Genomic DNA, 58,161 nt, shown 5'->3' with positions numbered 1-58,161 from the left:
AAGTCCATGCTAGATGATCCACAATTACACCTTGTATTATAAATACACACTTGCACTTTAATGATTAAAATAAACATTGTGTTGTTATCTGGTTTAGAAGACAGGATACTTGCACTACTTATACTTGTTCTTCACAACCAGGTTACAGGTATTTTCCCCCCAGAAATATACATCATTTTTGGGAAACAGACAAGTGATTTACGGAAGGAAAAAAATAAATGGGATCTTTTTCACATTCAGGCAAACAATATGTTCAGACTAGAGATTTTATTTTAGAAGGATAAAGGATGGAGGCGCAATGATGTTTGGCATTTTTAATTTAGGTTTGTTTTATTTAAGTTTAATGTTAATCCATGCTGTGTTTCAGTAAGAACAATACAGATTCTGTATCTGTGGCTCCAGTCAGATATCCAGTAGTACAAATTAGCTTCAAGTTACACATACTGAACAAAAGAGGTTGAGCGAGCGAAGGAGGGGAGGGGCGGGGCCCAGGGGGAGAGGGAAGGAGAAGAAACAAAGAATTGAACACGCATGCAGGCTTTTCCATTACCACCTTCAATGCTAACCTGCTTCAGAGGGAGAGTAAAGTAGGCAAGAATGAGCAGCCACGGATTGTTGAACTGTTACCAGCACCATGCTTTTCAGCAACATTTCAGCAGAGTTTGAAACACTTTTTACAGCAAAACCATTACAACAAGCTCCTCAAACAACCTTAACCACCTCAAGCTAACATCCAATTAATTTTAAACATTGGTATAAAGTTCAATTTAAACAATTAGAAAAAGGGAAAATGATACCACATACACCTCTATAGTGTGATTAACTTTTCTCTTAGATGCTTGCATCACCTAAAAGTCTAATGGCTTTCAAATGTAATTTCCATTTCTAATGGTGATCTTGCCACATCTGGCAGGAGACAATACAGTAATGCTGAAAAAGCCTCTATGCAGTCCTGTTAGTGTCTTAAAGAACCTAAAAGCTGGGACCAGTAAAATCCACAGAAATTCACTCTTGCCTTTAAGAACTTTTGAAAACTGTTTTTTTTTTTTTTTTCAAAAAAAAAAAAAAAAAAAAAAAAACCAACAGGGCAGGAACCTAAATTCTGAGACCAAATGTAAAAGTCAGATTTGGTGGTTCTCAGTGACAATGGGGGAATTTCCAAGAGGGGTGGGATGGGAACGTGTGGGGTGGTCAGAGATGGTTTCTCTTGTTGGCTTTTATGTCTCACTGATTTTCATCTTCCACATCCTGCAGCGCTTCTTTATTCTGCTCTTCACCTGCAAAGAAGAATGACAGTTAATTATTTCATAATGACTAAACTAGGCTGTTGTGGTCACAAAGGTATCATTCCAAGCATAAAGACTCCTTATATTTGCTACAATTGGTTTAAACACAGACAGGCAAAGGATTTCTACCTTGACACCTGAGATGCCTAAGCCAAGAGGTGCTGCTGGATCAAGGTCCTGAATGATCAACAGGATGAAAAAAAACTGATGCATAGTAAAAGTCAGTGTTTTTATGCTAAAAAAGCTCTTAGACAGACAGCCAGGTAACCATATTGTTAAAATGATTTTCAAGCTTTCATGTATACCTTGAGTCAAAATACTCTTTCTCAATAACCTCACCTCTTCAAGAACCAAGAGTATGTTATAATTTTTTGCAAAATCTAATTTTTCTGCAGGCCCCATTAGTAGAAATGTTTCAGTAAGAGAACTGAGCAGTAAAATTCTTCAAAGGAGTTCTATAGTTTTAGAGGGAGGATTCTGCTTTTGTAAACGAATATTTTACACATTTTGTATCCTGGACAGTCACACCAAACCATAATCACAATTTCTCACTCCAGAGTGGAACAGCATGCTCAAAGTAAACCAGACCACTGAGGTTATTAAAGAAGGGCATTTGGACCAGTTCTCTCATGCCACTTTTCTTTTCCCTTTGAACACGATGATTAGCCTGAGGAGTTTCAACTGCACTATGACATGCAACAGAAAGCCAGCCTATTTACCAGAGAATCATCTACCTATTAATAAGCATTAAATAAGTCAGCCATAATAAGGAAGCATGCAGGCTTCTGCCAAAAAATAAACGTGTAAAAGTTACATTCTTCTTAACAAACCACTTGTAATTCCTATGTAGTTACTAGTTTGATCAAAATAAATGAAAATCAATGAACTAACCCAACAATCATTATATGATAGTTCAGACAACCCATCCATTCATAGTGCTTGTTAAATTACTTAATTAGAATGGACAAATGACACTAAGACCAGCTGCCTACAGACATAAAGCAAAACTCTGAGGAATGCTTTTAAACAGTCTTAAAGACCTTGATACAATAAATGCTGTCATGGCAATAAGGGTTAAGTAAAGATAGTTTCAGTCATTTTAACATTTTTGTGATAAAAATATTTGACATTGTGTAAAAGTACTTAATGTACATAAAGATTTTTGAATCACATTTAGAAAAAGACGTGCAAAGAAAGACAAAAGTAACTATTTACTGAGGGAAAAAATGATGGTCCACCCAACTGTTCCCCCAAAGAATAATGTATTCAAACTTAGGAAATGATAGGAACGTTCACTCTCATTTTTAACAGCCATACACTGCCAAAATATGGTTAACATACAACAACAGAGCACACTCTAATTTACTCATAAGCAACCATTAGATTTGCCAAAAGTTCCAAGTAACTTTGGCATAAAAATACTGTCACATAAGTCACACCCAAACAGAGGTAGACAGGGGTAGCAGATCATAAATGTCTTAGAAGGTTTCACATCCTGGAATGTAGAACAGGCAGTTTTTTAAGCGACAAGATGATGATATGCAGGCATGATTAGTGAAGAACCAAAACTAAAAGCAGAATTCACTGTGCCATGATAATGACTTACAAAGTAGAGTTTTTAGGAAAGGAAGAGTTGGATTTTCCTTTAGGAATCTATATTGCAAGGAGAAAGGGAAGGAGAACAATCATATGAAAGCAACATTACAAGAAAAATAAACCAAGAGCAGGACAAAGGAAACATCAATGATTTAGGGGAGTCAGATTTTGATCCTTTTACTTTGTATGAACTTCACTCTAAGAAATAATCTGTTCCTTTTTAAGAGGATGTAATAATATCCTCTTAAAAGGTATACAGAAGGGGGGCAAAAAGGGTTCTTCAGATACATATTTCTTTGCCCAGTTTCTAGATTTGGAGGGGAGGAGGGGAACTGGCAGAGCGAACACATTTCCTCTCTATGGACTTGTGTATTTAACAGTCCTCTGACCACAGGTTAAGAAAAGGACTGAAATCGCTTGATGAGAAAAAGTGGTGCTCCCTTTAAAGAATTATGTTTCAAAAGGCCCAGACAGACATTAACATACTCTGCTGTTAATAACATATAAATGTGTAAGTAAAGGCTTGTGAATATATACTTCTTCCTTTAGAAACCCTCAATTCAAAAGGTTTTTGACACCATTTTTCATATTTAAAGTAAAAAAGGAGAAAACCATCTAAATAATCCTTAAAATAAATGCAAGTAACATCCTGACCAATTTCATGACCAAAATTCTTCTACATTCAGCATTGATTCTAAATCACAAAAGCAATTTAATGAAACATGTAATACTCTACCTTTTAGCAAAACTGGCAAATAATTTCCTAGTACCGACAACGATTTGTAAATTCAGATAGCTTAATATTGCTAAAATTTCAAGATAGACCACTTGAATTTTTCACATTAAACTGCTTCTTAATTCCAAATATTTTGTGACAAACCTCTTAAATGAAAATCAATCTGTTTCAACCAAATTTAATTAATTGGTCAATTTACAAAATGAAAAGGAACTGAGGCAACTGAATTTCACTAGATTTTTAAGTCTTTTAGGATCAAAGAGAAATCTACCCTAAAATGTAATAAAACATTTTGTACAAAGAACCTTCCCAATTATGAAAACATAACAAATCTAAAGATACCCTATTTTTAAATGATCCATTTCATAAAACAATGCTCGATAACCAAGAAAAAGCATATCTTTGGTTCTGTATAAAAATGGAGTGACATACAGTCTACCCTCAATCAATTCCTGGTTATGAGTGATAATGAAAAATATACTTTATTTTTGTAGTCTAGCAACTTAGTTATAAGAGCTGGCATCAAATGTCTAAAAAAAATTGCTTTTCAAAGTCACCTTCTTTTTGTTACTTTTCACCCTCAAAAAAACATCCCCAGAGGTCAAAGGGGTATAGAGCTTACTTAGAGGTCAATAACCGCTTACCAAACTCTCCACATGCTTTCCTTTTATCCCCTCAAACAGGCAGAGATATTAGTCTTCTCTGAGCTGGGGGTGACTGTGAAGAGTCCACAGCTATTTGGCCATTCTTCTTAGTAGTTATTGTTAGAATACAATAGAATTTAAAGCTGGAAGGAACCTTAGTCATTAGTTCAGAGATAGTTAAATTGGTTTTGAGTCCCACAGACTGGTACTGGTTGCCCCTCAAGTGCTGTGTTGAATGAAAAGTCATCTGTGACTCCATCTGGCTTTGTCAGTAAAGTGCGCAAGTAGGTCACATGTGCCACATATCTCATGCCAACCCTAGTCAAGTTTCTAAATAGTTCATCAAGCTGGTGCACTTTAGAAGCTGAGTCACCTAATTCTCACTTCAGTACCATGACTCAAGGTAATTCTAAAATCTGACTCTATCCTTCCACTGCCAACCTACATGCCCTGACACCCATTTTCAAATACATCTTTTAAAAGTATGCTTCCAAATACAGTACAACATGTTGGTTTGACCAACGGAAAGTACAGCTAGCCTCAAGCAATACAACATATGCTTCAGTTTGGGTAATACACTCTTAAAGGATCTGTAGCTGAAAATGACAAGAAACTTTATTTCCACTCCCCATATCACCACCACCAATTACAAAAACTCTCATAATTATCATGCCACACTAGTCTGTGTCCATCTCCCTGTCCCATCCCCCCTCCTTCAATGATGTATCATGGATTAAAACAATTCTTTAGAAATGGGCAGAATAAAATATCCTTTAAAATCAAGAAACGTGACAAATTTGGCCTTTTACAACTGGAAGAAACATTAAGCACCCACCCCACCCCACCGCCCATCACAAGATTAAATTTTATAAAATATTCTAGTAACTATTTACAACTGCAACGCTAGAAAACAAGACACTACACCAGACCTCTTAAATAAGGACCTATGGGCAGGACATGCCATTTGTTGTGTAGAATACAGAGGTAACACTAGTTCTTTTTTTAGATAAAAGATTTCCACACAGAAAAGATGCTTCATAAACATCTGCTTATAACCATCTAGTTGTTTTTGTTTTCTTTTAACATCTTTATTGAAGCATAATTGCTTTACAATGGTGTGTTAGTTTCTGCTTTATAACAAAGTGAATCAGTTATACATATACATATATTCCCATATCTCTTCCCTCTTGTGTCTCCCTCCCTCCCACCCTCCCTATCCCACCCCTCTAGGTGGTCACAAAGCACCAAGCTGATCTCCCTGTGCTATGCAGCTGCTTCCCACTAGCTATTTTACGTTTGGTAGTGTATATATGTCCATGCCACTCTCTCACTTTGTCACAGCTTACCCTTCCCCCTAACCATCTAGTTTTAACCTGAGGATTACCACTCAGCCAAAGCAGTGATCATGACAATCAAATACAAATAACCTTAGACCCCCTAAAATTGAATCTGAGGAATGATAATATGAACTGCTTCCTCTCCCTCCATCTTTCAAAACACAGTGTGAGAGAAGAGGTAAACTAAGTTTACCAAACAGTATTAGAGGCAAAACTTTCAATCTTTGAATATTAACAAAAGATCCCCTTTCCCAAACATGTCTTTTATCATCTTACAGACCAAAATGGAAGACTGTACTTTGATATCATTTCCGGTAAAGGCAGTAATCAAAATTTGATAGTTTGGAGGAAAGGCTGTTGAATCTGAATTGTAGCTTAATGTAAAGAAATTCCAACTTCTAAGAGTAAACAGATCCAACAACTGAAAGAGACAACACTTTAACTTCAGTCTCCTTACCATCACCCTGCATGTCTGAAGTCCATAGTGTCAGATTATCACGTAACAACTGCATGATAAGCGTAGAGTCCTTATAGCTTTCTTCACTCAGCGTATCCAGTTCTGCAATTGCATCATCAAAAGCTGCTTTTGCCAACCTACAAGTGTTTACATAAATGTATTACAAAAATAAACTAAAAAAGTCCAAAACCAGAATTGGAAATGACATAAGTTAAATTTCAGTCTTTTCTTCAGTTATCACACAGTAATATTGACACTGAATGCTTGGGTTTAGGCACTGAAATAAAGGAAAAGCAGATGTAACTGATGAAAATTAACTTCCTATTAATTCCCTTTTTAATTTTGTAATCCAGCAACTTTGGAACTAGTGGAACTTTTGGAGTTCCACTTATGACTATGCTTTTGACAAGCAGACCTAATCCCATTCTAATTCACCACCAAAATACATGCATATTAAAGGTATTTCCAAATTCTAGTCAACAGTTCACCAAAGTTTTAATGCAAAAAGAAAATTCTGAGACAGTATCACAATTTAATCCAACAGAATTTAATGTTAATGGAGCAAGGAAGAAAACTAGGCAATCTAAAACTCACAAAAATGTGATCATATAAGCGAATTACTACAGTTAAAATGAAACAAAATTCACATTCACTTATTGAGTACTGTGTACTATGTACACCAAGTGACGATGGACACGGGTGGGGAAAAGAAAAGAGGAAAGAGAGACATAACCTGGGTCCACAATGAACTTTTTAAAACATCTAAGAATAGAGGGACTGACACATAAATACTATAATAGGAGGATGAAGTGCTATCCTGGAGAAAGTACTTTAGGGACCCAAGAGGAGGAGCAAATGGGGAAGTCATATTTGAACTAATTAATGGGTAGGAAAAGAGCACAAATAGCACACTTCCGTTTAAAGCAAAAGCATGAAAAGGACTAAGTTGAAGCTACGTGTGGGACAGCTAGCCTGGAGAATGGCAACGAGAGATTCAACCAGTACTATCAGCTAAACAGCTATAGCTTCTTTATTAGACAAGACATATTACCTGTTTGGACAAACTCGACTAGCAACATTTAGAATATTTTCAGATAAATTAATATTTATTTGCATTCAAATGAATCCACCTTACATCAGGAAAATCTCTCCTTTCATGGGATATCTGATTCCTACATACTCAAGAACACTGAAGTTACAAAGAACAAATATATTATTCCTATTATATGAGATATCTAAAATAGGCAAACTCATAAAGACAGGAAGTAGAGATTACCAGGGACTGGGGCAGAAGGAAATATGGAGTTATTGTTTAGTGATCTGTTTGTTTCACGTGATGAAAAAGTTTTAGAAATAGTGTTGACAGACAATATTGTGTGTGTACTTAATACCACTGAATTGCACATTTAAAAACAAAATGCTAGGGCTTCCCTGATGGCACAGTGGTTAAGAATCCGCCTGCCAATGCAGGGGACAGGGGTTCGAGCCCTGGTCCGGGAAGATCCCACATGCTGCAGAGCAACTAAGCCCATGTGCTACAACTACTGAGCCTGTGCTCTAGAGCCCGCAAGCCACAACTACTGAAACCCACGCACCTAGAGCCCGTGCTCCACAACAAAAGAAGCCACCGCAACGAGAGGCCCACACACCGCAATGAAGACCCAATGCAGCCAATAAATTAATTAAAAAAAAAAAAACGCTAAACTTCATGTTATGTATATTTAAAAAGTAAAAAGCTATGTACATAAAGATATTCCTTAAATTTATATGTGTATCAAAAATTGGGAACAGGGCTTCCCTGGTGGCGCAGTGGTTGAGAGTCCGCCTGCCGATGCAGGGGACATGGGTTCGTGGCCCGGTCCGGGAAGATCCCACATGCTGTGGAGCGGCTGGGCCCTTGAGCCATGGCCGCTAAGCCTGCGCGTCCGGAGCCTGTGCTCCGCAATGGGAGAGGCCACAACAGTGAGAGGCCTGCGTACCACACCCCCCCCAAAAAAAAGAAAAAAAGGGAACAATCTGAAGTATAAATGGGGGAGTACTTTTACATACGTCAATAGGATGCCAAATTTTATGATAGAAAATACAAAATGACATGTACACTAAGAGCATAACTATATTAAACACATGCTATAAAGACTGAAAGCTAATATACAGAAATGAAGATAATTCTATTATGAAAATTCCTCATTCCTTCCTCTTACTCTGTAACAAGATTCTTTTCAATCTACCAATCAATTTTTTCCCCATCAACATAATTATCCTAACTGCTATCCTAGTGAAATGAGATAGGTCTGTCTTTATATCATTCAAAACAGCTGCATTAAAAGCCAGAATAATTCTTTATTACAGGGCCAAGCCAATGAAGGCAGTCCCAAGGAACAAGACAAAAAACAAGTTACTATTCTCCTTTGTAACCCTTTTTTACTTTCATAGTGAGAGCGTTTGTTCTCCCTTCATTACCTACCTGCAGGCACGGTCAGGGGAATTAAGAATTTCATAGTAGAATACGGAAAAATTGAGAGCAAGACCTAAGCGAATGGGATGTGTTGGTGGAAGTTCTGTCATTGCAATATCACTAGCAGCTTTATAAGCCACTAGGCTGTTCTCCGCAGCTTCCTTCCTGTCATTTCCTGTGGCAAATTCAGCCAGATACCTGTGGTAGTCCCCTTTCCTAAAACAAAACAAAAACAAAACACAGAATTAGGAATAATGCTTTTTAAATAAGTTGTTAAAAGTTTTCTGTATTACATAAGATCACATATGTGACAAAAATATGAAACCGGTATACTTCAATAATTTCAAAAAGCCTCTTTCAGGAATGACTGACTCATCTATTTAGTTTTCCTCCTCAGAGATTTCACACTGCCAAATATAAGCCAAATCCTAGAGAAATTAACTGAAAAGGCTCAAAAAACAAATTTATCACTTGATGAGAATTAAATATAAAAAGTGGTTCCAAAGAATGGCACAACAGTTTGTTAATCATGAAATAAAACTTCCATATAAATTGTTAAGACTGAACTGTGGGGCTTCCCTGGTGGCACAGTGGTTGGGGGTCCGCCTGCCGATGCGGGGGACGCGGGTTCGTGCTGCGGAGTGGCTGGGCCTGTGAGCCATGGCCGCTGGGCCTGCGCGTCCAGAGCCTGTGCTCCGCGGCGGGAGGGGCCGCAGCGGTGAGAGGCCCGCGTACCGCAAAAAAAAATAAGAAGACTGAACTGTGTAATGCACTGCTTGTAGCTAGGGGGGCAGCCCCACACAAGCAAATGACTATGAATAGGTAAAGCGAAACTTAGCACATTTTTACAGTAATAGTCTGACCACCTTAAATGCAGTACTATTGATTCTTAGCAGTGAATCTGCAAATGAGTATTCAAAAATTCATTTAATTCTTGAGACTCACTCCTCCCGTAACTATCTTTCCAACATTAAATAAAATGTTGTAAATCTACATTAAAAAGTGATGATTCTAAGAGAGCCAACATTTAATCTGACATTTTCCCTTCTAGTATAGAACCTACATTTTATAATAGAAAACCTTGGACTCGCCAGTGTTAGCTGCTGGAATGAGGTGTTTGTCCAGTACATCCAGAATGTCACAACAGATTAACTTTAGCTCAGTCTCAACCTGAAAATAAAGTCAAAAAAACTGTTTAAGAAATTATATATTAAAAAAAAAAAAAAATTATATATAAATTATCACATTGTATCTCTGGTTTTGGAGAAGAGAACATGCATACTCCTCCCTCTCCAAACCCCCTTCCCTCTCTTGATAAAAAAGCAGAGACAAGCTGTGTCCGGTTTATGGAAAGTCTTTCTTCCTAAGTGCCATTACTTAAGTGCTTAAAAAAAACCTCACAGTTCAACTACAGAACAGTGATTACTACTTACTAAGTGCAGCACATTTATATTAAGTAGCTTCTTTAACAAGGTAGCAACTATTGTCTCCACTTAATGGGAAAACAAAGATTACTATATTCGTCCAAAGATCACTAACTTCAAGAACTTAGAGGCAGAGTGAGAACTTGAACCCAGGTAAGGTTGCATGGTTAGTCACAGTTTGTAAGGGATGGAATAAAAATTCAAACGAAGGTATTCTGCTTCCAAGGCTCACCATTTCTAACCACTACTATGCTCAACAGCCAACCACCTGAGTGGTAGATCCATAGCCAGTTACAACACCAAAAATCTGTAAACTAAAGGAAATACTGCCACTCGTCCCAATTCGTTTATCATGCCCAAAACGCACACTACTCCTCCACATGTATACACAGTCTGCTTTCCATTTTCTATTACTACAGTGACATTGTTCAACCTTTCCAAATTCATTTCATGCCCTCTGGAACCTCCTCCTTCCCACTGTAAATAATTTGCCCACTCTCTCTTCTCCTATAATCTCTTTCTAATCCTAAGTAAAACCAGCTTTCTCCTGAATGAACTATCTTCTTTATGGCTTTTCAAGTAAAGACAGACTGCTCTAAGAGAAGGATGATTTCTGACTCTCTTAACTCCTCACTGACTCAGTATGACTGCTCTCCTAATACTCCAAACCCTTCCTCCTTGGAAGCTCATCCACTATGTTTTAATTTCTCAATTTCTGTTATCAGTAGATCTCCGCAGGCTCTTCACCCACATTCACTGAGTATCTACAGCTTACCTCTCCAGTTCCGGGTATCACACCAAGGTATTATCATGTTCCTTTCAACACAGTTCCTTCATCTCAACTCCATGACCCTCACTTGTCCATACTCCTAACTGTGCTGTTCTATCCTGGAAGTCTTAAATTCCAGCCTCTTGACTCTTTCATCTTCTCCCAATTTATCAGTTCCTCTCTTTGCTTCCTGCTTCCTTTCCTACTTATCCCAAATCCCACAATCTAGTTCACAGACTTACCTCTTTAGCACTTGCTCATTTCCTCATCCCTCTGAGACACCAAACTTGTCTACCGACAATCCATATTCTTTTTTCAACATATTTGAAAGTAATGGTCACACTGGTACCAGCTAACCACCTTCTCTGTAACCCCAGGCATGTTACTTAATCACTCAGAACACCTCTGTTTTCCCATCTATGAACTGGAGAAATACCCTTTACACGGTCATTTGAAGATTAAATACAGTACCTTGCACAATTATATATATTACAAATATCTCCCCATGTTAGTCAGTAAACGTTTCCCTTTTCCCTCCCCCTACCAAATTTACTACTCCCCATGCTAACTTTGTGACTGCTTCTGTTATTTCCCTCACTGTACTCTTAAGAGTGTGTTGAGAATCAGTTCCACTAGTATCAGTTTCTCAACAGTGGGGGGCTATTCTATGCATAACAGGATGCTCAGCAGTATCCTCATTTCTACCCACTAAAATACCAGCAGAACTGTCAAGCTGTGACAATCCAAAATGCCTCTAGACATTGCCAAATGTCCTCTGAGGAGCAAAGTTACCTCTGGTTGAGAACCACTGCACTAGATCAAACTTTTTTGACCAAAACCCACAATAAAAACATTACATATCCGTATATACCCACATGTAATATATGAAACAATAACTTTATGAAATAACGTCCAATGCCCTCTGATACTTTCTATTCTATTAAAAAAACAATGACTAGACTGATCTTCCATAAAGATACTAACTGTAACTGCCTCAACTTTGCACATAACACCTAGCAACTGGTGTGGCACATAACAGGCACACAAATATTTGTTACATTGTCCTGAATGGTAATTTCAAGTCACTCAAGGAAGTATTTTGTAGTTACCACAATAAAAACAGAGATTAAATTAGTTCTTTACTTGTGTGGTGCTCAACACTACTCTCTGCAGCTTCCAAGGGAAAAAAGTTCTCCTCTGTCCTGAAATACTGTATAGCCTACAATTCCCAATCCAGGTGGGTGAAAGATGTAAATACATTAAAATGTAAAATATACATTACACAGGTATACAACAATGTGTGTACTAGGCTATGATTTAAACAGTCCACCACCTAAGACATCATACTTTAAACTTGTCTAGGATATGACAATCTCACCATTTGCCGATATTCCCGAATCATTTTTAGTTTGTCTTCTCCTCCCTTGTTTTCTTCTTTCTGTTCAATGCTGCTGATTATCCTCCAGGAAGCTCTTCTAGCTCCAATCACATTTTTATATGCAACAGATAGGAGGTTTCTTTCTTCAACTGTCAACTCCACATCCATCCCTGCTACTTTCTTCATTGATTCCACCATTTCTATAAGTGAAAATAAAATGAGACCGTACAAACTATGTTTTGTTGAAACATTCTTTTTTTTTTTTGCAGTACGTGGGCCTCTCACTGTTGTGGCCTCTCCCGTTGCGGAGCACAGGCTCCGGACGTGCAGGCTCAGCGGCCATGGCTCACGGGCCCAGCTGCTCCGCAGCATGCGGGATCCTCCCGGACCGGGGCATGAGCCCACGTCCCCTGCATCAGCAGGCAGACTCTCAACCACTGCGCCACCAGGGAAGCCCTGTAACATCCTTATCACAGTAGATCTTTTTGCTGTCAAGCTAATGTAAAGCAAAGAAAAAAATTTTTAACAAAATAACTTCACAATCATCAAAACTAGTATGAGTAAAAAACTAAAACCATGTAAAAAGATAAAGTAAAGTAAGAGCCCAGAAAACATAGTATCTAGAATATAAATTGTATGGAACCAAAATGACTTCATACAGTATCAAGTATAATTCAGTATGGCTTGGAGGCATCTCTCCCATATTAAGAGAACTAGGAGCGCACACCTATCCGTTTCCCAGTAAAAATAATTCAGCTGGCAGTTTAAAACAAAAGTTTTAAATTTACAGGCTCTAAAATGCATTTTCTCTCAAATTATTCCCCAATTAAATACAAATAAATTGAACTTCCCCAAAAAGCAGTCACTGGAAAAAAGGGAATTCATTCGTATAGCAAGCATATACTGAGCATTTGGCTAGTCACAAACACAAACTTATCTTTGGGTATTTGCAATCCTTCCTCCTTTAGAAGGGCACTGTCCACCTCCTATGCATTCATTCATCAGTAAAGTTTTGTATGGCTCTTATTTGTCACCACTAGGTGGCGAGCAAAGAAAGGGGCCCAGATAAACCTTGGGTGATCCCACATATAGGAAAAAATAGTTAATAAAATGTACGTGAATGCAAAGGAAGAGCCAAAAACAGCTCAATAAACACTGAATAAATATATTAATGAAAACTATGCTTTTAGAAAAGACTAAGTGCCATATTAGCATGTGGCTCTCCAACTTTTACTGTGTCAGAATTTTTGGTGATGAGACCCAAGGATCTGCGTTTTAACAAGCACCCTTAGCACACATTCTAAGCATAAGCATACCTTAAAGTACAATGCAGATGGTGACTTTATGAAACACTGCTTAATGATATGATAAATTATGTGTAATCCCAGGAAATGATATGTTCCCAAAAATTATCCTTTCAGGAATATCAAGAAGTTACATAGTGGGGGGAGTTCCCTGGTGGTGCAGTGGTTAAGAATCCACCTTCCAATGCAGGGGACTCGGGTTCAGCCCCCGGTCGGGGAACTAAGATCCCACATGCTGCGGGGGCAACTAAGCCCAAGTGTCACAACTACTGAGCCCGCGTGCTGCAACTACTGAGCCCGCAAGCCACAACTAGAGAACCTACATGCCACAACTACCGAGCCCACGCACTCTGGAGCCCGCGCACCACAACTAAAGAAAAGCAAGTGTGCCGCAACAAAGAACCCACGCACCGCAACGAAAGATCCTGCATGCTGCAAAGAAGATCCCATGTTCTTCAACCAAGACCTGACCCAGCCAAATAAATATTTTTTAAAAACAGAAGTTAGATAGAAATATTAAGATGGTATGATCTTTAGAAAACAATTCAGTAGTTTCTTACAGAGTTCAACACTGTAAGACTAAGCAAGCCCACTCCTAGGTATTACCCAAGAGATACGAACATAATCTTCACAAAGACTTTTTTACATACCTGTCCACAGCAATTTTATTCATAATAGCCAAAAGGTGAAAACAACCCAAATGTCCATCCATACAATGGAATACTACTCAAGAATGAACTATTGATACAAGTAACAACATGGATGAATTTCAAAAAACATGCTAATTGTAAAAAGCCAGACCAGGGAGGGAGGCTCAAGAGGGAGGGGATATGGGGATATATGTATACTTATAGCTGACTCACTTTGTTGTACAACAGAAACTAACACAACATTGTAAAGCAATTATACTCCCATAAAGGTATTTTTAAAAACAAAAGGAAAAAGCCAGACCAAAAAGGACTATGATTCCATTTAAATCAAGTTATAGAAAATGCAAAACTATAAAGGCAGAAAGCAAGTAAGTGGTTACCAAGATATGGGGGTGAAGTGAAAGGCTTGTGAGCAAAGAAGTACAAGGGAAATTTGGGGGGGTAACAGAATTGTTCTACCGTGGTGGTTACACAACTGAATACATTTATCAAAACAATGAATTTGGGACTTCCCTGGTGGCACAGTGGTTAAGAATCCGCCTGCCAATTCAGGGGACGCGGGTTCGAGCCCTGGTCCAGGAAGATCCCACATGCCGTGGAGCAACTAAGCCCGCACGCCACAACTACGGAGCCTGCGCTCTAGAGACCACGAGCCACAACTACTGAAGCCCACGCACCTAGAGCCTGCACTCCGCAACAAGAGAAGCCACCACAATTTGAGAAGCCCACGCACCGCAACGAAGAGTAGACCCCGCTCGCCGCAACTAGAGAAAGCCCACACGCAGCAACGAAGACCCAACTCAGCCAAAAATAATTTTTAAAAAAACAATGAATTTTATGTGTATAAGTAACGTATTATAAATTTTACCTCAATACAGCTGAATTTTTTAAATGCAATCCTGAAGCATTAAAAAAAAAGTATTAAGGCATATTTAAGACCATCTGTGGGAGCCTGAGCACATTCATTTGAAACATCCATTTTTTTTTTTTAACCACAGCCATGTAAAAAAGCCTAAATTTAGTGGCAGTGGAGTAAAGAGGGTATCATTTCAAGCTCACTGCCATACTAGTTCTCAAAAACTAACAACAAATTAAACACGCCTCAGAAGTGAACCAGTAATTCATCTAAGTTGTTCCAACAACAAAGCAATTTAAAAAGTAACGTAGCTACACCAAAAAAAGACCATAATTCTTTTAAACTGTAGCGCTCTGCAACATTATATATGGAAAAACTGTACCCAAATATCTAATACCACTAAAAATTTAACAATGGTATGTCTCTGGGTACTATTCCAGATGACAGATTTTTTTTATTTTTCTGTGCTCTAGAAATTTTCAACAATGATCATATAATAGTTTTACAATGTGAGGGGAGAAATATATTTTAAATACTCAATGATATTCTACTATCCCAGCTTCAAGTAAGTATACAATTCCCTTCATTGAAAAAGCCACAAAACAATGCACAAAAGACTGTGGTACAAATACAAAAGTAGCAGTTATCTGTTATTATTAAATAACAGCTTTACTGATCTATAATTCACATACAACTCACCTATTTAAAGCATACAATTCAATGGTGGTTATATTCACAGAATTTGCACAACCATTACTATAATCTATTTTAGAACATTTTTCATCATTCGAAAAAGAAAAGCTCCATACACATTAGCAGTCATTCCCCATTTACCCCCAAATCCCTCAGTCCTAGGCAACCACCAATCCACTTTCCATCTCTATGGATTTACCTATTTGGACATTTCATATAAATGGAACTATATAGTATGTTGTCTTCTGTAACTGGCTTCTTTCACTTAGCATGTTTCAAGGTTCAGCCATAGTGCAGCATCTATCGATACTTCATTTACTGAATGTCTACAGGTGTATACCACATTTTACTTATCCGTTCATCAGTTAATGGACATTTGAGTTGACTTTCCACTTTTTGGCTATTATGAAAAATGCTGCTATGAACATTCATGTAAGTATGCATTCAAATCTCTTGAATATATACTTAAGGAGTGGAACTGTGATAACTTTCTGAGGAAGGAACTGCTGAACTTTTTAACAGGGGCTGCACCATTTTTACATTCCACCAGCAATAGAGGAGGAGTCTAATTCCTCCATACTCTCACCAACACTTGTTCCCTTTTTTTTTTTAATAGTCATCCTAGTGGGTGTGAAGTGGTATCTCTGATTTTGATTCGCATTTCCTTGATGGCTAATGATGTTGAGCATCTTTTCATATGCTAACTGGCCATTTCTGTATGCTCTCTGGAAAATACCATTCAGATGTTATGACAATTTTTGAGTTATCTGCCTTTTTATTACGGAGTTATAGTAGTTACTTTTAAAAGCCAAACTACTCCTCATAGCCCTTTATCTTCAGAAATTTCTTCACTCGCGAAGGAACTAGATTAAGGGATAGTAGTAGCACGAAGCAGAAGAGAAAAGAGCTAAAAGTTCTACAACCAGGCTTTGTACCAATTTGTACAAATTATGACTATAGAGAAATTCCCATAACACTGGTGTCATCCTTATCCTTTTTTTTTTACACCAGCAACAGAAACACAATCCTAAGTATAATATACCCCAAAAGTATGTGAAAACCCTAATTCATCCAAAACTCTAGACTAGTCACAACCTTAAAACCTCCATCAGCAGAGGACTAACACCAGTTATATTCACACAACCTTCTCAAACACTAGTATTTCATGAAATCATTATTGCAGCAACTATTTTATCAATGCGATCTCAGCATTTCTCAGATGGCAGAAGACTGTCAAATCTATCTGCAGTAGATATGATCGCAATTTATGAACCAGAGAACTGCATCTCATGGTCAAATCACTACTTGTGGATGCGCAGTTTGGTACATGAGTTTTGGGCAATAAAATATCATTTCTGGGACTCTTGATAGTTTGGGGACAACGGGTAGCTGACTGAAAATCACCACTGTTACAGAAACTCTGAAACATTATAATCCTCACAACTCCAAGGACATCTTAACCAAATACTAAGCTTGTTTTGTTCCAGGTCATTTCTCCTTCATTGAGTGGTAATAGCCTAGTTAGACATCCATTACATTAAACCAGCTTACTTCTTTTTGTTACTGACTATCCTGCCAGGAGAGTCAAATGTTTTGCACCCCAACTTTAATTTAGCTTTGGTTCTTGGTTTTTGCTCTCTGAACTATTTACACATTCCTTCAATAAACTGATTCACAAATAAAACACCTCACGGTAGGCACTGTTCCAAATGCTTTGCACCGGAACAGACACTGAATCTGAATGCACTGAATCTGAACAGACCTTTGAAGTAGGTACCAGTATTATCCCCATTTTATAAAAGGAAACGAAAAACTGTGGGGGTGAAACTTGCTCAAAATCACAAATTCAGTGGATTACAACAGGCACTCTGACTCCACAGTCATGCTCTGATTTAATCATATTTTCTCAGATTTGAACATTTATTTGAATTCATCTGTATGGGGATCCTTTCGTTTGCTTTTATAAGAATAGATGCAAGATAAATGATTTCAATGACAACAGACATACATGCTTAATACATTAAAATGTGGTTTATTCCTGCCTACATCTTCTTCCACCTACAAGTTAACCTCCAAGAACATTATCTTCAAAAACCTTTAACTGCCAGGCTTCCCTGGTGGCACAGTGGTTGAGAATCTGCCTGCTAATGCAGGGAACATGGGTTCAAACCCTGGTTCTGGGAAGATCCCACATGCCGCGGAGTAACAGGGCCTGTGAGCCACAACTACTGAGCCTGTGTGTCTGAAGCCTGTGCTCCGCAACAAGAGAGGCAGCGAGAGTGAGAGGCCCGCAGAGCGCGATGAAGAGTGGCCCCCATTTGCCACAACTAGAGAAAGCCCTCGCACATAAACAAAGACCCAACACAGCAAAAATTAATTAACTCTTACCCCCAACATCTAAAAAAAACCTTAATTGCCAATGCCTAGTAGTAAACATCCCAGTAAACTTGATTCTCCCAAGACTGTCCCTGCCAGATGGTAAAACAGGTCTCTGCTGAGGTCCAATCGTCTTAATTTTATAAAGACAGAGTACAAAATCTAAAGGGGGGCCTACAGTTTCTAGTAAGAGCCAGATTCAGGATGGAAGCAAACTGTTCAGAATCAGTCACAGGAAAACAAGCAGGCTGTGTATTGGATGATGGGACTCATGTACCTCCTACCAAAGTATACAGGGTCATAACCATAATTTCTCTGAACATGGAAAAAAATGTCTGCCGGCTGTCAGAACACATAATTCTGACTTTAAAGACAAAAAACTGAAAAAGTAACTTGCCTAAAGTCACACAGCTATTAAGTGATAAAACCAGAATTCGAACCCAGACAATTTAACTTAAGTGCCTGAGCTCCCTCTTAACCACCACATTCAACTAACTTTCCAAGTAGTGTGCTCATAGAAACAAATTCTTAAGTCCAAAAACACTAACGGCAAACACCCCAAGGACAGAAAGGGCCACAGAATCAAACACTGCCTTAAAAAGGTTCTGTCACTCAAGGTTCTGGAGAGGTCTTGGGTTTGCTTTATGTAAGATTGATCAGTTGACCCATGACCTTTCCTCTTTGTCTAGGAAACTATTCATCCCTCTGGATCAAGTTCTTATTCTGCAAAGCCTTACTGTGCTCTCCAACCCATGTTCATACTTCTTTCTGTGTTGAGGATCAGTGTTTTTCTTCCCATCAAATACTACCATCCTAAAAGGGCATTAACTGTGTCTTTATCTCTCTATTCCCAGAAAAGCACAGTATCTAATGATATAAATGGCACACAAACATTTGATGAAAGAATGAAGAATGTAAACTGAACTATGTTAACAGAGATTGAGAAATATATTCTGGTGGGCCTAACTATATCACAGATAAATGAAACCTATTTAAGGATCCCCCACTCCTAGATAGAACAAGAGATTCTATAGTCCCTTCTCAGCAATTTCAATAGGCCCTTTTTCTGCAGCCCATTTTATTTTGTTGAAAATTTAGCTATGTATCTGCCCCTAAAGAAGTATCTGAGACCCAAAGAATCATCCTGAAGGTCTGAATTCTGTTCATTAAATACATAAAGGGGAATTTAGTATAGGTGTCCTATGTTATCAACTTTAGCTAAATGCCTATAGTACATTCAAATAACATACCCAATTAACAAGACCATGGCATCTTAGGGACTTATGAAGTATCTAGTATTATATGATCTGATCTTGAATTCTGTACATGAAATGACTAAAGAAGACCAAAACTCTTTCATAATACAAAAAGTCAAGGCATTTGGAGTTATTCTGAGAACTGGGTATACTGTAGTCTAGAAGGCTTACCAATTCATCTGCTATAGATTATCAAGAAAAGGCACAAAGAATGTGAAGGGTTATAACTTGTCTTTTATATGGAAAAGTGGCTGGTTGATTGTTTAAAAAAAAAAAAAAAGGAGAGGGCAGGAAATAAGCCCATCAAAGCAATCTATAACAGAGGATACAAAAGTGCCATTTTAAATAATTACCAGATTTGATTCCCAATCAAGAGCCTCCTAGGGTGCATTCAGAGCAAGACAATCAAGGGGGAAAAAAATCTAGCTCTTTCCTTTATTTAAAAGACTAAGATCGTCTACCACTTCACACCCATTAGGATGGCCACTATCAAGAAACCAGAAAACAGGTGTTGGCAAGAATGTGGAGAAATCGGACCCCATGCCCTGTTGGTGGGCATGTAAAATGGTACATTTGCTGCGTAAACCAGTATGGTAGTTCCTCGAAAAATTCTGAAAACAGAATTACCATATGACCCAGCAATTCCACTTCTGAGTATATACCAAAAAGAATTGAAAGCAGGATCTTGAACAGATATATCTGGATATTTTCATAGCAGCATTATTCATGATAGCTACAACATGGACGCAACCAAGTGTCCATTGACGTGTGGAGAGATAAGCAAAAGGTAGGTATATACATGCAATGGAATATTAAAAAGGAAATTCTGCAATATGCTACGACATAGATGAACCTTAAGGACACTATACTAAGTGAAAGAAACCAGTCACAAAAAACACAAATATTGCATGATTCCACTTATATGAGATACTTGAATTAGTCGTAAAGAAAGTATAATGTTAGTTTCCAGGGGCTAAGGGGACAATGGGAAGTTACTGTTTAATGGATAGTTTCGGTTTTACAAGATGGAAAGAATCAGGGGGATGGATGGTAATGGCTTCACAAAAATGTGAATGTATTTAACACCACTGAACTATACACTAAAAAATGATCAACATGGTGGGACTTCCCTGGTGATCCAGTGGTTAAGACGCTGAGCTCCCAATGCAGGGGACCAGGGTTCGATCCTGGTCAGGGAACTACATCTCACATGCCGCAACAAAGATCCCACATAACGCAACCAACATCCAGCACAGCCAAATAAATAAATAAATAATTTTTTAAAAATATATATCACTGTTTAAAAATAATGATCAACGTGGTAAATTTTGTTATGTGTATTTTCTCACACACACACGACGAAGATGAAGTAGCTCTGTCCCAAACTCTGTAGTCTCCCCTTCTCAATGAAAAGTAATCCAGATGACAGACATGATGATGATAGTATTGATAAAATCTTCAGTTAACTAGGGACTGTTGAAAAGAAACTCCTCCAAAGACCCAACATGAGAAGAAACTTAAGACAATACATTTATTTCTGGCTTGCATGAAGGCAAGCTTCCCAAATCATTATGTCAAATGGAAAGAATGCAAAGTTATCTCAGGGGTGATGGAGAACTACCATGGGAAAAGCCAGGGGGAAAAAACCAAGGTACCTCTGTAAATTGTATAAAACTCTCTGTAAAATTCACCTTGTTGAAATAATAAAAATCACCTCAGTAAAAATCTCTCTAGACCAATTATTAGTTATCAGGCATGGTTGTTTGAAATTGTTAGTCTGGGATCAGAATATATATATATATATATATTTTTTTTTTTTAATTTCTTTTGGATGGGGACCTTTTTTTTTTTTTCTTTTTTTGCTGTATGCGGGCCTCTCACTGTTGTGGTCTCTCCCGTTGCAGAGCACAGGCTCCAGATGCGCAGGCTCAGCGGCCATGGCTCACGGGCCCAGCCACTCCGCGGCATGTGGGATCTTCCCGGACTGGGGCACAAACCCGTGTCCCTCTGCATCGGCAGGCGGACTCTCAACCACTGCACCACCAGGTAAGCCCTGGATGGGGACCATTTTTTAAGTCTTTATTGAATTTGTTACAATATTTCTTTTAATATTTATTTATTTGTTTACACCACGTCTTAGTTGCAGCAGGTGGGCTCCTTAGTTGCGACTCACAAGCTCCATAGTTGCAGCATGTGGGCTCCTTAGTTGTGGCATGCAAACTCTTAGTTGTGGCATGCATGTGGGATTTAGTTCCCTGACCAGGGATCAAACCCAGGCCCCCTGCGTTGGGAGTGCAGTCTTATCCAGTGTGCCACCAGGCAAGTCCCAGTACATACATACATACATACATACATACATACATACATACGTGTGTGTGTGTGTGTGTGTGTGTGTGTGTGTGTGTTGCCTGCGCTGGGTTTTCATTGCTGTCCGCGGGCTTTCTCTGGTTGTGTTGAGCAGGGGCTACTCTTCGTTGTGGTGCACAGACTCCTCATTGCAGTGGCTTCTCTTGTGGAGCACAGGCTCTAGAGTGCACATGCTTCAGTAGTTGTGGCTCACAGGCTGTAGAGTGCAGGCTCCGTAGTTGTGGCACACGGGCTTAGCTGCTCCGCAGCATGTGAGATCTTCTGGGACCAGGGATCAAACCCATGACCCCTGCATTGGCAGGCAGATTCTTAACCACTGCACCACCAGGGAAGTCCCAGAATATATTTTATATGCATACATCTGGACTGACATGTAGAGAAGTCTTTACCCCTCCCCTAAGACATATTAATATTTCTATCAAATGGGAGTACTTCCTCAAAACAGAAAGATCTATTGTTAAAATAGAAGTGTAAAAACTATACTTTTCAATATAACAAAATAAAATAAAAACCATTTTCCCCTCACACTGAGTTTTTCACTTTATCACATGATGACTATTATCTTAGAGACACTTTACAAAATAACTAAAAACCTCAAATAAGGATAATAAGATAATAAAGAGAAAAGAATCACCATCACAGAAAGCCATTCTGCACTAGAAGAGAATAGCAAAAGGAAGAGAACAAATATCTTGAAGTATTTTCCCAGTTGCTGAAGAAAAAAGTGTTGTTTTTTTTTTTCTTTCGGTAGCACCGCACCACATGCGGGATCTCCCACCAGGGATCAACCCCGCACCCCCTGCAGTGAAAGCATGGAGGCCTAACCACTGGACCACCAGGGAATGTCCCAGTTTCAAAAGTTTAAATTTTGGGAACATTTCCATCTTATGATTATCAGAGAAACTTAACACTGAAAGCTGGGATGTATGAAGGTGATACCTCTTGTACCATACACAGAAAAAATATTTGTGTTTTCTGAGTCAAAAGTGGGGAAGATAAGTACAGCAGCAAAGGAAAACCTGATGTTTGGCATGGGTTGGGGTAGGGGGGTGGGGGAGTTCCCAAATGAATAAAAAGCAGAAAACCAGACTTGTGCCAGAAACAGGAGAGAATAGCTAGATTGAGGACCAAAGGGAGAACTAAAAGGCTTAAGATGAAAGAGCTCAGCCTGGCCAGAGAGCTTAATGTGATGAATATCTCCCTTAAAATCTCAATACTTATTTCTGAAGAGATACGGTTTAGAAATTAAGGAATGAAAAAAAGGAAATCCACCAGAGACTTAGTGTGCAGAGAAGGGGGAAGTGTTATGCCCTTTAATGATTCATTCATATTGAGGCATGCCATGAAAGCAAAATGTCCTTCATATAGCATGCACATATTTAACATACCAGCCAAAGGATGACCTTTAGAGAAGCTGGCATATAATTTTGAGACAGCTCTGCCTCCCCTAAGATTCTGGAAAGCAGAGGCCTAGATGCAATCTATTTAATATCTCAAAATTGAAAGTTTTGAAACTTTTGAAAGTTTCAAAATTGAAAGTTTGAAAGTTTCAAAATTGAAACTTTTGAAAGTTTACAAGAGACAGTAAACATGTTTTCAACTTATTCTGAATTGTGATTGATAATTCTGTATTCCCAAAGGACAGGTGAGCTTGGGAACCAAATTATTCATCAAATTTCAGAGCCTTGACACAACAAAGGTTTCTTTTTCACTCAAATGTTTGTGAGAGTCCACCATCTTGAGGCTGTATGGTTCGGTACTTGAGGTTTCTCTAGTCAAGGAAGCAAGGGAAGAAACAGAAGAATCAGGAAAGGGCTCGTCACTGTCTCTGTTAAGTCCCCTACATACGAACCTTCAAGCTGTGAACTTTCAAAGATACGAACATGCGTTAGCATGTCCGATCACCTGAGTCAGTTCACCTGTCTGGAGTACACTGTCATGTGCATGCATCCTTTACAAGTGGTTGTGCTTTTGTGTACTTTACAGTACTGTATAGAGTACAATAGTATAGTGTCTTTATTTCAAGCTAGGTCTGCAAGAGAATGACTTCACTGAACTCCTTGCTGTGCAACATGAGGAGCTTACTAATGAAGACCTGATGGAATAGGAGATGCACGGAAAAGACGAAGAGAGACAAAAGTAGTAGTAACTGAAGAATCAAAGAGACTCACAACGTGGGAAATGGCAGAGATTTTACTTGAGGATTTTAGTTTTTTGAGGCACAGGACCTAAATGTAGAACGGTACTGCAGCAGCCGTTCAGACTGCAATCCAGTCCTACTGTGTCATTTATGACGAGAAAAAAAAGAGCTATTACCCAGACATGACTGGATCGTTTTCTCAAGAGGGTAGGTAGAATTGAATCCATCAAGGAACCAGAACCTGTGCCATCAACGTCAGGTGTGAGTGAAACTGCAGCTTGCCCTCCGTCTCCTATTGCTGACAATCCTTCAGCTCTACCATCTCCCACCTCCTCTCTCTCCTCCAGCCAGTAACTCTTCTTGCCTGTTCACTCGATGCCAGCCCTTGTATGCCAGCTGTTGTACTGCACTACTGTGCTTTTCAAGGTACTGTTTTCTTTATGTATTATTTCTGTGAAAAGTATTATAAACCTATTACAGTACAGTATTATATAGCAGATTGTGTTAGTTGGGTGCCTAGGCTAACTTCGTTGGGCTTAGTAACAAATTGGGCTTAAAAACGCGCTCTTGGAACAGAACAAGTTCGTATGTAAGGGACTTACTGTACACAGTTACACATACAATTTCTGCTCACACTGCACTGGCCAAACAGCTCACATGACCCTGCTGCTGCCCAAGTACAAGAAGCTGGAAGAAGGGGGAAGAGCACACTACAGTGTCTCAATATAGCTTAAAAAAAAAAAAAAAAAAAAACAAACCAATGAAACCACACTAAGATTTATTTAAAAAAAAAAAATAAGGCTATCAAGCCAGACATTACTTATAAGGTCACAGATACGCATAGGAATTATGGGCAATTAATTAACACAGACCACGAATTTTGTCTATGGTTAATGACAATTGAAGCAACAACTTAAAATGTCCCAAGCTGGACTTCCCTGGTGGCACAGTGGTTAAGAATCCACCTGAAATGCAGGGAACATGGGTTCGAGCCCTGGTCCAGGAAGATCCCACATGCCACGGAGCAACTAAGCCCACGTGCCACAACTACTCAGCCTGCGCTCTAGAGCCCACGAGCCACAACTACTGAAGCCCGCACGCCTAGAGCTCGTGCTCCACAACAAGCCACCACAATGACAAACCCGCGCACCGCAACAAAGAGTAGCCCCCACTCGTCGCAACTAGAGAAAGCCCACACGCAGCAACAAAGACCCAGTGCAGCCAAAAATAAATATTTTTAAAATTCCAAAAAAAAGAAGTTAAAAAAAAAATGTCCCAAGCTGAATTTTGTTCCTGTATTTGATAACAAGAAGTATGCAAGTTTGTTGGAGGAAAAATTTCCAAGGTACTAAATTTAAGAGGAATTTACCATATGGATCTTTACGTAAAAAGAGTCACAGAAAACGTTTGACTAGATTTACACAAGAGAAGCAGTCTTCACTCAGACACTTCTGATCTCATGAAATCAATGAGAGCATTTCTACAGGAAGTTACCTATGTGAATGTCCAGGTGTTATGCTGCTTTCAGATGATCTGATGGACTTAGACAACCTCCAAGAAATGAGTGAAATTACCAGCTAAGCAAAATTTGTACAACCACTAAACATAATCAATTCATATGGATAATCCAATGTCAATCACCATCCTGTCTTACAGATTTCTAAGAGTCGTATCTCTTGGTAGCAATGACTGTTAATATTTAGGAATATACAGGTAAGAGCCAAATTTTTTCTAAAACTATGCATTTTCTCTGTCACACTGATGAATATTCTACTGGCACCAATAATTCTGTACCATAAGGCATGGAAAAGAAATTTTATTTGGACAATTTTAAGGGCAGGTATTGTCAGCTAACCATAAAAGAAATTCAGTATGATTCCCTATGGAACATGATTTTTGACAGAGCTATACTCTCATAAGCCCATCAGATTAAGCTGGTTACAAAACATTCTCAGAAAACTAACGTGACTTAAATTGGCTGCTGAACATTAAATCCCTGCCAAATTCGACAATTTAGTTTCATCACTAATAATTCAGCTGCCTAAGTCTGCACAAAGTTTGTGATGCCATCACTTTGAAATGTTTTTTGCACCTGTGTGAGTGTGCTTCCAAATCACTGAAGAGTTCTGAGGTGCGAAAACACAATTTAAGATTTTACATTACTCAAAATTGTAAGTCAATCTATTAAAAAATTCTTAACTGGGAATCCCCTGGTGGTCCAGTGGTTAGGACTCGGTGCTTTCACTGCCAAGGGTCCACGTTCAATCCTGGCTGGGGAACTAAGATCTCACAAGCCATGCGGCGCAGCCAAAATAAATAAATAAAAATTCGTAACTACTTTAATTCCAACAGTAAATAATGTGGAAAGGATCTAAAAATACAATTAAAAGCTGATGTTTGTAGCTTTAGGAGACTTATATCACTTATATTTTCCTAGAGAGATAAAAAGCTATAGTAATCACCAGTTATATTTTGTTAAAACCAACAAAATATTGAGATGTATCTTACATATGTTAAGATGACTTATTTTAAAAAGCAATCTGAGTAAACAGTTTGGCCAAGATTTGGAAGCCACTCCTGGGTGTTTTTTTTTTTTTTTTTTTTTTTTTTTGCGGTATGGGGGCCTCTCACTGCTGTGGCCTCTCCCACTGCGGAGCACAGGCTCCGGACGCACAGGCCCAGCGGCCATGGCTCACGGGCCCAGCCACTCCGCGGCACGCGGGACCCTCCTGGACCGGGGCATGAACCCGCGCCCCCTGCATCGGCAGGCGGACCCCCAACCACCGCGCCACCAGGGAAGCCCTGGGTGTTTTTTTTTTAATATTTTATTTATTTTTGGCTGTGTTGGGTCTTTGTTGTGGCACGTGCAGGCTTTCTCTAGTTGCAGTGTGCGGGCTTCTCACTGCAGTGGCTTCTCTTGTTGTGGAGCATGGGCCCTAAGCACGTGGGCTCAGTAGTTGCGGCGTGCAGGCTCTAGGATGCGCAGGCTTCAGTAGTTGTGGTGCACAGGCTTAGCTGCCCCACAGCACGTGGGATCTTCCCGGACCAGGGATAGAACCTGTATCCCCTGCATTGGCAAGCGGATTCTTAACCACTGTGCCACCAGGGAAGTCCCTGGGATTCTTCTTTAAGCAAAAGTTTAAATGGCTTAAAGTTGACAGAATAAATCTGACATCTAAATACAGTTTGTGTTGAGTACTATATGAAATGAATAGGATGCTGAAACAAAACAGGAGATCTGGGAAGCCTCTCTAAAGAGGTCTTATTTTATTCCAGTAACATTTTTACTATTCTTGTCATATCTACATACCACTTGTACTGTTACTAGGTGGACCAAAAGACACACACACTTTGGGAAACAGCATGGTAGGAAACCACATTTATAGCCAGAATGATGCACATTAGATTTTCATTCTGGCTTAGATATTCACTTACATGCTATTTGACCTATGTCACTTAACCTCTATGAACTTGTTTCCTCACTTACAACTTGGAAGATACCCCATCACTCACTGGGTTATGAGAGTTAAAATGATATTGCATCGCAAACTCCCTGGCACATAATAGGAACTCAACAATATGTTAAAATCCTTTTATTTGCTTGCCTCTTTTTTTTTTTTTTTTTTGCTGTACACGGGCCTCTCACTGTTGTGGCCTCTCCCGTTGCGGAGCACAGGCTCCGTACGCGCAGGCTCCGCTGCATGTGGGATCTTCCCGGACCAGGGCACGAACCTGCGTCCCCTGCATTGGCAGGTGGACTCTCAACCACTGTGCCACCAGGGAAGCCCTGCTTGCCTCTTTTAAGACTTAAAAACATACAGGAATCCAGGAAGATGTAAGCACTTAGAGAAGTGTTAACACTGTGCTTGAAGCGGTAATAAGCTAAATAAAGAACAGTGAACTTAGTCTTAATGGCATCTAGAATGTTGAATCCTTTCCAAATGGTTTTCAATTTACTTTGCTCAGATCCACCAGAGGAATCACTAACTATGGAAGCTACAGCCTTACAAAATATGTTTCATAAATAGTAAGACTTGAAAGTTGAAATTACTCCTTGATCCATGGGCTGCAGAATGGATGTTGTGTTAGCAGGCATGAAAACAGCATTAATCTCATTGTACATCTCTTATCAGAGTTCTTGGGTGATCAGGTGCATTGTGAATAAGCAGCAATATTTTGAAAGGAATCTTTTTTTCTGAGCAGATCTCAACAGTGGGCTTAAAATATTCAATAAACCATGTTGTAAACAGATGTGCTGTCATCCAGGCTTTGTTCCATTTACAGAGCTCAGGCTGAGTAAATTTAGCATAATTTTTAAGGGTCCTAGGATTTTCAGAGATCAATAAATGTGGGGCTTCCCTGGGGGTGCAGTGGTTAAGAATTCGCCTGCCAGTGCAGGGGACATGGGTTCGAGCCCTGGTCTGGGAAGTTCCCACATGCCACAGAGCAACTAAGCCCGAGCGCCACAACTACTGAGACCACACGCCTAGAGCCCGTGCTCCACAACAAGAGAAGCCACTGCAATGAGAAGCCCACGCACCGCCAACGAAGAGTAGCCCCCACTCGCCGCAACTACAGAAAACGTGCGCGCAGCAACAAAGACCCAACGCAGCCAAAAATAAATACATAAATACATAAAATTTAAGGAAAAAAATCAATAAATGAGCATTGGCTTCAACTTTAAATCACCAGCTGCATTAGCACCTAATAAGAGTGTCAGCCTGTTCTTTGAAGCTTTTAAGCCAGGCACTGACTTCTTTCTAGCTATGAAAGTCACAGATGGGATCTTTTTCCAGTAGAAGGCTATGAAACATATGTTTGACAATGGCTCTCAAAGTTCCTCCAGGGTCATTCAGTTACAGTTGCCCACAGTGGTAGTTAGCCTGATAATACACCTTTATTGACTATCTGCTGGCCCTCACTCCCCAACTGATGTTTCCTTCCCCAACAAAGTAAATCACTGGCTCCTGAATCTTTGCTTTAGGGTCCACTTCTAAGGAAACTCAAGCTAAGACACAGTTGCGGCTGAAAAACATAGTCTACAATCCTTGCTACAGGAAGTATAGTCTACAGACCAGGAACATCAAACATCACCTGGGGGCTTAACGAAAAAGCAGAAATCCCAGGCACCATCACAACCCTCCTGTTATAATCTCTACTTAAAGACGACCTCTGGGGGGTTTCCCTGGTGGGGCAGTGGTTAAGAATCTGCCTGCCAATGCAGGGGATACAGGTTCGAGCCCTGGTCTGGGAAGATCCCACATGCTGCGAAGCAACTAAGCCCACGTGCCACAACTACTGATCCTGTGCTCTAGAGCCCACGAACCACAACTACTGAGCCCACGCGCCACAACTACTGAGCCCACGCGCCACAACTACTGAAGCCCACACGCCTATAGCCCGTGCTCTGCAACAAGAGAAGACACCACAATGAGAAGCCTGCACACTTCAACAAAGAATAGACCCCGTTCGCCGCAACTAGAGGAAAGCCTGCATGCAGCAACAAAGACCCAATGCACCATAAATAAATTTTTTAAAAAACATAATATGAAAATACAGAGGTAGATACAGGGAAAAGCGACAGAAATCAATAAACTACGTAAATGAAGGGGAAAAATAGTAAGAGGTCCATACTCAAAGTATGCAGCACCACTCAAAAACAAGAGTTAACTGATCATGTTTTTTAAAAAACTGGACAAAAAACTATGCAATATTGCCACAGAATTTCCCATATTCTCCAACTCAGGGTCTCTGGCAATTCACTGCTGAAAAAACAGCTGAGACAGCCTCTAAGAAGGGAGCTCTACAAGGTCGTCTAGTCAAATCTAGCTGTATACCCGGAGATATGTATTAAATTTGAGTACTGATCAAATGCCTTAATTTTTAACAAGCACCCTCAGTAACTCTTAGTCAGGGGTTTGAGAAACGATCTATTCCCGTGTTTCTCAACCCTGGCTGCACAGTAAAATCCCTTGGGAAGATTTTCTCCTTTAAAGGTAGACTGACATAGGTGAACAAACCAGACATTTTAAACGTTTTTATGTTAGTCTGGTTGAAATGGTCCAATTTTTTTAAAATAAATTTAATTATTTATTTATGGCTGTGTTGGGTCTTTGTTGCGGCGCACAGGCTCTAGGTACGTGGGGCTTCAGTAGTTGTGGCATGCGGGCTCAGTAGTTGTGGCTCGCAGGCAAAGTAGTTGTGGCTTCTGGGCTCAGTAGTTGTGGCTCATGGGCTTCGCTGCTCCACGGCATGTGGGATCTTCCCAGACCAGGAACTGAACCCGTGTCTCCTGCATTGGCAGGCAGATTCTTAACCGCTGCGCCACCAGGGAAGTCCCAATTTTTGTTTTAAAAAACCTTTGTTAGGGCTTCCCTGGTGGCACAGCGGTTAAGAATCCGCCTGCCAATGCAGGGGACATGGGTTCGAGCCCTGGTCCAGGAAGATCCCACATGCCGCAGAGCTCCTAAGCCTGTGCGCCACAACTGCTGAGCCTGCACTCTGGAGCCTGCGAGCCACAACTACTGAGCCCACGCGCCACAACTACTGAAGCCTACGCGCCTAGAGCCCGTGCTCCACAACAGGAGAAGCCACTGCAATGAGAAGCCCTCGCACCACAACGAAGAGTAGCCCCCGCTCGCTGCAACTAGAGAAAGCCCACGCGCAGCAACAAAGACCCAACGCAGCCAAAAATAAATAAAAAATAAATAATTTTTTTAAAAATACTTTTTTATATTCACAATGTTTTGTTGAGGGAAAAAGGCATGTGGCTGAATAACATATAATGTGATTTCTACGAAAGAATGCAGTACATTACGTGTATGTACTATAAATATGTATCTATCTTTAGGACACTTTTTTTTTTTTTTTTACATTAACATCTCTGAAACCCAGATTTCTCTTAGTCAGTGGCATGTCATGATGCAGTTAGCATTTTTCTGTATTAGTATGATGCATATCAATAACATTAGAGTCAATAAAACAAGGTATGTTTGTGAATACACGAATTGGCACTTGAGCGAAGTTCTAAAAGTATATTCACAAACTGTCAACAATCGTTACATCCGGCAGGTTGGAGTAGCTGTCAATATTTTACTTGATAGGGCTGTACTTGTTTAACTTTTTCACATTTAATTTTAACTTCTGTAGTTAAAAAAAAGAATCGGGGAAATTGTGGACTTCCCTGGTGGTCCAGTGGTTAAGAATCTGCCTTCCAATGCAGGGGATGCAGATTCGATCCCAGTTCAGGGAACTAAGATCTCACATGCCACAGGGCAACTACAGAGCCCGCGCGCACCACAACTAGAGAGAAGTCCGCACACTGCAATGAAAGATCCCACATGCCGCAACTAAGACCTGATGCAGCCAAATATAAAATAAGTATTTTTCTTAGAAAAGTGGGGAGAGCTTCCTTGGTGGCACAGTGGTTAGGAATCCACCTGCCAATGCAGGGGACACGGGTTCGAGCCTTGGTCCGGGAAGATCCCACGGAGCAACTAAGCCCGTGTGCCACAGCTACTGAGCCTGTGCTCTAGAGCTCACGAGCTACAACTACTGAGCCCATGTGCCACAACTACTGAAGCCCACGCGCCTAGAGCCCGTGCTCCGCAATGAGAAGTCACCGCAATGAGAAACCTGCGCACCGCAATGAAGACTAGCCCCTGCTCACCGCAACCAGAGAAAGCCCACACGCAGCAACGAAGACCCAATGCAGCCAAAAATAAATAAGAAATTACAAACAGTGGTATTTTTCTCCTGCTCAATACTGTTTAATCTCTCTATTCCTTTTTTTAAATTTATTTATTTATGGCTGTGTTGGGTCTCACTGCTGCATGCGGGCTTTCTCTAGTTGCAGCGAGCGGGGACCACTCTTTGTTGTGGTGCACAGGCTTCTTATTGCGGTTGCTTCTCTTATTGTGGAGCACGGGGCCTAGGCGCACAGGCTTCAGTAGATGCAGCACACGAGCTCAGTAGTTGTGGCTCGCAGGCTCTAGAGCACGGGCTCAGTAGTTGTAGCACACGGGCTTAGTTGCTCCGTGGCATGTGGGATCTCCCCGGACCAGGGCTCAAACCCGTGTCCCCTGCACTGGCAGGCAGATTCTTAACCACTGTGCCCCCAAGGAAGTCCTATAATCTCTCTATTCCTTGATTAAATAAAATAACACGTGAATATCTTCAATGTCCATGTGAAAAAGCCAGGGGGTTTAGGAATAAGCACTAGTTAAGATTTCAAAGCTAGAAAGCAACAAAGAATCTCACAATGCGTAAGGGGAAAGGAGAAAGACAACAGTAATTTAAAATATAAAACAGTAAGAAAAATTCCACATTAATAAGTGGGATTCTACTGGTTACACTTAAGGAACCATATTAATACTACATAATCTAATAAATCCAAACATTTTCTTACAACTGCATTTTACCAACTGTAAAGTATAATACTGAGACCAACTCTCCTCTGGAAAGAACAATGAGGGTAGTAGCCTTGTACATTCTCTTTATCCTGACAACTAGTAAAACAGGATGAAATTCCATTCATGTTATTCGGGAGAAAAAACAGTATTTTATGCAGCACCTTTTCCCCAAAATGATCAAAATATCTGGGGTCCCTATGTTGCACAGTTCCAAGAGAAGTTTATCATGCCAAAGTGACCCTGAAAGTGCTGCATTAAAAGAATTGCAGGGCTTCCCTGGTGGCGCAGTGGTTGAGAGTCCGCCTGTCGATGCAAGGGACACGGGTTCGTGCCCTGGTCCGGGAAGATCCCACATGCCGCGGAGCGGCTGGGCCCATGAGCCATGGCCGCTGAGCCTGCGCGCCCGGAGCCTGTGCTCCGCAACGGGAGAGGCCACAACCGTGAGAGGCCCGTGTACCGCCAAAAAAAAAAGAGAGAATTGCAAATACAGCAAATGCGAATCCATTATTCTGAGAAAAGAAAAACCAACAAAAAACAGAGAACAGACCTACAAAGTGAAAATAGGTCAACTCAAGCAAGGTAAGTAAAAAAGCTAAACCAGCCTCTGAGGGAAAGTATTCGTGGCACAGTCCCTCATTAATCCTGGTGCTTCCTTAAAAGCTTGATGCCTTTTGGGGTATATTGAAGCCTCATCTTCCAGACCTTCCAACCACAACTTAACATTACATTAAATCATATAAAATCATCATTTTTGTAGGTCAAAAATGGCTGAAATTGACAATTTCATATAGTTGAACCTTGTAATTCATTCAACACAAGCAGGAATATATATGAAAACTTGGCAAATGGGAGTTCCTCTATTAAATGAACCAGTAGCTTAGCTGACTGGAGTAAAACCCAAAGTTGTAGACACAATCCACAGCTGAATTTAGATTTCTTTCATAGCCCTCCACTCTGCTGGTCACAAGGCAAAGATTACTTTTTTTAAAGTTTCTGCCTGCAAATTGTATAATACAGCTTTCAGAAGTCTATTATACAGGGACTTCCCTGGTGGTCCAGTGGTTAAGACTCCATGTTCCCAATGCAGGGGGCATCGATCCCCGGTTGGGGAACTAAGATTCTGCATGCCCCACAGCGTGACCTAAAAATGATAATAAAAATAATAGTAATAATAATAATAGTACCAAAATGTTCATTGCAGCTCTATTTACAATGGCCCGGAGAAGGAAGCAACCTAAGTGTCCATCATCAGATGAATGGATAAAAAAGATGTCGCACATATATACAATGGAATACTACTCAGCCATAAAAAGAAACGAAATTGAGCTATTTGTAATGAGGTGGATAGACCTAGAGTCTGTCATACAGAGTGAAGTAAGTCAGAAAGAGAAAGACAAATACCGTATGCTAACACATATATATATGGAATTTAAGGGGAAAAAAATGTCATGAAGAACCTAGGGGTAAGACAGGAATAAAGACACAAACCTACTAGAGAATGGACTTGAGGATATGGGGAGGGGGAAGGGTAAGCTGTGACAAAGCGAGAGAGAGGCATGGACATATATACACTACCAAACGTAAGGCAGATAGCTAGTGGGAAGCAGCCGCATAGCACAGGAACATCAGCTCGGTGCTTTGTGACCACCTAGAGGGGTGGGATAGGGAGGGTGGGAGGGAGACACAAGAGAGAAGAGATATGGGAACATATGTGTAACTGATTCACTTTGTTACAAAGCAGAAACTAACACACCATTGTAAAGCAATTATACTCCAATTAAAAAATAATAATAATAATAAAAGAAGTCTATTACACAGATGAGAAAAACAGGCCCTGAGACTAAGTTACATGTCTGAAGGGACAGTAATCAGAAATAAAACATGGACATGAAAGACCTCCCCTAAATTTAATGATTTCTGGTCCAGTGCTCATTCTCCTATCTCATCTCTCTCTTCAATAAAAAATATACTCAAACCTACATACCCTTCTGCCTTATTCATATATGAAAGAAAACACAAATTAAGCCAAAAGACTGTTCAAAATAACCTTTAAGTTATAAAATTAAAACCTAAAGAACAAGGCTTCCCTGGTGGCGCAGTGGTTAAGAATTCGCGAGCCAATGCAGGAGACACAGGTTCAAGCCCTGGTCCGGGAAGATCCCACATGCCACGGAGCAACTAAGCCCATGCACCACAACTACTGAGCCTGCGTGGTGCACCTACTGAAGCCCACGTGCCTAGAGCCTGTGCTCTGCAACAAGAGAAGACATCGCAATGAGAAGCCCACACACAACAACGAAGAGTAGCTCCCGCTCGCCGCAACTAGAGAAAGCCCGCGCGGCACAGCAGTGAAGACCCAGTGCAGCCAAAAACCTAAAATAAGAATAAATAAATTTATATATATTAAAAAAAAAAACTAAGAAACAGGGACTTCCCTGGTGGTCCAGTGGTTAAGAATCCACCTTCCAATTGAGGGGGCTCGGCTTCGATCTCTGGTCGGGGAGCTAAGATCCCACATGCCGCAGGGCAACTAAGTCCACAAGCCCCAACTAGTGAGCCCGCGTGTCACAACTACAGAAGCTACACGCCACAACTAGAGAGAAGCCCACATGCCACAACAAAGACCCAACACAGCCAGAAACAAATTAAAAAAATTTTTTTTCTTTTTTTTTTTAACGTAAGGAACAGAAATAGAGCTTCAAGTGGTTTGGACTAATGGGAATGAAATAGACTAACTGAATCCCAGTGATCCCTACTGCTGTCACCTTTCCTAAAGTTCTTAATCCTTATCTGTAAAAGTACCTACTCTGCAGGGTTGTTTTTGAGGATTGAGGGAATGTTAAGCACCTGGAATAGTTTTCAATAAATTGTAGATGGTACTGTTACAGGGTTTTATTATCAGAGTCAATGAAAATAATTTTTTGAGAAAACTTTTGTTTGTTAATACCACTTAACACTAGTAGTCAATGAAGAAAGAATTTGATATGGGACACGGACCAGCACCAGGTATAATGCCTTACATTGTACCAAACACCACTGTTGTTATTGACTAATTCAAATTAACTCTTTTTTTTTTACATCTTTATTGGAGTATAATTGCTTTACAATGGTTAGTTTCTGCTTTATAACAAAGTGAATCAGTTATACATATACATATGTTCCCATATCGCTTCCCTCTTGCGTCTCCCTCCCTCCCACCCTCAAATTAACTCTTAATTACACATACTAACAGAAGAGTAATTCTAAAAGCATTTATGCATTCACTGCAAAATAAGCTCCTTGAACAGACCTTTTGTCTGTTTTGTTTACTGGTGAATCCCAAGTTGTTTAGAACAGTACCTGGTACATACTCTGAATACTAAGGCTTTTCAAAACACAATAATCTTGACACTCAAATATGTACCATTTTTCTTCTTCATGCACCAGCCTAAACAGAGGAGCCTCTCACTCTAAAATTAACTCATACCTTCCCTTAAAAAAGAGTAAAACAATTTTTAGCCTTGGGAATTCCCTGGTGGTCCAGTGGTTTGGACTCCACACTTTCACTGCTGAGGGCCCAGGTTCGATCCGTAGTTGGGGAACTAAGATAACACAAGCTGCTCAGCCGGCCAGAAAAAAATCTAGCCTTAAAAAAATTTTAGGGCTTCCCTGATAGAGCAGTGGTTAAGAATCCGCCTGCCAATGCAGGAGACATGGGTTCGATCCCTGGTCCGAGAAGATCCCACATGCCACGGAGCAACTAAGCCCGTGCGCCACAACTACTGAGCCTGCGCTCTGGAGCCCACGCGCCTAGAGCCCGTGCTCCACAACAAGAGAAGCCACCGCAATGAGAAGCCCGCGGCCCCCAACGAAGAGTAGCTCCCGCTCGCCGCAACTAGAGAAGCCCGCGCACAGCAACAAAGACCCAACACACCCAAAAATAAATTTATATAAAAAAAATTTTTAAACGTTCCTGATTAGCTTCTGATAGGTAGAAAACAGACATCCTTTTACGACGACTACAATTTTGACTCCAGAAAGGTATCTCGCCCATGAGTCTCAATACTGAGAGGAAAAAAAAGATCCCTCTTACTCCATCAGAACTGGAGATTTCTCCTCTTAGAATTTACGAAGATACTCCCTCAGGCATGCAAACATGTTTACCTGTACTAGAACCAAAAAAAATGTAAAAGATTGGGGAAGTAAATGACCTAAGGTACATATGGGAGTGGGAAAAAAAGAGCTTAAAGTCAATCTCTTTTCATAATTTCTGTAGAATTTGATACTGAAATTAAAAAACCTTAAAATTTTGTTTTGGAGCACATGAGAGGTAAAATGACAAGAAATAACCCATGCACTGATTCAGGAGAAGAGTTATACTTCTTATTCAGATTTAGTAATCTGATTTATTTTCCTAAGTCTTTGAACAGCCAAGAAACTCTCATCAAAATTGCAGCACTTTCATAGTAACGTATTTTAAAGTAGTGGAGGGAAAACTTTACTCTGCACAAAAAAAAATTTGTATCAATGAATACCTTTTGAAAAACTTATAAAAGCAAAATTATAACTGTCCTAAGTGATATTTTATAGTCAAAGGGCATAAAATGTGTCGAAATTCTCATGGTAATCCTATTATAAATTTTTACTAATTTATGATTTAGCCCATTATGAGCAAACAAAATCAATCAATCACATAAACTCTTAAGCAGGACACATTTCTACAACACAAAAGTATTCACCACCACCATTCCAAGGTCCTTAAATCTTCAAATGACTAACCACCAAGGACTACGTAGTATTAATTGGTAGCTTATTTTCATACAAATTTATTTATTTTATTTGTTTTTGGCTGCGTTGGGTTTTCATTGCTGCATGTGGGCTTTCTCTAGTTGTGGCGAGCAGGGGCTACTCTTTGTTGTGGTGCGCGAGCTTCTCATTGCAGTGGCTTCTCTTGTTGTGGAGCATGGGCTCTAGGTGCGCAGGCTTCAGTAGTTGTAGCGCATGGGCTTAGTTGCTCTGCAGCATGTGGGATCTTCTCGGACCAGGGCTCGAACCCATGTCGCCTGCACTGGCAGGTGGATTCTTAACCACTGCCCCACCAGGGAAGCTCATAATTGGTAGCTTTCTTTAATCAGAACCCATTCACTGCCCAAGGCTTACACTAAGCCTTTAAAATCACATCTCACGATACTGGTTACACATAATATTTTTTCCTAGTCAGTAACCTGAGACTGCTAACGTGCAAATATTTAACACTGATTTACTTTTACGCTTTTGTACTATGGAACCTTTCATCCCAAACCCATAGACATCAGGTGTTATATCTGCTAGGGAGATAAGTATATCCTCCTGAATATTAACCTGGAATTAATATCAAAAGAACTACAGGGACTCCCCTCGTGGTGCAGTGGTTAAGAATCCGCCTGCCAATGCAGGGGACATGGGTTCAAGCCCTGGTCCGGGAAGATACTGCATGCCATGAAGCAACTAAGCCCATGTGCTACAACTACTGAGCCTGCGCTCTAGAGCCCAAGAGCCACAACTACTGAGCCCGAGTGCCAGAACTACTGAAGCCCACGTGCCTAGAGCCCATGCTCTGCAACAAGAGAAGCCACTGCAATGAGAAGCCCATGCACTGCAACTAAGAGTAGCCCCTGCTTGCCGCAACTAGAGAAAGCCCGCATGCAGCAACAAAGACCCAATGCAACCAAAAATAAATAAATTAAATAAATTTAAAAAGAAAAAAGGAAGAACTACATACCAGGGACTCCCTGGCGGTCCACTGGTTAGGACTCCGCGCTTCCACTTCAGGGGGCGCAAGTTCCATCCCTGGTCAGGGAACTAAGATCCTGTATGCCACAAGGTGCAGCCAAAAAAATCAAGTACTACATACCTCAACGTGGCCAAAGTATAGGTTAAACTGCTTGGGAATAAATTTGGACAACCTTCATCCTCTGGATATGCAATTTTACAGATGAGTTAAGATTAAGGATTTTGTTTTGGGAACTAACCTTTATGCAAATCTAACTTGGACACTAAACTCATGACAGTACACTTGCTAAGAATAACTCAAAAAAGGTATGTCAAAAAAAAAAAAAAAAAAAAAAAAAAAAAGGTATGTCAGGGCTTCCCTGGTGGCGCAGTGGTTAAGAATCTGCCTGCCGATGTGGGGGACGTGGATTCGTGCCCCGATCCGGGAGGATCCCGCATGCCACGGAGCGGCTGGGCCCGCGCATCCAGAGCCTGTGCTCAGCAACAGGAGAGGCCACGGCGGTGAGAGGCCCGCGTACCCACCCCCCCCAAAAAAAACAAAGGTACGTTATCCTCTAATATGAATGTAGATCAACAGCAAAAACATTTACTTCATCTCTGACAATGGGTAAAAGGAAATTTTCACAATTAAGACTACTACCTGATAATTATACTTTGCAGTTTACAAAAGCCCACAACTTCATAACCACCCTTGAAATTAGCAAGCAAGGTAGTATCATTAATTCCCATTCTATAGATGAGGAATCCAAATGATTCCAAGGCCTTTGCACTACATTACATCCACCAAAGTATGAAAGTCATTTTTTAAAGTATTCTGACTTCCTAACAAGCAAATTTAACAAGGTAACTATTTATTATAAATTTATTTATTTTTGGCTGTGTTGGGTCTTCGTTGAGCGCGCCAGCTTTCTCTAGTTGCGGTGAGCGGGGGCTACTCTTCGTTGAGGTGCCCAGGTTTCTCATTGCGCTGGCTTCTTGTTGCGGAGCACGGGCTCTAGGCGCACGGGCTTCAGTGGTTATGGCACACAGGCTCAGTAGTGGGGGCTCGCAGGCTCTAGAACGCAACGCAGGCTCAGTAGTTGTGGCGCACGGGCTTAGCTGCTCCGCGGCATGTGGGATCTTCCCGGACCAGGGGTCGAACATGTGTCCCCTGCACTGGCAGGCGGATTCTTAACCACTGCGCCACCAGGGAAGTCCAAAAGTCATTAATTCTTACTCATAGTAACGTGTCTCCTCCAAATTTTTATATGTGAAGAGAAGGGCTTAACACATTTCATATTGCTTTAGCTAGATAAAATCCTGTCCTGATCACAAATGAAGCCTACCAATGACAGATATGCCCAGCTACTATGATGGATCGATCACTGAAAGAAGGGCAATAAATTCAAGATTAAATTTCAAAAAGATAAACCAGCATCATGATCATATGTTTTCTAAACTATTCAGGATTCAGTGTTCTAAACATAATGATCATAACAAGACGTGGGTGAGACTTTAAAAATATTATTTGGAAAGTTCTAAACTTAAGACAGACCCTGCTGCTAAGGGTCTGCACCTAAGTTTTTTTCTTTTTTTTTGCGGTACGCAGGCCTCTCGCCGCTGTGGCCTCTCCCACCGCGGAGCGCAGGCTCAGCGGCCATGGGGCACAGGCCCAGCCGCTCCGCGGCATGTGGGATCTTCCCGGACCGGGGCACGAACCCGTGTCCCCTGCATCAGCAGGCAGACCCCCAACCACTGTGCCACCAGGGAAGCCCTAAGTCAAGTATTTTTAAACACAGATCTAACTCAAGGTAAACATACATAAAACATACTTGGCTTTGACACTATCAGTCTGATTGACTAGTTAGTATGCCAGTAAGCTCTATTTTCAGCAACTACTGTATTCTTGACTTTTCCAGCTCCCATTTGGGGGAAAGGGGAGTGAGAGGAGGAAAGTTTTCACTTTGCCTTTGATCCGTCTTATGTTCTGCCAAATAATAACTTCATTTGAAAGAAGAAAACCAATATTCTGGGGATTCAGATCTAAGATATCTTGGTGGTAGAGGGATGGACAAAGCTTAGGAAACTTTCTAAATGAGACAACTAGTAGCAACAAATGGTCTTAAGTAGGACGACCATAGGGCAAATTTGCAGTTTCAGCACAATTATGAATTGGCACCCGTTCACTTCAAGGTATCCTGACTTGAATAAATTATGATGACCCTTCTATTATTATGGCAGTTGTTATTACAACTTAGTAAACTTACACGAGCTTCTGAAATTGTTCCTTGGACTTGCATGAATATTTAGTTAATGAGCTCAAAGTAATGTTATCTTGGCAAACCAATCTGTCAACTGGGATGTATCTGTATTTAACTGTATCAAACTGTTAACTGACCATTTCAAAAACCGTGAAAACAATTTTGTTTCTGTTCCCCACTACCCCTTAAGAGATTCTGCTTAACAGCTAGCTAGGCTACTATCTGGAACATTTGAGAATCATTTGCCAACCTCCCTGCCCCCCAAATTTTTATGACTATATCATTAATTTAAGGGCTGCATTCATTAAGACTAAGGTGAGGGGCAGAAACGTTTTAGAAGTACTTTACAGAAATGCATGGCATTAAGTTATATCCCAATACAGAAATTGTGATAAAGCAAAAAACCTAAATATAAACACACTCTGAGACTACCTAAAATTCATCACTCTAACTTCATTCACTGTGCCTTGTTTTTGAAAGAAAACAAGAGATTTCTCTAGAAAAGTATGAAGATATCTTACCTATTTACAATGGATACGAGTCAAGTCATAAATACCAAAACATATTATGTAAAGTAACTGCTAAAAAAATAAGCATACCCCTCCTCCCACAAGGCACCATCTGATTTAGTTACACATGGGTCTTTTGTGAGTGGCTCAGGAGAAATAAGAGTACCAGTCTAAAGGTCATCAGACAGACAAGTTCTGGCTTTGCCATGTACTTGCCAACTAGTCATGTGATACAGGAAAATTAAAAAACAAAACAAAACAAAAAAATCACTAAATCTTCTCACTTTCCTGAACCATAAAATGGAATTAACACTACCGACTTCAATATCACATGAAATAAGTAAAAAATTTTCTGAAAGTGGTCTGTGAAATGTGAAGTTCTATATAAATATGAAATTATATAACATAAAGTTTAAAATTTTAACCTATATCCTATGCCTGTCACTACTGTTTAAATACACTTTACTTAAATATAAGGCTAAAAAATTGCTGGAAAATCAGCCTTACAGCCCTTTAAAAAAAAAAATCATGCTTTCAGATCAGCTTCTTAAAGTATTTGACATTCATTTGTAAAATTAGATACATTAATTCACTGTGCTGAAATTTCACTTGCTATATACCAGGTTAAAGTCAAGAAATTTTCTGAATATTTCATATTCCCTTGACCAAGCTATAAAACAATTATGAAAAGCCTGCTTATTTGTATGGACTTTCAGTGGGTTTGCTTGTACTTAATGAATCCAAAATTTGCTCAGTTTAGTATCTGTGTTCTTCCCCATACTAGAATTCAAAGATGAAAAGGGTGCCTAGAAATGTCCACAATAAGAATTTACCCCATCACCACCTCAAATTGCAATGATTCATGATTTCATTATATTCTATAGTTTTGTAAGCCAACAGAATAGACTGAACTATATATTGTGTATATGCACTAAAATATACACAAAAGAGCATCTACCTTAAACACAAAGACTAAAAGCTACTTGTAGGAGGAATTTTTAAATTGCATTATCCAACTCTGCTTATGTTTAGATAGGAGAAATGTATTCAATAAATTTAACTCCATTAACTGAAATAGCAATTTCAGCCTTAAGTGAAATAGCAACAATAAAAATTATTACTGGCCTATAGTCAAAGAACTGATAATTAACCTTGCTTTTAAACTCATTACTAAAGTCAATTTACTCTTATCCATTTTTTTTTTCCCCTAACAAGATGTATATTAAGGAGGTAATTCAAAACATGCCCCCCACCCCTCACTGACTACCAAAATAAGCCAGAGATGAGGCTCTGGTGTCTTAAAAGGACAGCTCTCCAGTGACACAGAACAGATGCATTCCTGGTGTTCCGTTCACAGACGGAATCAAACTCGACCATCAAAATGTTACCCCTACCTCATGTGGAGCTAATCATCACATGGAGAAGAAAAGTGAGAACAGGCCAAAACCAGCACTACCCCACAACCCAAATGTAGCCTATGGTGACCGCTCTATTCTCAAAAAATGTAGAAAGTACTCATTTTCCCCCCTCTATATTCCCCACTTTCCCATACTAATATGGTTCATATACATGAGAAGTTAAGACTTCAGAAATGCTAAAAGATGATGGGGTTGCTTAATATGGTTATGAATGATATAAAAACCATCCCTTAGACTACTGTTGTTACATGATAAGATGCTAGATTTGATCTTCAAAGTGAACAGTCCTAGCCCCAAACTTCAATATTTCCCATCTGCAACACAAACTGTCCTTTTCCTGAACACAGCTTAGCTCATCCTCCAGTACCATTAAATAATCTGCATCAATTGATTCCAATTCACCAGGACAAAGTTAAATGATGCCACAAAAAAGTTGAAGTACTAGGTTCAACATAACATGCAAGATAAAAGCTAAAGGTACTGCAAGAACAAGGAAAAAAGCCAATATGTATATCCAACTACACCAAACCAAATCGTCAAAAGCACTCTTCACCTTCCCCATACCTGATAAATTGTTTGGCAACTTATATAACTATGGGGTCATTTTTTTTGTGACCACAAACAAAACTGAATTATTGCACCCAATAAAGGAGTGGACAAAGGTAGAGGATGATTCCTAATGACTGTCTTCCTCTTCTTCCTTTCCAATGACTCCCTCCCAATTTTGTGCCCAAAAGTCACAAGAGATCCTGTCCACCTGGGAGATCCTATATACCCCCCACCCTTAGATCCTGAAGGACAATCCTAATGTTTAAACAACAGTAAGGATGTGGCTCTATAGTCCTGTGATGAATAACCAATTAAGCCTTTGGTCAAAAATCCTCAACACCCAATTCCAAAAATATGATTTTCACACTAAACTGTCACTTACTTGGAAGCTACAATCACAAGCTTCCAAATCAGTTTTTAAAATAAGTTCTTAAAAAAACCTTCCTCCATGTCCTTTTTGGTGATCACAGCAGGTTTACTCAAAGCCTAAATCCCTACACAACAAAAAACATTCAAATACAATTTAGAGTTTCTTCCCAAGGGCACTGGTAGATTAAGAGGGGAACCTATTTGGGGCAGGAGAGGGGAAGAAGAAAACAACTTCCATTACAAGCACACCTACATTTGTTTGACTTTTAAATACTGAAATAAAGACAAGTCTGACCTTGAGCTGTATTTCCCCATCTTATTCCCCTCCTCCTCCCAAGAGAAATCTTGTTCAATACAAACAGCAATTTAAGGATTTACAAAACGAAATTTAGTGATCTTTCCTAAATTTGAGTTCGAGGTCTTTTCTCCTAATTTTCAAATTCCTGAATCCTAAGGTATGATGACACACTGGGACTAGCCCTGAAGCTATTCACATGACCAAACAGGCATTCAAGGAAAGCAAGGTTCCCACACAGAATGTTGAAAAATAAATGGTTTAATGAAGCAAAATCTAAAGATCACTGACACTTGATTCCAACCATGTTTCACCCCACAACAGCATTAAAAACACAAAAAGCATACATATGATTTTTTGTTTTGATAATACTAGTTTAAAGGATGTGGGGGTAATTCAAATACCTAGGTCCAAAATGGGGGAAGGGAGGGACCCAGGCCGGGAGGGGCAATTAAAAAAAGCAGCACTTTGGGACTGAGCAAACAGACACAATGGCCACTTCGATAAAGTTCTGAAAAATGACTATAGCACCTTTAGGGACAAAGGAGCAATGAACAAAGAAGAACTGTTCCAATCTGTACATAAAGCCGTCTATTAAAACTGGAGAAAAGAAAACAGGATCTGCTGGGATCCCTTATGTTCTTAATACAAAAACCGAAGCCTCTGCTGAGTGCTTTGGAATAACTGAATATCCCCAATGAAGTACGAACACGCATTCCAAGCCAGGGGAGTCAACCAAAATAGTTACTACACGTTATTTGAAAAAACTTTATTTTTCAACAGGTCCTTCCATTTGTCATAACGCTGCGTGTAAACAGGAAAGTCATCATTTTTAAATACCGGTAGATTGACGCACAGGCATGGAAAAGAGACTAAGAGTCATATCTCCTTTTTTCCTGTTCAATGTTCTATCCAGCAGAACCCACAACTTATGGAGCCAGAAAATGATTACAGAAACTTCGAGCTCTCTGGGATAAGTCTGAGGACAGGGAACGTGAAAGAGATTTTCCTAGGCCTCCCTAGAAAAAAGCGAGGTTGAAAGGAAAGCCTAAAAAACCCCGCTACAAGGTGTGCCGGCCTACGGGAAGGAAATCCGACCGTAGCATCTCAGCTGGCCTCCGCCCAAGGATGAACTGCAGTGATTCCCACTCTCTCCCCCCTTCCCCCACCCTCATGGCCCCCCACCACAAGCCCAGAGAAGCCCTCCGCTTGCAAGGGTTCTCCTTTGTGAGACTCCACAGCCGCCGCCCCACTTTGGGCCTCCGGGGAAAAGCCACCGCCCCCACCCGCCATATTTCCCTGAAAGGCGCCCGCGCTACAGCGCCGAGTCGCCACTCTCCCCCATGTGGCGGGTGTTTCTTCCCTCATCACGCCACCAAATTGTTCACCACGTCCCAAAACCGGCCCAGAAACTCCCCTGGGGATTGCTCGCCAGGAGACAGCACCCGCCATCTCCTCCCCCGCCCCCGCCCCGGGACTCGCCCTCCCCCCAGCCGCCATTTTACAACCAACTCCTCCACCCTATAGCCTTGGTCTCCTCGGCTCGCGAATGTCTGCAGCTGAGGACTCCGAACAGGTCAAATTCCTGAGCCTGGAGCCTCCTACCGCTCCGGGAGCCCAGAGGCCATTTCCTGCTTCCCGAATCCACGTCCCCGGGCTAGGCTTGGAGACGATGCCGCCATTTTGTCTCCTGCTCCCGGCCTCTGTGGGCGGCGGCAGAGGGTCCGAGAATTCCAGCCCCCCGTTGCCCCGCCAACTCACCGTCGTATCGCTCAGCCTGCTCGGCCAGCTTCGCCTGGTACACCAGATCCTCCCGATCATCCATAGCGGCAGCGGCTCCGGCAGGGTCTGCGCGACGGATGGAAGCGGATAGCGTCTCCAACTCTCAGCCTCTCGCTCAGCGCCCGGGCTGCAAAAATGGCGGCGCCTCAATCCGGGACTTCCGCCTGCGCACGCGGACAACTGCTCAGCTCTATGGCAACCGCTCCCTGGCAACTGGCGCGGGGGGCGGGTCCGCGAGCTAAGTGCCCGAAGAGGCTGGAACCAGCTAGACGCCCCTCCTCCGTGGGCTCAGCGGCTGCTCTAGGCGGGAACTACGACTGCGGGGAGGGAGAGCGCCACGAGCGAGCGAGGGAGGCCAGGTGAGGCCAGCTTGGACTGCTCCAGGAGAGAGTGAGCAGGAGAGCTTGTACTGCGGACTGAGAAACGAGAGGCTGTAACGGTTTTTGAAATCGCAAGCTTTCCTCTCCGAAACCAACTTCTCTCCCATTGCCCCTGTTTTCTCAGCCAAGCCCAGTCCTGGCCCTTTTTCAGACTCGTTTAACTCCGGGGTAAAGAGTTGGGCCCTGCTGTAGTTGATAGGGGAAGGAGGGCTGCAGATTTCACACCTGACCTTCGCACTTTGCAATCTTTTCCTGTTCCTCTCCCTCAGCCGCCTTTTTCCCTTTAGGCCCACCATGGGTAGGAACAGGGAAGTTCTTAGAGGAAACTGGTCTGGAGTGCAAGGTGCAGAAGAGTATGTCCAAGATCAGACTGAGATCCAGGAGGCAAGAATGGGAAAGGACCTGGTCTGTTTTGCTTCCCAATGGATTCGCAGCACCTTGTACTCAGTACAGTATGTGTTGCAAGACTAAGGCTTAGGTAATTAGAGCATATGCCGTGTGGTAAAGTCTGCAATAAATGTGGAATAAAAAGCTTGGAACAAAATTATGAGGAGCCCTGGATGGCAAGCTGAGCAGTGTGCACCTTATTCAGTGGGCGCAAGGAAGCTATTGTTTGATGATTTTGCGAGGAGGATGACACCGTCATAGTTATTCTTTAAAAAGATTATAAATATTGTACAGCAGTAATTAAAGAGCAGCATGAATTATCAGGTTATTACAATAATACAGGCAAAAGGTAATAGAATAGCAGTGAAAATGTGAAAGAAAGGATACATAGGAATAGTACTACAGAGGGAAACCACAACAGTTTCCGGCTAATCAGATTTGAAGACCTTGTGAAGGGAAAAAAATTAAAATTGACCTTCAGTCTTCCCACCCTGAGTCACTGGGATAATGAGTGGCAGTACCATTAACAACAAAAAAAGGAATGCTAGGAAAATTTGACGACGGAATGCAGAGAAAAACGTGAGTTCCTTTTATCACATGTTGGTTCTAAGGTTCTCACATATCACTAAAGTAGAAATAACAGGCATGGAATTGGGAAAGGGGACTGGCATTCCAAGCTGGAGGGAGGCTGCAATGGAAGCAGCTAGAGAATGTGTGGAGGTAGGAGGACAAACAAAACCTTGGAGAATACTTACTTTCAAGTGATAGGAGAAAGCAGAAGAGCCAGCAAAGTTTGGCTCCTTAAGCCCCTTCACACTTTTAATACACCTTATCAAATGTCAATGATGAATGACTAAGAATCAAAAGACCTGGGTTCTAGCCCTAATTCTATAACTAAACAAATGTGTGACCTTCAGAAAGTCATTTCACCTCTGAGCTTCATGTTCATCTGTAAAGTTAACCGGAGACCATATGTTAGGCCACAAAACAAATCTTAATATTAAAAGACTGAAATCAGGGCTTCCCTGGTGGCACAGTGGTTGAGAATCCACCTGCTGGTGCAGGGGGCGCGGGTTCGTGCCCCGGTCCAGGAGGTTCCCACGTGCTGCGGAGCGGCTGGGCCCGTGAGCCATGGCCGCTGAGCCTGCGTGTCCGGAGCCTGTGCTCTGCGACAGGAGAGGCCATGGCAGTGACGGGCCCGCGTACCGCAAAAAAAAAAAAAGATTGAAATCATACAAAGTGTCTTTTCTTGTCACAAAGGAATGAAGTTGGAAATCAGTAAGAGAAGGAAAACTAGGAAAATCTGCAGATATGTGGAAATTAAATAACACTGTTAACTAACTGATGGGTCAAAGAAGAAAATACAAGGGAAATTAGAAAATACCTTGAAATGAATAAAAATTAAAATACACTATACCAAAAATTATGAGATGCAGCAAAAATCCTGCTAAGGGAAATTTATAGCTGTAAATGTCTACATTAAAAAGAAGGGGAGGGCTTCCCTGGTGGCGCAGTGGTTGAGAGTCCGCCTGCCGATGCGGGGGACACGGGTTTGTGCCCCGGTCCGGGAAGATCCCGCATGCCACGGAGCGGCTGGGCCCGTGAGCCATGGCCGCTGAGCCTGCGCGTCCGGAGCCTGTGCTCCGCAACGGGAGAGGCCACAACAGTGAGAGGTCCGCATACCGCAAAAAAAAAAAAAAAAAAAAAAAAAAAAAAAAAAAAAAAAAAGAAGGGGACTTCCCTGGTGGCGCAGTGGTTAGGAACCCACCTGCCAACACAGGGGACATGGGTTCGATCTCTGGTCCAGGAAAATCCCACATGCCGCAGAGCAACTAAGCCTGTTCACCGCAACTACTGAGCCTGCACTCTAGAGCCCACAAGCCACAACTACTGAGCCTGCGTGCCGCAACTACTGAGCCCACATGCTGCAACTACTGAAGCCCATGCACCTAGAGCCCCTGCTCCGCAACAAGAGAAGCCACAGCAACAAAAAGACCACACACCGCAACGAAGAGTAGCCCCCGCTCGCCACAACTAGAGGAAGCCCACGCACAGCAATGAAGACCCAACGCAGAAAAACAAACAAAAAAATGTTAAAAAAAATTTTTAAAAAGCAGGAGGATCTTGCAGGTTGGGTCAGCCTGAGTCTTTGGTCCTACTCCCATATGCTTCAAAGCTTTATTAAAAATATTTGGATCCCTGTGAAGCCCTGCTATACACAAGTTTACCAAGAGGTTTGGGTAGGAATGGAGTTGGTGGGCTTCATTTATAAAATCAGGAGTACTAGGCTTCCCTGGTGGCGCAGTGGTTGAGAGTCTGCCTGCCAATGCAGGGGACACGGGTTCGTGCCCCAGTTCGGGAAGATCCCACATGCCGCGGAGCAGCTGGGCCTGTGAGCCATGGCCGCTGAGCCTGTGCGTCCGGAGCCTGTGCTCCGCAACGGGAGAGGCCACAACAGTGAGAGGCCCGCGAGAGGCCCGCGTACTGCAAAAAAAACAAACAAAATCAGGAGTACTGATAAAAGAAGTAAAGCTTTGCAATTTGACTGCTCATGATGACTGTGAGCAGTCCTGCGCCTGCTCATGGTCATCATTAACCAGCTTTACTTGGAGGGAACGTCAGTCTGGCTGTAGATTTCAGCAAGCTGTCTCAGATGGGAACTGACCTGCTGGCATGAATAAATATACCTGGTGAGATCCACACTGCCTACATGGGTGTTCCTCCCTCAGCCCCCGTGCCCATCGTGCTCTGCGTAGATCTTTGTGATGCAGCACGTACAGTCAGTCTCACTGAGCAGTCTCATCCTTAGGAAACCTGAGGGAGTGAGGAGTAAATATCTCAATTAGGGCGTAGGAGGTAGGAGTTGGGGATCAGATCTCAGCACTCACACTTCCGGTGTTCAATAAACACTTGTTAAAGCGGTGGGGGGGGGATAAATTGGGAATTTCGGTTTGGAATTAACACATACACACTACTATATATAAAACAGATAAACAATGGGAATTCCCTGGCAGTCCAGTGGTTAGGACTCATTACTTTCATTGCCGAGGGCCCGGTTCAATCCCTGGTCAGGGAACTAAGATCCCAGAAGCCGTGTGGCGCAGCCAAAAAAAAAACCAACAGATAAACAACAAGGACCTACTATATAGCACAAGGAACTATATTTAATACCTTGTAATAACCTGTAATGGAAAAGAATCTGAATACATATATATATATATATATATATACACACACACACACACACACACACACACACACGTAACTGATTCACTTTGCTGTACACTTGAAATATTGTATATCAACTATACTTCAATTAAAACATATATGTGTTAAACAGATTTTTAAAAAGAAGGCTCTCACATTGATAACCTAACTGTACAACTTAAGGAACTACAAGAAGTACAACATAAGGAAATAAATAAAAAATATTAAAGTGGAGATAAGTAAAATAGAAAACAGAAAAAAAAGAAAATCAACAAACTGAGTTGGTTCTTTGAAAAGATTAACAAAACTGAAAACCCTGTAGTTAGATTGACTATGAAAAAAAGAAGACTCAAATTATTAAAATTAGAAATGAAAGTGAGGACGTTATCACCAACCTTACCGAAATAAGGAGTGTAAGAGTTTTATAAATTGGATAACAAATGAAATGAACAAATTCCTAGAAACACACTGATATCATGATACAATAAGAAATATATATTTGGTCTTTGTCCTTGGTTCTTAACAGGGAGCTCCTAAAACTCTTGTACGGGCATACTTTGTCTTGTTGCACTTCACTTTATTGCACTTTGCAGATACTGTGGTTTTGTTTGTTTATTAATTAATTTTTGCTGTGTTGGGTCTTCGCTTCTGTGCGAGGGCTTTCTCTAGTTGTGGCAAGCGGGGGCCACTCCTCATCGCGGTGTGCGGGTCTCTCACTGTCGCGGCCTCTCTTGTTGCAGAGCACAGGCTCCAGACGAGCAGGCTCAGCAGTTGTGGCTCACGGGCCTAGTTGCTCCATGGCATGTGGGATCTTCCCAGACCACGGCTCGAACCCATGTCTCCTGCACCAGCAGGCAGACTCTCAACCACTGCGCCACCAGGGAAGCCCGATACTGTGGGTTGTTTTACAAATTGAAGGTTTGTGGCAACCCTGCATCAAGCAAGTCTACTGGTGCCATTTTCCAGCAGCACTTTTTTTTCCCCCTAATTTGAATGTATAATTGGTTGTATTAACTCCAGGTAGTGTCAAAAATGAATTAAATTATAGAACACCCAGTTGGTATCCACAGAGAATTGGAAAACTGCTTGATGTGGAAAACACACACACTTGGTAGCAGGAATGTTGTGTGTAGAAACAGATTATTATACACACAAACTACCAAAACTGACTCGAGAAGAAATAGAAAATCTGAACTGATGTATAACAAATAAGGAGATTGAATCAGTAATCAAAAACTTCCCAACCGGTCTCCCCTGGTGGCGCAGTGGTTGAGAGTCCGCCTGCCGATGCAGGGGACACAGGTTCGTGCCCCGGTCCGGGAAGATCCCACATGCCGCAGAGCGGCTGGGCCTGTGAGCCATGGCCGCTGAGCCTGCGCGTCCGGAGCCTGTGCTCCGCAACGCGAGAGGCCACAAGAGTGAGAGGCCCGCGTACCGCAAAAAAAAAAAAAAAAAAAAACAAACTTCCCAACAGCACAACAATGTGAATGTATGTACTTATGCCACTAAACCATACACTAAAAAATTATTAAAAGAGTAAATTTTATGTTATGCATGCTTTACCACAATCAAAGAAAAAAAAATCTTCCAACAAAGAAAATCCCAGGACTAGATGGCTTCACTGGTGAATGTGTCTACAAAACACGATAAACAATTAACACTAATCCTTCTTAAACTCTTCCAAAAAAATAGAAAACTTTCTACTTCATTTAGTTAGACCAGCATTACCTGGCCTCTAATACCAAAGCCAGACAAAAACACTACAAGAAAAGAAAACTACAAGCCAATATCCTTTATGAATACGGATGCAAAAATCTTCAACAAAATAATAGCAAACTAAATTCAGCAGCATATTAAAATTAAAAGACCAAGTAGGATTTTTTTTTTTTTTTTTGCGGTACGCGGGCCTCTCACTGCTGCGGCTTCTCCCGTTGCGGAGCACAGGCTCTGGACGCGCAGGCTCAGTGGCCACGGCTCACGGGCCCAGCCGCTCCACTGCACGTGGAATCTTCCCGGACCGGGGCACGAACCCGTGTCGCCTGCATCGGCAGGCAGACTCTCAACCACTGCGCCACCAGGGAAGCCCCCAAGTAGGATTTAACCAAGGAATGGAAGGCTGTTTCAAGAAATTCAATCCATGTAATTGATACCCTACATTAACAGAGTGAAGGGGAACAAAAAAAATCATCAGCTCAACTGATGCAAAAAAAAATCATTTGACGAAATCCAACATCCTTTCATGATAAAAATAATAAGATAGGAATAGAAGGGAACTTCCTCAGCATAATGAAGGCCATATTTGAAACTCACAGCTAACATCATACTCAATGGTGAAAGACCAAAAGCTTCACCCTAAGATCATAAACAAGATAAGATGCACCCTTTTGCCACTTCTATTCAAGCATAGTTCTAGAAATTCTAGCCAGAGCAACTGGGGAATAAAAAGAAATAGAAGGCATCCAAATTGTAAAGGAAGAAGCAAAAGTATCTCTGTTCACAGACATGACCTTGTATGTAGAAAACTCTAAAGGTTCTACAAAAAAAAAAAAAATGGTAAGAAAATAAACAAATTCAGCGAAGTTGGAGGATACAAAAAGCAACACACAAGTCGGTTGTATTTTTATACAGTCGCAAATGAACAATACAAAGAGGAAATTAAGAAAAACAATTCTATTCTTAACAGTATCAAAAATAATAAAATAGGAATAAACTGATCAAGAACGTGAAAGATGTCCTGGAAAAACTACAAAACACTGCTGAAAGAAATTAAAAGAAACCTAAATGAATGGAAAGACACTCTGTGTTCTCCGATCAGAAGATTCAGTATTGTTAGTATAACATTATTACACAAAGTGATCTACAGATTCAATGCAATCTCTATCAAAATCCCAATGGCATTTTTTGCAGAAATGAAGTGAAACAGCTGAATTTGCTGACCTCTAGAAATCCCTCCCAGACACATCACAGCAAAGGTGATGGGCTCTGCTCCTGGAATCCCTGGGTTCAATGGCTCCTTATCACCTGTGCAATGGAAGCCTATTACTCAACTTATTTACACCTCAGTTTTCTCACCTATAAAGTGAGAACAGAATTTTCCTTGTAAGTGAGAGATTGAAAGAAAAGAACCTGATACTCAATGAATGTTAGCTATGTTTATTAATGTTTGTATGGTTCACGCTTGAGCAAGAACCAGAAGTTAGTGTCATAAAATACAAGTGAGAAGCATTCAAAAGTAAGGGGATGGTCGAATTAAATTCTCCAGAGACATCAAGATTAGCACTGAGGAAAAGCCACTGGTTACAGCAATTAGGTCATTAGTAACCTTCATTCAAGATCAACTTCAAAAGGGTGTTGGAAGCCAGACTGCATTTGGTTGAAGCACAAAGAAGGCGAGAACGTGGAATTGGTTAAGTGTAGGGTTCTCTTGAGAAGAGTAGCAGTGAAAAGGTAGAAGGTGATCATTTAATAGGGGTGATCCCCCAATAGGGGTAGCCAAATCATAGAGTTGGTCCAGATGTTCGGAAAACCCACCCCACCTTACAAAGCTGGCCTTGCTGCCATATTGACCACAGGATATGCAGAGATTAGGAGTAACATCTTTTTAACCACTGGGTCTTCTCTCCTGAATAGTCTCCCAAGACTGGCTAAAGTCTATCTGAAGGTGCCTTTTCAGAAACTGCTGAAAAGGCAGAAATCTGAAAACCTTAGATTGATCCTCTGACTGTACTGCCTGTTCTCTCAACCAACAGAACTAAAAGGGACAGAAATTGTGGACAGGGCAACAAAAATATAAAGAGAAATATTTATGATATAGCATCTGGGATTATAAACTGATAAAAAAAAAATCATGGTGCTGAACTGAGGGGTGGCTCCCACAGTATGGTACTGCACTTCTCATGCTGCTGTGTTGATGGATATGTCACCAACATCACCAAGTCAATAGATCACACCCCTAAATAGGAGTCTTCCAACTTTATTGAAGAACCTCCTTTAATAGAAATAACTCATTTGACCTGTCTTGAGGAAATAATCGCCGACACATGGCAGTGTGCTAACCACTGCAAGAAGGAAATAAGATGTTAAAAAATATGATTACTCATTGCCTACAGGATCTTGCAGTTTAGGGCTTATTTTTTTTAAAAGGTTATTGTGTCTTTGGACTTCTCTGTTGCCGCAGTGGTTAAGAATCCTCCTGCCAATGCAGGGGACATGGTTTTGAGCCCTGCTCCAGGAAAATGCCACATGTCACAGAGCAACTAAACCTGTGCGCCACAACTACTGAGCCTGCACTCTAGAGCCTGCGAGCCACAGGTACTGAAGCACGTGAGCTCTAGGGCCCGCATGCTGCAACTACTGAGCCTGCGTGCTGCAACTGCTGAAGCCCACGTGCCTAGAGCCTGTGCTCCGCAACAAGAGAAGCCACCACGATGAGAAGCCCACGCACCACAACGAAAAGAGTAGCCCCGGCTCACCACAACTAGAGAAAAAGCCCGCGCCCAGCAATGAAGACCCAACGCAGCCTAAATTAAATAAATAAATAATAAATTTATTTTTAAAAAAGTAACAATCGACTACTTGAATAAACAGTAAGTCCAATAAATAACATATGCATAGGATATAACCTGGTAATTCATATATGAGGAAATTCAAGGAGTAAATAAATGGAAATAGATTCATTTTCACTGGTAATAAAAATATACAAAAAAAGTGGCTGAGATATACTTTTTTAAATTTTTAGGGACTTCGCTGGTGGCGTAGTGGATGGGACTCCACGCTCCCAAAGCAGGGGGCCTGGGTTCAATCCCTGGTTGGGGAACTAGATTCCACATGCATGCCGCAACTAAGAGTTCGCGTGCCACAACGAAGGAGCCCCCGAGCCGCAATGAAGACCTGGCGCAACCAACTAAATATTTTTTTTAATGTTTTAATTCTTTTTAAAAATTAAAATAAAAAATTTAATTGTGGTAAAATACACATAACAGTTATCTTAACCAATTCTAAGTATATAGTTCAGTAGTGTTAAGTACATTCACATTGCTATAGGAGGCATACTTATAAGCATACTAAATTATCTTTTATTTTTTTAATTATTTATTTTTGGCTGCATTGGGTCTTCGTTGCTGCATGCGGGCTTTCTCTAGTTGCGTCAAGTTGGGGGCGGCTACTCTTCGTTGCAGTGCGCAGGCTTCTCATTGCAGTGGCTTCTCTTGTTGCAGAGCATGGACTCTAGGCACACGGGCTTCAGTAGTTGTGGCACGCAGGCCCAGCAGTTGGGGCTCTCGGTCTCTTGAGCGCAGGCTCAGTAGTTGTGGTGCACGGGCTTAGTTGCTCCGTGGCATGTGTGATCTTCCTGGACCGGAGATCGAACCCGTGACCGCTGCCTTGGCAGGCGGATTCTTAACCACTGCACCACCAGGGAAGTCCACTAACTTATCTTTTAAAAGTTTAATGGTGGGGCTTCCCTGGTGGCGCAGTGGTTGAAAGTCCGCCTGCCGATGTAGGGGACACGGGTTCGTGCCCCGGTCTGGGAAGATCCCACATGCTGCAGAGCGGCTGAGCCCAGTGAGCCATGGCTGCTGAGCCTGCGCGTCCGGAGCCTGTGCTCCGCAACGGGAGAGGCCACAACAGTGAGAGGCCCGCGTACCGCAAAAAAAAAAAAAAAAAAAAAAAAAAAGTTTAATGGTGGCCCACACTTTCTAGGTTATTCTGTTATCAGTGTTGACAATTGGTAAACGTCCTTTGGAGAGCAATATAATCATGGTGGTAACAGCCACGACCCAGTAGTCCTACTCCTGGGAATTTGTGCTAAAAATAATTCAGTTGAACCAAAAGGCTATATTCATGAAGATATTTGTAATACTTTCCTATAACTACTACAGCAAATTACAAGTTTTGTGGTTTACACACAAATATTTTATGTTTCTGGTGGATAAGAAAATCAAGGTGTCAGCAGGACTGTGTTCCTTCTGGAGGCTCTAAAAGGGTTTCCATTTCCTTGCCATTTCCAACTTAGTCTGCCTGTGTTCCATGACTGACTGCCCCTTCCTCCATCTTCAAAGTGCCTCATTGCAACCTCTGGTTCCACTGTCACATCTTCTTTTTCTCACGGACTCCTCTTGTATCCCTCTTATAAAGCCACTTGTGATTACATTGGGCCCACCAAGATAATCCAGGGTAATTTCCCCAAGTCAAGATCTTCAACTTAATCACAACTGCAAAACTCTCTTTGTCATGTAAGGTAACAAGTTCCAGGGATCTGGATGTAGACCTCTTTGGGGGACTATTATTTTGTCTCCCACAGTATCACTAACAGATTTTGTTAGTATCATCACAATAACATTATTATACCCCAGAAGATTCACATTTCTTAACATCATCTAGTATCCAACCTGTGTTCACTTTCCCATGTTTGTCTGGTGTTTTTTTCCAGTTGGTTTACCTGAGTCAGGATACAAACTAAATTCACAGAGAGCGTCAGTTGATAGGTCTGTGAAGTCTCTTTATCCATAACAGATATCCCTTCCTGTCCTTTTTCATGTCACTGATTTCAGAAGAAACTGGGCCATTTGTTTTACAGAATATCTCCCATCCTGGATTTGTTTCTTCAGCTTCTTATGGTGTTATTTAACTTGTTCCCCTATTCCTCACATTTCCTGTAAACTAATAGCTGGATTAGAGTCAGGGTCAATTTTGGGGGGTTTGAATGCCTCAGAGGTGATGCTTGCTGTGAGCTTCCTGTTGTATCACAACAGAGACAATGTCTTGTTCGCTTTTAGTGACGTTAACACTGAACAATGTTTTTAAAATGGTTTTATTGAGATATAATTTACATACCATACAATCCACCCATTTTAAGCATACCATTCAATATACCATTAGTACATTTACAGAACTGTACAACTACGGCCACAATCTAATTTTAGAACACTTCCATCACCTTAAAATGAAACTGTGAGCGCATTTACAGTCAATCCCCATTCCTACTCTCAGCCCCAGGCAACGATTAATCTATTTTCTCTCTATATAGATTTGCCTTTTATAGAAACAAATCATATTTGGGGTGCTTCAATGTTCTGATCTGTTAACTTTCAGTTGGTTTCTGAATTCGATTCAGACATATTAACCTAAGTCTTTCTTTTTTTCTTCCTCCTGGTTCTCTCAATCCCTCATTCATTTATCTTGATCCACTTATAAGAACAGTGTTTTGTGCTTACTTTTCTTGCTTTGTGCATTTTGTGCCATCTCATGTTCCTCAGAAACCATTTCTCTGCTACCTGAGGTTGAGTATCGGGGCCCTGCTAGCCCACAGGGCACTTCTGAGACATAAAATAGGTGCCCTTTCCACATATATGTAGCCCTAGGGGCTCAATGCTTAGCAAGCAAAATGTGCTTTTGAATTTAAAATGATGCCTCCTGCAGGTTGATGAAGCCAGGGACCAGACCTGCTTCTTGGCTAGCCCAGTGCAGGTTGGATTTCGGCTCCACTCCTCTTTGCTCGGCATGTCCTTGGAAAGGGCATCACCTGCACGTCCACACGCAGCCATACTGCTAGATAAGACTAGACATTCAGCTCTCCTTTACAACAGTAAATAGACGTTTACTATTAACCGTTCAACAAATATTTGCTGAGTGCTTTCCATGTGCTAATCATGTGAGATGCTACAGATAAAAGTTAATAAAGTGGACACAGCCCCTTCCCTTATGAAGCTTCCTGTCAGAGTCTTCATTCTCAGTGACATTTTTGCAAGTGCCTTTCTTCTCAAACAGTCCCCATGGTCCAGTTCCAAACACCTATTTTAGCAGGTACTGAAAATCATGATTACACATGCAAAATGTTCAAGTTACAAAATAAAATGAAGAAAAACTATGAACATTTGGGTATTGACTCACCCAGTGATGATGCTTCCTAGGAATCTGTGCTTCTTCACACATTTTAGTCAAATAGTTTCTTTGGGGTAGCTGTGTAGCTTCCAAAAGTAGCCACAATCCTTCACTCTTCCTATATCCACACCCCTTTGCAGTAAGACTATATAGCTTCTCCCATCAAGAGGTGAAATCTATTTTTTCACTCCTTGAATTTGAGCTGGCCTTATGACTTGCTTTAAGCAATAGAATGCAGTGGAATTGACACTGTGTCAGTTCTAAGGCTGGGCCTTATGAAGCCTTGTGTGATTCCATCTGTTCTCTTGGAACCCTGTCAATAGCCATGAGAACCAGTGTGGGCTGCTCTGTTGGAGGATGGAAGATCACAGGAAGCAGAGACTAAACTCGGTCAGCTGAGGGCCATCCAAGACCAGCCAGCCCCCAGCCAACCAGAAGCTGACCTCAGATACATCAGTGAGACTAGACCAGACCAGAAGAACTGTCCAGCAGAACCCAACCCAACCCAAACTGCTGAGCTGTAGAATTGTTAAGATAAATGATGGTTGTTTTAAGCCATTAAGTATTGATGTGGTTTCTTTTGCAGCAAAAGCTAACTGACACTAACTTTAAGTCCCTAGGAGTAATACTACCCACTGCTCCCACTTGGCTTTTGATGACCTCTAGCCCACCTATCCTGTTTTCATTCTTTTGTTCAAAATACATACCCTGGGTATCTGCTGTGTGTCAAGCAGAGCTGGGTGTTGGAAATACAATGAGAAGTCTTGGTCTTGTGACAGACACACGCACAGGCAATTTCAGTTCAGCGTGACAACTGTAAGCACATATTGCCAAGAGAGGACATGGAACAGATACATAACCCAAATCAGAGTGTCTGGTAAGACTAGTAATCGAAGGTGAGCCAGATAGAGGTACAGACTGTATGAAAGCCTGGAGGGGTGGGCAGGTGGGTCAGGTAAAAAAGTATACAAACTCAGTATGGCTAGAGTCCAGAGTACAGCAGAGAAAGTGACGAGAGGGGAGGCTGGAGACAGGAGCAGGAACTAGAACATAAAGAGCTCTGTATCCCTTTGCAGGGAGTCTAGATATCTGCTGAAGGAGAATATAATCTAATCTAATCTAAATTATAGAAAGCTCACTAAGGCTGCAATATAACAAAGGGATTGGAGGGACCAAAACTAAAGGCACCCAGGTGGCTTTTGAGCTGATCCAGATGAGAAACATTGGCAGTTTGAACTAAGGTAGAAGCAGTGGGGAT

The 58,161-nt window shown here is 41.2% G+C and overlaps 1 protein-coding gene across 1 annotated transcript; it reads right to left on the bottom strand.

Moving 5' to 3' along the window:
• Window positions 1-304: 304 nt before the first annotated feature.
• On the bottom strand, window positions 305-45,203 carry YWHAE (tyrosine 3-monooxygenase/tryptophan 5-monooxygenase activation protein epsilon). The gene is made up of 6 exons (XM_032615821.1): window positions 45,028-45,203; window positions 12,083-12,282; window positions 9,575-9,681; window positions 8,521-8,727; window positions 6,057-6,193; window positions 305-1,277 (listed from the first exon to the last, which is right to left on the bottom strand). Exons 1-6 carry the CDS (start codon window positions 45,089-45,091, stop codon window positions 1,225-1,227), a joined length of 768 nt encoding a protein of 255 aa, XP_032471712.1. The 5' UTR covers window positions 45,092-45,203; the 3' UTR covers window positions 305-1,224.
• Window positions 45,204-58,161: the final 12,958 nt, after the last annotated feature.

Source organism: Phocoena sinus, chromosome 20, assembly GCF_008692025.1.
Source record: "Phocoena sinus isolate mPhoSin1 chromosome 20, mPhoSin1.pri, whole genome shotgun sequence".
In the NCBI taxonomy this organism is placed as follows: Eukaryota; Metazoa; Chordata; class Mammalia; order Artiodactyla; family Phocoenidae; genus Phocoena; species Phocoena sinus.
The sequence above is the reverse complement of the archived record's forward strand: the minus strand, read 5'-3'. Positions and strand labels throughout refer to the sequence as shown.

Excerpts from the sequence above, each read along its gene's own strand:
- YWHAE (XM_032615821.1), bottom strand. The coding sequence starts at position 45,091 with ATGGATGATCGGGAGGATCTGGTGTACCAGGCGAAGCTGGCCGAGCAG. Across the intron at positions 12,283-45,027 it reads GCAGGCTGAGCGATACGACG|AAATGGTGGAATCAATGAAG; the intron begins GTGAGTTGGCGG and ends TTTCACTTATAG. Across the intron at positions 8,728-9,574 it reads AAGGTTTTCTATTATAAAAT|GAAAGGGGACTACCACAGGT; the intron begins GTAGGTTCTATA and ends GTTTTGTTTTAG.